Source organism: Salvelinus alpinus, chromosome 4 (assembly GCF_045679555.1).
Source record: "Salvelinus alpinus chromosome 4, SLU_Salpinus.1, whole genome shotgun sequence".
Classification (NCBI taxonomy): Eukaryota; Metazoa; Chordata; class Actinopteri; order Salmoniformes; family Salmonidae; genus Salvelinus; species Salvelinus alpinus.
Window position 1 is genome coordinate 100,889,755 of NC_092089.1, and position 72,089 is coordinate 100,961,843.

A 72,089-nucleotide genomic window follows, 5' to 3' on the forward strand; every position below is an offset into this window, starting at 1 on the left:
TGTGGAAGGCTACGCGAAACGTTTGACCCGAGTTAAACAATTTAAAGGCAATGCTACCAAATACTAATTGAGTGTATGTAAACTTCTGACACACTGGGAATGTGATGAAAGAAAGAAAAGCTGAAATAAATAATTCTCTCTACTATTATTCTGACATTTCACATTCTTAAAATAAAGTGGTGATCCTAACTGACCTAAGACTGGACATTTTTACCAGGATTAAATGTCAGAAATTGTGAAAAACTGAGTTTAAATGTATTTGGCAAAGGTGTACGTAAACTTCCGACTTCAATTGTAGATAACCAGCCAACACATGGTGGTGTCTATGACAGTATAGATAACCAGCACATATATGGTGTCTATGACAGTATAGATAACCAAACCCACATGGTGGTGGTGTCTATGACAGTATAGATAACCAACTCACGCATGGTGTCGGTGTCTATGACAGTATAGATAACCAACCCACACATGGTTGTTGTGTCTATGACAGTATAGATAACCAACCCACACATGGTGGTGGTGTCTATGACAGTATAGATAACCAACTCACGCATGGTGTCGGTGTCTATGACAGTATAGATAACTAGCCCACACATGGAGTCTATGACAGTATAGATAACCAACCCACACATGGTGTTGGTGTCTATGATAGTATGGATAACCAGCCCACACATGGTGTCTATGACAGTATAGACAACCAACCCACACATGGTGTCTGTCAGTATAGACAACCAACCCACACATGGTGTCTGACAGTATATATAACCAGCCCACACATGGTAGTGGTGTCTATGACAGTATAGTTAACCAACCCACACATGGTGGTGGTGTCTATGACAGTATATATAACCAGCCCACAAATGATGTCTATGACAGTATATATAACCAACCCACACATGGTGGTGGTGTCTATGACATTATAGATAACCAACTCACGCATGGTGTCGGTGTCTATGACAGTATAGATAACTAGCCCACACATGGAGTCTATGACAGTGTGGATAACCAGCCCACAAATGGTGTCTATGACAGTATAGATAACCAACCCACACAGGGTGTCTGTCAGTATAGACAACCAACCCACACATGGTGTCTGACAGTATAGATAACCAACCCACACATGGTGTCTATGACAGTATATATAACCAGCCCACAAATGATGTCTATGACAGTATATATAACCAGCCCACACATGGTGTCTATGACAGTATAGATAACCAACCCACACATGATGTCTATGACGGTATATATAACCAGCCCACACATGGTGTCTATGACAGTATAGATAAACAACCCACACATGATGTCTATGACAGTATGGATAACCAGCCCACACATGGGGTCTATGACAGTATAGATAACCAGCCCACATGGTGTCTATGACAGTATAGATAACCAACCCACACACTGTGTCTATGACAGTATAGATAACCAGCCCACACACTGTGTCTATGACAGTATAGATAACCAGCCCACACACTGTGTCTATGACAGTATAGATAACCAACCCACACATGGTGGTGGTGTCTATGACAGTATAGATAACCAACCCACATGGTGGTGTCTATGACAGTATAGATAACCAACCCACACATGGTGGTGGTGTCTATGACAGTATGGATAACCAACCCACATGGTGGTGTCTATGACAGTATATATAACCAGCCCACACATGGTGGTGGGGTCTATGACAGTATAGATAACCAACCCACACATAGTGGTGGTGTCTATGACAGTATAGATAACCAGCCCACACATGGTGGTGGGGTCTATGACAGTATAGATAACCAACCCACACATGGTGTCCATGACAGTATATATATAACCAGCCCATACATGGTGGTGGTGTCTATGACAGTATATATAACCAACCCACACATAGTGGTGGTGTCTATGACAGTATAGATAACCAGCCCACACATGGTGGTGGTGTCTATGACAGTATATATATAACCAACCCACACATGGTGGTGGTGTCTATGACAGTATAGATAACCAGCACACACATGGTGGTGGTGTCTATGACAGTATAGATAACCAGCACACACATGGTGGTGGTGTCTATGACAGTATAGATAACCAGCCCACACATGGTGTCTATGACAGTATAGATAACCAACCCACACATGGTGTCTATGACAGTATAGATAACCAGCCCACACATGGTGGTGGTGTCTATGACAGTATATATAACCAGCCCACACATGGTGGTGGGGTCTATGACAGTATAGATAACCAACCCACACATGGTGGTGGGGTCTATGACAGTATAGATAACCAGCCCACACATGGTGTCTATGACAGTATATATAACCAACCCACACATGGTGTCTATGACAGTATAGATAACCAGCCCACACATGGTGGTGGTGTCTATGACAGTATATATAACCAGCCCACACATGGTGGTGGTGTCTATGACAGTATAGATAACCAACCCACACATGGTGGTGGGGTCTATGACAGTATAGATAACCAACCCACACATAGTGGTGGTGTCTATGACAGTATAGATAACCAACCCACACATGGTGTCTATGACAGTATAGATAACCAGCCCATACATGGTGTTGGTGTCTATGACAGTATAGATAACCAACCCACACATGATGTCTATGACAGTATATATATAACCAGCCCATACATGGTGGTGGTGTCTATGACAGTATAGATAACCAACCCACACATGGTGGTGGTGTCTATGACAGTATAGATAACCAACCCACACATGGTGGTGGTGTCTATGACAGTATAGATAACCAGCCCATACATGGTGGTGGTGTCTATGACAGTATAGATAACCAACCCACACATGGTGGTGGTGTCTATGACAGTATATATAACCAGCCCATACATGGTGGTGGTGTCTATGACAGTAGATAACCAGCCCATACATGGTGGTGTCTATGACAGTATAGATAACCAGCCCACACATGGTGGTGGTGTCTATGACAGTATAGATAACCAGCCCACACATGGTGGTGGTGTCTATGACAGTATAGATAACCAACCCACACATGATGTCTATGACAGTTTAGATAACCAGCCCATACATGGTGGTGGTGTCTATGACAGTATGGATAACCAACCCACATGGTGGTGTATGACAGTATAGATAACCAGCCCATACATGGTGGTGGTGTCTATGACAGTATAGATAACCAACCCACACATGGTGGTGGTGTCTATGACAGTATAGATAACCAGCCCACACATGGTGGTGGGGTCTATGACAGTATAGATAACCAACCCACACATGGTGTCCATGACAGTATAGATAACCAGCCCACACATGGTGGTGGTGTCTATGACAGTATAGATAACCAACCCACACATGGTGGTGGTGTCTATGACAGTATATATAACCAGCCCACACATGGTGGTGGTGTCTATGACAGTATAGATAACCAACCCACACATGGTGGTGGTGTCAATGACAGTATAGATAACCAACCCACACATAGTGGTGGGGTCTATGACAGTATAGATAACCAACCCACACATAGTGGTGGGGTCTATGACAGTATAGATAACCAACCCACACATAGTGGTGGTGTCTATGACAGTATAGATAACCAGCCCACACATGGTGGTGGGGTCTATGACAGTATAGATAACCAACCCACACATGGTGTCTATGACAGTATAGATAACCAGCCCATACATGGTGTTGGTGTCTATGACAGTATAGATAACCAACCCACACATGGTGGTGGTGTCTATGACAGTATAGATAACCAACCCACACATGATGTCTATGACATTATATATATAACCAGCCCATACATGGTGGTGGTGTCTATGACAGTATAGATAACCAACCCACACATGGTGGTGGTGTCTATGACAGTATAGATAACCAACCCACACATGGTGGTGGTGTCTATGACAGTATAGATAACCAGCCCATACATGGTGGTGGTGTCTATGACAGTATAGATAACCAACCCACACATGGTGGTGGTGTCTATGACAGTATAGATAACCAGCCCATACATGGTGGTGGTGTCTATGACAGTATATATAACCAGCCCATACATGGTGGTGGTGTCTATGACAGTATAGATAACCAGCCCATACATGGTGGTGGTGTCTATGACAGTATAGATAACCAGCCCACACATGGTGGTGGTGTCTATGACAGTATAGATAACCAACCCACACATGATGTCTATGACAGTATAGATAACCAGCCCATACATGGTGGTGGGGTCTATGACAGTATAGATAACCAACCCACACATGGTAGTGGTGTCTATGACAGTATAGATAACCAGCCCATACATGGTGGTGGTGTCTATGACAGTATAGATAACCAGCCCACACATGGCGGTGGTGTCTATGACAGTATAGATAACCAGCCCACACATGGTGGTGGTGTCTATGACAGTATAGATAACCAACCCACACATGATGTCTATGACAGTATAGATAACCAGCCCACACATGGTGGTGGTGTCTATGACAGTATAGATAACCAACCCACACATGATGTCTATGACAGTATAGATAACCAGCCCACACATGGTGGTGGTGTCTATGACAGTATAGATAACCAACCCACACATGATGTCTATGACAGTATAGATAACCAGCCCATACATGGTGGTGGGGTCTATGACAGTATAGATAACCAACCCACACATGGTAGTGGTGTCTATGACAGTATAGATAACCAGCCCATACATGGTGGTGGTGTCTATGACAGTATAGATAACCAGCCCACACATGGCGGTGGTGTCTATGACAGTATAGATAACCAGCCCACACATGGTGGTGGTGTCTATGACAGTATAGATAACCAACCCACACATGATGTCTATGACAGTATAGATAACCAGCCCACACATGGTGGTGTATGACAGTATAGATAACCAGCCCACACATGGTGGTGGTGTCTATGACAGTATAGATAACCAGCCCATACATGGTGGTGGTGTCTATGACAGTATAGATAACCAGCCCATACATGGTGGTGGTGTCTATGACAGTATATATAACCAGCCCATACATGGTGGTGGTGTCTATGACAGTATAGATAACCAGCCCACACATGGTGGTGGTGTCTATGACAGTATATATAACCAGCCCACACATGGTGGTGGGGTCTATGACAGTATAGATAACCAACCCACACATGGTGGTGGGGTCTATGACAGTATAGATAACCAACCCACACATGGTGGCCATGACAGTATAGATAACCAGCCCATACATGGTGGTGTATGACAGTATAGATAACCAGCCCACACATTGTGGTGTCTATGACAGTATAGATAACCAGCCCACACATGGTGGTCTATGACAGTATAGATAACCAGCCCACACATGGTGCCTATGACAGTATAGATAACCAGCCCACACACGGTGGTGTATGACAGTATAGATAACCAGCCCACACATGGTGGTGTATGACAGTATAGATAACCAGCCCACACATGGTGTCTATGACAGTATAGATAACCAGCCCACACATGGTGTCTATGACAGTATAGATAACCAGCCCACACATGGTGCCTATGACAGTATAGATAACCAGCCCACACATGGTGCCTATGACAGTATAGATAACCAGCCCACACATGGTGGTGTATGACAGTATAGATAACCAGCCCACACATGGTGCCTATGACAGTATAGATAACCAGCCCACACATGGTGGTGTCTATGACAGTATAGATAACCAGCCCACACATGGTGGTCTATGACAGTATAGATAACCAGCCCACACATGGTGCCTATGACAGTATAGATAACCAGCCCACACATGGTGGTGTATGACAGTATAGATAACCAGCCCACACATGGTGGTGTATGACAGTATAGATAACCAGCCCACACATGGTGCCTATGACAGTATAGATAACCAGCCCACACATGGTGGTGTCTATGACAGTATAGATAACCAGCCCACACATGGTGGTGTATGACAGTATAGATAACCAGCCCACACATGGTGCCTATGACAGTATAGATAACCAGCCCACACATGGTGGTGTCTATGACAGTATAGATAACCAGCCCACACATGGTGGTGTATGACAGTATAGATAACCAGCCCACACATGGTGTCTATGACAGTATAGATAACCAGCCCACACATGGTGTCTATGACAGTATAGATAACCAACCCACACATGGTGCCTATGACAGTATAGATAACCAGCCCACACATGGTGTCTATGACAGTATAGATAACCAGCCCACACATGGTGGTGCCTATGACAGTATAGATAACCAGCCCACACATGGTGGTGTATGACAGTATAGATAACCAGCCCACACATGGTGGTGTATGACAGTATATTGTGTTTGAACAGTTTTTAAAAAACGCCCGTGTCCTCCATACCATAAAAACATTGTAAAATAATTCAGAGGCGATTCATCGTCTTAACAGTGCCTATCCACAGAGATGGACAGATATCCAGAGGGTTGAGGGAGATACCCTAAGCTAAAGACACCTTAGGTCGTGGGTCGTTGGTCGTGGGTCAGTACCTTTGGAGAACAGAAGCACCAAATAAAACCAAGCAATAACAATACAAGTTTTCAACAATGTTAAAATGTGCCACAATTGCAATAAAAACACTTTTTTATTGTATAAGGTAACTGTTTTCCATACTACATAGTGAAGTACACAGTAGATCAGATCTGATAAACAGAAGGGTGTGAGTTCTCCATGTTTCAACCTGGATCTCATCTCCGTCGTTGCGAAACAGCAGAGTCTAGTCTCAGTCGCCCCTGTGTGTGAACGATCCCTGGCTGTCAGCCAATAGCAACGCAGTATCGCAGTCCTGCATGAGAAAATGGTGTTGCACCAGGGTCCCTTGGCTTGGTGAGGAAAAAGAGGAGTGGGAATGAGAGAAGAGAAGGCCTCAGGCCGTCGCATGGACATAGTTATGTTGGGGGGGGGGGTTCTGCATTCTAGAACCCGTCAGTTACTGGGCTGCGTTGGAAGGAACCTTTTTGAGGGTAAAGTTGGACCAGTTTACTGCAACCTTCTGGCGGGTCTGTTTAGCAGAGTCAAGGCAAAACCTACAGAGAGACGAGAGAGATGGAGGGAGAGAGAAAAAGGAGAGAGAGAGAAAGAGGAGAGAGATGGAAGGAGAGAGAAAGAGGAGAGAGATGGAGGGAGAGAGATGGAGGGAGAGAGAAAGAGTAGAGGGATGGAGGGAGAGAAAGAGGAGAGAGATGGAGGGAGAGAGATGGAGGGAGAGAGATGGAGGGAAAGAGATGGAGGGAAAGAGAAAGAAGAGAGAGATGGAGGGAGAGAGATGGAGGGAAAGAGATGGAGGGAAAGAGAAAGAAGAGAGAGATGGAGGGAGAGAGATGGAGGGCGAGAGAAAGAGGAGAGAGATGGAAGGAAGGAGAGAGAAAGAGGAGAGAGATGGAGGGAGAGAGATGGAGGGAGAGAGATGGAGGGAGAGAGATGGAGGGAGAGAGATGGAGGGAGAGAGATGGAGGGAGAGAGAAAGAGGAGAGAGATGGAGGGAGAGAGAAAGAGGAGAGAGATGGAGGGAGAGAGAAAGAGGAGAGATGGAGGGAGAGAGAGAGAGATGGAGGGAGAGATGGAGGGAGAGAGATGGAGGGAGATAGATGGAGGGAGAGAGAAAGAGGAGAGAGATGGAGGGAGAGAGAAAGAGGAGAGAGATGGAGGGAGAGAGATGGAGGGAGAGAGAAAGAGGAGAGAGATGGAGGGAGAGAGAAAGAGGGAGAGAGAAAGAGGGAGAGAGATGGAGGGAGAGAGAAAGAGGAGAGAGAAAGAGGAGAGAGATGGAGGGAGAGAGAAAGAGGAGAGAGATGGAGGGAGAGAGAAAGAGGAGAGAGATGGAGGGAGAGAGAAAGAGGAGAGAGATGGAGGGAGAGAGAAAGAGGAGAGAGATGGAGGGAGAGAGAAAGAGGAGAGAGATGGAGGGAGAGAGAAAGAGGAGAGAGATAGAAAGAGGAGAGAGATGGAGGGAGAGAGAAAGAGGAGAGAGATGGAGGGAGAGAGATGGAGGGAGAGAGATGGAGGGAGAGAGATGGAGGGAGAGAGATGGAGGGAGAGAGATGGAGGGAGAGAGAAAGAGGAGAGAGATGGAGGGAGAGAGAAAGAGGAGAGAGATGGAGGGAGAGAGAAAGAGGAGAGAGATAGAAAGAGGAGAGAGATGGAGGGAGAGAGAAAGAGGAGAGAGATGGAGGGAGAGAGAAAGAGGGAGAGAGAAATATCACAATCTGGTTCAATGAACAGGAGGCTGGTGGCGGCAAAACAACAAACAACACAAGGGCCAGTTTCCCAGACGAAGACCAAGTTTAGTCTTAAGACTAAGAATCTCTTGTCTGTTTGGTAAAGCGGCACTAAATGTTTTGGATTGTCACAGAGGCTGAGCGTTACCGTTTGAAGTATTCCACCTCACGATCAATCTCATCCATTTCTTTTGGGTCTACGTCTTTAGGGAGAAACACATCCTCTGGGGAAGAAAGAGGACAGAAACATCACAACCAACGAACGGACATGCTGGCTGATCGCTTTATCATTCACACTGACGTCTCCCTTCCTACATGTATAACACAAGAGACAGTCCACTAGAGGGTTATCTAAACTAACATACCTGACACGTCTCCTCTCCTACATGTATAACACTAGAGACAGTCCACTAGAGGGTTATCTAAACTAACATACCTGACACGTCTCCTCTCCTACAACATGTATAACACAAGAGACAGTCCACTAGAGGGTTATCTAAACTAACATACCTGACACGTCTCCTCTCCTACATGTATAACACTAGAGACAGTCCACTAGAGGGTTATCTAAACTAACATACCTGACACGTCTCCTCTCCTACATGTATAACACAAGAGACAGTCCACTAGAGGGTTATCTAAACTAACGTACCTGACACGTCTCCTCTTCTACATGTATAACACTAGAGACAGTCCACTAGAGGGTTATCTAAACTGACACGTCTCCTCTCCTACAACATGTATAACACTAGAGACAGTCCACTAGAGGGTTATCTAAACTAACACGTCTCCTCTCCTACAACATGTATAACACTAGAGACAGTCCACTAGAGGGTTATCTAAACTAACGTACCTGACACGTCTCCTCTCCTACATGTATAACACTAGAGACAGTCCACTAGAGGGTTATCTAAACTAACGTACCTGACACGTCTCCTCTCCTACATGTATAACACTAGAGACAGTCCACTAGAGGGTTATCTAAACTAACATACCTGACACGTCTCCTCTCCTACAACATGTATAACACAAGAGACAGTCCACTAGAGGGTTATCTAAACTAACACGTCTCCTCTCCTACAACATGTATAACACTAGAGACAGTCCACTAGAGGGTTATCTAAACTAACGTACCTGACACGTCTCCTCTTCTACATGTATAACACAAGAGACAGTCCACTAGAGGGTTATCTAAACTAACACGTCTCCTCTTCTACATGTATAACACAAGAGACAGTCCACTAGAGGGTTATCTAAACTAACACGTCTCCTCTCCTACAACATGTATAACACTAGAGACAGTCCACTAGAGGGTTATCTAAACTAACACGTCTCCTCTCCTACAACATGTATAACACTAGAGACAGTCCACTAGAGGGTTATCTAAACTAACATACCTGACACGTCTCCTCTCCTACATGTATAACACTAGAGACAGTCCACTAGAGGGTTATCTAAACTAACGTACCGATGTTGCGGCTGGTTTTCTCTCCCTTGTTCTTGTTCTTCTTATTCTTCCCCTTGGGCTGCTGCTGGGCTTGGTTGTGATTGGCTGAGGTGACAGAGTGACCTTTGGCCTCTTGCTCCTCCCCCTTCCCTCTTTGGGTGCTGGTAGCACCCGAGCTACTCACTGTCCCGTTGGTGGCCTGCTGCCGGGTGGGCCTGGTCTCCTCTGCCCTCCTTGGCCCGGTTCTCTGGCTCTCAGCTGAGTGAGGTGGTGGTTTGGAACCAGAACCAGCCTTAGAACCCACAGCATCAGAACTGTTGGGACCAGTTTTCTGAGATTCTGCAGCTGCTTTGGATCCGGGTCTGGTCTGGTTCTGTTCTGGAGGCAGCTGGTCCTGCCGTTGCTGCTGCTGCTGCTTCTTGCCCTTCTTCAGCTTGCCAGCCCCAGCATTAACCCCAGCCCCAGGAGTAGGGATAGTAATGCTCTTGGGCTCCGCTGGGGTCTCCTCTTTAGGCTTAGCCACCGTGGTGGAGGTCTGGGTGGAAGCAGGAGCCTGATGTTTATTCTCAGGCCTAGCAGAGCGGCACCTCTCTGGGGAACGCACCCGGATCAGCTTGGAGAGGCTGGGGGTGGTGTGGAGCCTCTGAACATCCTTCGCCCCAGTACCAGCCCATGGTCCCCCTACCCCAGGTACAGTAGCACAAGCCGGGGGTGAGATGGGGCCGATGGGGGAGTTGTCCCGGGGATGGGCCTCCTCCCAGCCGCTGACCAGGTCCAGATGGCTCTTGAAGGTACCCAGGGAGAGAGGGGCCAGGTCTAGATCTATCTGCTGCAGGTCAGAGCAGGAAGAGCCGTTGAGGTGGGAGAGAAGATGGTTGCCCTCCAGAGTAGCAGCCTTTTTGGGGAAGTCATTCACATCCAGGTTGAGGTCGTACATGGAGAACGAGGCCCGGATAGAGTCCTGCAAGGTCAAAGGTCAACGTTTTTATTTTAGAAAAGAGAAGAAAAGCGGCAATAAGTTTAATAAACCAACATTTAAAACGACTAAACTGCCTTAAATCAGGGTTTCAACTGTTTCTCAGATTGCAGAGAGTATACACTCTCTGAAACACTGATATTAACAGATTAAGGACCGGTTTCATGGACAGATTAAGGACCGGTTTCATGGACAGATTAAGGACCGGTTTCATGGACAGATTCAGGACCGGTTTCATGGACAGATTAAGCCTAGTACTGAACTAAATTTTGTTCCGATGTATATGCTCCATTGAGCTAGATTATTTTCTCCAAGACTATGCTTCATTTGAGTCTCAGAAACCACCCCTAAAAGACTAGATTATTTTCTCCAAGACTATGCTTCACTTGAGTCTCAGAAACCACCCCTAAAAGACTAGATTATTTTCTCCAAGACTATGCTTCATTTGAGTCTCAGAAACCACCCCTAAAAGACTAGATTATTTTCTCCAAGACTATGCTTCACTTGAGTCTCAGAAACCACCCCTAAAAGACTAGATTATTTTCTCCAAGACTATGCTTCATTTGAGTCTCAGAAACCACCCCTAAAAGACTAGATTATTTTCTCCAAGACTATGCTTCATTTGAGTCTCAGAAACCACCCCTAAAAGACTAGATTATTTTCTCCAAGACTATGCTTCATTTGAGTCTCAGAAACCACCCCTAAAAGACTAGATTATTTTCTCCAAGACTATGCTTCATTTGAGTCTCAGAAACCACCCCTAAAAGACTAGATTATTTTCTCCAAGACTATGCTTCATTTGAGTCTCAGAAACCACCCCTAAAAGACTAGATTATTTTCTCCAAGACTATGCTTCATTTGAGTCTCAGAAACCACCCCTAAAAGACTAGATTATTTTCTCCAAGACTATGCTTCATTTGAGTCTCAGAAACCACCCCTAAAAGACTAGATTATTTTCTCCAAGACTATGCTTCATTTGAGTCTCAGAAACCACCCCTAAAAGACTAGATTATTTTCTCCAAGACTATGCTTCATTTGAGTCTCAGAAACCACCCCTAAAAGACTAGATTATTTTCTCCAAGACTATGCTTCATTTGAGTCTCAGAAACCACCCCTAAAAGACTAGATTATTTTCTCCAAGACTATGCTTCATTTGAGTCTCAGAAACCACCCCTAAAAGACTAGATTATTTTCTCCAAGACTATGCTTCATTTGAGTCTCAGAAACCACCCCTAAAAGACTAGATTATTTTCTCCAAGACTATGCTTCATTTGAGTCTCAGAAACCACCCCTAAAAGACTAGATTATTTTCTCCAAGACTATGCTTCATTTGAGTCTCAGAAACCACCCCTAAAAGACTAGATTATTTTCTCCAAGACTATGCTTCATTTGAGTCTCAGAAACCACCCCTAAAAGACTAGATTATTTTCTCCAAGACTATGCTTCATTTGAGTCTCAGAAACCACCCCTAAAAGACTAGATTATTTTCTCCAAGACTATGCTTCATTTGAGTCTCAGAAACCACCCCTAAAAGACTAGATTATTTTCTCCAAGACTATGCTTCATTTGAGTCTCAGAAACCACCACTAAAAGACTAGATTATTTTCTCCAAGACTATGCTTCATTTGAGTCTCAGAAACCACCCCTAAAAGACTAGATTATTTTCTCCAAGACTATGCTTCATTTGAGTCTCAGAAACCACCCCTAAAAGACTAGATTATTTTCTCCAAGACTATGCTTCATTTGAGTCTCAGAAACCACCCCTAAAAGACTAGATTATTTTCTCCAAGACTATGCTTCATTTGAGTCTCAGAAACCACCCCTAAAAGACTAGATTATATTCTCCAAGACTATGCTTCATTTGAGTCTCAGAAACCACCCCTAAAAGACTAGATTATATTCTCCAAGACTATGCTTCATTTGAGTCTCAGAAACCACCCCTAAAAGACTAGATTATTTTCACTAGACAATGTGCGACTAATAATATGTCAAATATAAACAATACATCAATAGATAGACAAACCCCATCAATACAATAGGTCCTGCCATAGACTAGTGTCCTGTCCAGAGGGTGTGAAGCTGACTCAATACAATAGGTCCTGCCATAGACTAGTGTCCTGTCCAGTGGGTGTGAAGCTGACTCAATACAATAGGTCCTGCCATAGACTAGTGTCCTGTCCAGAGGGTGTGAAGCTGACTCAATACAATAGGTCCTGCCATAGACTAGTGTCCTGTCCAGTGGGTGTGAAGCTGACTCAATACAATAGGTCCTGCCATAGACTAGTGTCCTGTCCAGTGGGTGTGAAGCTGACTCAATACAATAGGTCCTGCCATAGACTAGTGTCCTGTCCAGTGGGTGTGAAGCTGACTCAATACAATAGGTCCTGCCATAGACTAGTGTCCTGTCCAGTGGGTGTGAAGCTGACTCAATACAATAGGTCCTGCCATAGACTAGTGTCCTGTCCAGAGGGTGTGAAGCTGACTCAATACCATAGGTCCTGCCATAGTCTAGTGTCCTGTCCAGTGGGTGTGAAGCTGACTCAATACAATAGGTCCTGCCATAGTCTAGTGTCCTGTCCAGAGGGTGTGAAGCTGACTCAATACAATAGGTCCTGCCATAGACTAGAGTCCTGTCCAGTGGGTGTGAAGCTGACTCAATACAATAGGTCCTGCCATAGACTAGAGTCCTGTCCAGTGGGTGTGAAGCTGACTCAATACAATAGGTCCTGCCATAGACTAGTGTCCTGTCCAGTGGGTGTGAAGCTGACTCAATACAATAGGTCCTGCCATAGTCTAGTGTCCTGTCCAGTGGGTGTGAAGCTGACTCAATACAATAGGTCCTGCCATAGTCTAGTGTCCTGTCCAGTGGGTGTGAAGCTGACTCAATACAATAGGTCCTGCCATAGTCTAGTGTCCTGTCCAGAGGGTGTGAAGCTGACTCAATACAATAGGTCCTGCCATAGACTAGTGTCCTGTCCAGTGGGTGTGAAGCTGACTCAATACAATAGGTCCTGCCATAGACTAGTGTCCTGTCCAGTGGGTGTGAAGCTGACTCAATACAATAGGTCCTGCCATAGACTAGTGTCCTGTCCAGTGGGTGTGAAGCTGACTCAATACAATAGGTCCTGCCATAGTCTAGTGTCCTGTCCAGTGGGTGTGAAGCTGACTCAATACAATAGGTCCTGCCATAGTCTAGTGTCCTGTCCAGAGGGTGTGAAGCTGACTCAATACAATAGGTCCTGCCATAGACTAGTGTCCTGTCCAGTGGGTGTGAAGCTGACTCAATACAATAGGTCCTGCCATAGACTAGTGTCCTGTCCAGTGGGTGTGAAGCTGACTCAATACAATAGGTCCTGCCATAGACTAGTGTCCTGTCCAGTGGGTGTGAAGCTGACTCAATACAATAGGTCCTGCCATAGTCTAGTGTCCTGTCCAGTGGGTGTGAAGCTGACTCAATACAATAGGTCCTGCCATAGACTAGTGTCCTGTCCAGAGGGTGTGAAGCTGACTCAATACAATAGGTCCTGCCATAGACTAGTGTCCTGTCCAGTGGGTGTGAAGCTGACTCAATACAATAGGTCCTGCCATAGACTAGTGTCCTGTCCAGTGGGTGTGAAGCTGACTCAATACAATAGGTCCTGCCATAGTCTAGTGTCCTGTCCAGAGGGTGTGAAGCTGACTCAATACAATAGGTCCTGCCATAGACTAGTGTCCTGTCCAGTGGGTGTGAAGCTGACTCAATACAATAGGTCCTGCCATAGACTAGTGTCCTGTCCAGAGGGTGTGAAGCTGACTCAATACAATAGGTCCTGCCATAGACTAGTGTCCTGTCCAGTGGGTGTGAAGCTGACTCAATACAATAGGTCCTGCCATAGACTAGTGTCCTGTCCAGTGGGTGTGAAGCTGACTCAATACAATAGGTCCTGCCATAGTCTAGTGTCCTGTCCAGAGGGTGTGAAGCTGACTCAATACAATAGGTCCTGCCATAGTCTAGTGTCCTGTCCAGAGGGTGTGAAGCTGACTCAATACAATAGGTCCTGCCATAGACTAGTGTCCTGTCCAGTGGGTGTGAAGCTGACTCAATACAATAGGTCCTGCCATAGACTAGTGTCCTGTCCAGTGGGTGTGAAGCTGACTCAATACAATAGGTCCTGCCATAGACTAGTGTCCTGTCCAGAGGGTGTGAAGCTGACTCAATACAGAAACAGGAGATAGCCTTGTCTGAGCCAGAAGGGTACTTACTTTACAATATAACAAGAGACAACCATTAGGCGATAACTACATGTTATCAGTGGGCCCATTATGATCGGTTACATTTTTCGCCTAATTCCCTTTAAACCATTTAGTTTTTCCCCAGGTTCAGATTTTTCCCTGTTTTAGTCCCTAAAAAATAAATAAAAAAAATAACACTTTCTTTATAGAAAAACAACCAAAATTGAATGTTCTAAATCCCTAAGGATACTTAAAGCATCAGCAGGAGACCACTGAGGAATCTACCACATTTTTATTTTGGTACGATTGCCGAGTTTGCTAAACAAATCACCACAGGATTGATGCAAATAATCATGGTATCATTCTGCCATAGACTACTTTGTCGTTAACGTTTCTTTAATTGAGAAGGTTTCTTGGGAGAGGCTTTCCATCTACCAGAAGATGGTCATCATTAGCGTCATCGCTAACGGCTACACAAAGTGGTAGAAAAACAGACAGGGGCATGCCTGTGTTGCCTCATCAGAAAGTTGAAGGACAATACACATCACTGATGAATTTTGTCCATGTCTTATCATAATCTTGGGTAAATTAATACATTTTCTAATAAATTCAATACATTTATACTGAATGAAAATATAAAAACACAACATGCAACAATTTCAAAGATTTTACTGAGTTACAGTTCATATTATGAAATCAGTCAATTTAAATAAATTCATTAGGCCCTAATCTATGGATTTCATTTGACTGGGCAGGGGAACAGACATGGGTGGGAAACCCCCGGGAACAGACATGGGTGGGCCGAGCCCCCCCACTTGAGAGCCGGGCCAAACCATTGAGGAGCCGGGTCAAACCATTGAGGAGCCGGGCAAAACCATTGAGGAGCCGGGCCAAACCATTGAGGAGCCGGGCCAAACCATTGAGGAGCCAGGCCAAACCATTGAGGAGCCGGGCTCAGCCAATCAGGATAAGTTTTTTCCCCACAAAAAGGCTTTATTACAAACAGAAAAGCTCCTCAGCTTCATCAAAATTTGAGAGAAATAAGCTTTTTGTGTGTGTATGGAAACTTTCTGGGATCTTTAATTTCATCTCATGAAACACGGGACCAACACTTTACATGTTGCGTTTATATTATTTGTTCAGTAAAGTTGATTTCCTACTAAATTCAATCCAAAAAATGTTGTTGAACTCCTTCCGCCTTACGGATTTTATAGTGCCCTACATATGGACAATGATCATAAGTCCCAGATGGCACCCTATTCCCTATATAGTGCATTAGTTTTGCCCATAGGCCCTGGTTAAAAGTAGCACACTATTTAGGGAATAGGGAGTCATTTGGGACGCAGATATCCTTACCTTGATGGTGTTTTTGATCTCCTCTAGCCGAGAGGTCAGGAAGGAGCAGTTATCCTTACCTTGATGGTGTTTTTGATCTCCTCTAGCCGAGAGGTCAGGAAGGAGCAGTTATCCTTACCTTGATGGTGTTTTTGATCTCCTCTAGCCGAGAGGTCAGGAAGGAGCAGTTATCCTTACCTTGATGGTGTTTTTGATCTCCTCTAGCCGAGAGGTCAGGAAGGAGCAGTTATCCTTACCTTGATGGTGTTTTTGATCTCCTCTAGCCGAGAGGTCAGGAAGGAGTAGTTATCCTTACCTTGATGGTGTTTTTGATCTCCTCTAGCCGAGAGGTCAGGAAGGAGCAGTTATCCTTACCTTGATGGTGTTTTTGATCTCCTCTAGCCGAGAGGTCAGGAAGGAGCAGTTATCCTTACCTTGATGGTGTTCTTGATCTCCTCTAGCCGAGAGGTCAGGAAGGAGTAGTTATCCTTACCTTGATGGTGTTTTTGATCTCCTCTAGCCGAGAGGTCAGGAAGGAGTTGACCCTCTCTAGTTCCAACTGGGGCCACTCCAGCAGCCGACTAGCCTCCGGGCCTTCACCGTCCTCCCCGTCCACATCCTCCTCCTCCTCCTCCTGACTGAAGTGGTCTGGGTCCTCACTGGGCTCTGGAGGGGTTGAGGGGGGGTCGCTACCAGCTCCCTCACCATCACCACTACCCGCCTGGGTTTGCTTCTCCTGAGGTGGGGAGAGACAGATAGATGGTTAGACAAGACCGTATAGACAGGAGGCCGTCACTGTAAATAAGAATTTGTTCTTAACTGACTTGCCTAGTTAAATCAAGGTTAAACAAAAATAACATTTGACAGACAGACAGACAGTCTCACTACACAAACAGGAGATAGACTAGTGTCCTGTCCAGGGGGTGTACTGGTACATGAAGCTGTCTCACTACAGTAACAGGATATAGACTAGTGTCCTGTCCGGGGGGTGTCCTGGTACATCAAGCTGTCTCACTACAGAAACAGGAGATAGACTAGTGTCCTGTCCAGGGGGTGTACTGGTACATCAAGCTGTCTCACTACAGAAACAGGAGATAGACTAGTGTCCTGTCCAGGGGGGGTCCTGTACATCAAGCTGTCTCTCTACAGTAACAGGAGATAGACTAGTGTCCTGTCCAGGGGGTGTACTGGTACATCAAGCTGTCTCTACAGAAACAGGATATAGACTAGTGTCCTGTCCAGGGGGTGTCCTGTACATCAAACTGTCTCTACAGAAACAGGATATAGACTAGTGTCCTGTCCAGGGGGTGTACTGGTACATCAAGCTGTCTCACTACAGAAACAGGATATAGACTAGTGTCCTGTCCAGGGGGGGGTCCTGGTACATCAAGCTGTCTCTACAGAAACAGGCGATTACTATTAATATTACGTCCTACTTACACAAATACATATATAGACGTTCTGAACAAACAACAAACACTTTAAGATGTATTAACTGATCTGTATTGATGACAATTCCCACCATGTCATTTGACATCACCTTCTTCTTCTGTTTGTGGCGTGCCCGCTTGGCAGCCTTCGCGCTGTTGGCTGGTTTGTGCTCTGAGGAGTTGATGAAGTCCAACAGCTCGTCCACGTCTCGGTGGTCGATGGAGGTGGACACGGACGGGTCCGAGTCCCGTCTCTGGGGAAGACACTCCTCCTTACGACGCGTCAGACGGGACCGGAGCTTCTCACGGATCTCTGTGTAGTTACGGCTGGTCGGAGCGGCCGGGGGCTGGAGGGAGGAGAGGACACGATCAGAGGATACTTCAATAGCATGCGTTTCATTTATAATGACTTCCTTTGCCCTTGTTCACTCCCCTTAGGTGACAGTAACAGAAAACAGGCATTTCAGATTTAGGGGAAGGACGGCAGAATGGAGGGAGCATCTTTGTGGATTGAAAACCGGCCACAATCTGATTTTGCTTTTTTTTGTTGTATGTTTATTGGCTAGAGAGAGAGACCAAGATGAAAGGTAGTGCTGAAATAGCAGTGGGTCGGATTCCAACCCATGTTGGCAGCTGTATATCGTACATGTGCACAACAGGCAGCAGCTAGACCACCCCAGGTCACCGGATTTCACATTTCATTATCCTTTATTTAACTAGGAAAGTCAGTTAAGAACAAATTCTTATTTACAATGAAGGCCTAGTAACAGTGGGTTATAACTGCCTTGTTCAGGGGCAGAACGACAGATTTTTAACCTCGTCAGCTCAGGGATTCGATCCAGCAACCTTTCGGTTATTGGCCCAACTCTCTAACCACTAGACTACCTGGCGCCCCGACCAAATGGGTTTACATTTGGCCCCAATGTGAACAATGTGGAAAAGTTCTCCATAAATGCAATTACAATCCCATTACTAAGAGACATACAACACTGTCAGAAGAATTCACAGTAGCAGCAGTCAAATTACTTTTGTCAATCAATATTTATACTGTTCATGCTTTTAATGCAATTTCAATCAATGACTAAGTGTGCCATATTATACATTAGAGCTGAGAAAAGCCAAGGACCTCACGATATCCTGATTGTATATGTATTGCGATTCGATACTGCGATTTTTATTGCGATTCGATGTTCCAAACGGGCCTACGAGAACCCCTCGGTGACTAATTATTGGGAAAAAGCCTAAATGTAAACGAAAATCTGTTTTTGTGGAAAATATGCGCGCTAGCTTGTAATGTTGTAGTATAAAGTTGTCATTGACCATCAACAATGTACAAGAGGGTCGGATTTTAATTTTGGTCGACAAGTAACGTTAACCATAAGCAGGGAGGTAACGTTCATAAAAAGAGGCTCACGTTTTCTTCTGATATTGCTTGATCAGTGGTTTGCTGGTCAAAATGAAAAGTGATCCCAAATACATTAACAGTATCGCAATAGTTCTGAATTATTTTAGATTTCAGGTAGCAAAGCAATCAATATCCTATAACTGTCATTATCGGTCATTCTGAGCCGCGTCCCATTTCTTGCTAGCGCTGGCCACTTTGCCCTCGCTCCCCTCCTAGATGGAAAAGGCAACATCAATCTACTGCTTTTATTCTCCGACGGGGGTGTGAACGAGAGCACGGATGAGAAGGGACTGATGTATTCTTAGTTAAGTCATCAATCACGTTGAAGCTGACTTCTCAGATAAATAGCCTTGTTGTTTGATTTAGCTAGCTAACGTTAGTTGTCATTACTTTGAGCGATCGTCTGTCACCTCATCTCTCCATCCACGATGAGAGCGTCTTCAACGAGGAACAAGCAAGGTATGTTAAGCTAGTTAGCTAGTTAAGTACACCGCATATACATGCTCAAATGATGCTTATATTGGCCAAACTAGAGAAGCATTGCAACTTTGCATCGCAGAAGATATAAAAACCACAGACAACGCTATTGCGCACCACTGTAGATGCCAAACCACGGCTCACCTTCCTGCCTGCGCTTTGTAACCACAGAAGCGTGTCCACGTTTGACCAAGTAGAGGGAACATTGTAGTAAACTAAAACAGAGGGATTCTAGCGCTGCTTTTCTTTCTTTTCTACCTCGAATTAGTCCTTTTGGAAGTTTTTCTTGGTAAGCCCGTCACACAATGAATTAGTTCAACTAAATCAGGCCTTCACTACCTACCTGTACTTTGTGTTGTTCAAGGTAGACTATAGCCCCTGTTGCTGGAATGACAGTACTATATTGAAGAGAAGTTTAAGGACAAGCTGCTATAGCTAACGTTAGCCTAAATGGTTCACTGCCTATTTCACCAGTCGTGGTATATTCTTCATCCCTGTATCCCACAAAACAAATGAGCTAGATAACAAGTTCATGTTAATTCATTGATGGGGAGAGAGACAGATGCGAAGAGGAAGTGAATCCCTTTGTGTGTGTGTGTGTGTGAAAACATTTTGGTCTCTGTGACAATTTACTTTATTGTAGAGCCAAATAAATAAGACTGATAAAGTGCTGAAACATGTTTTCCCCCTCAGGGTTAGATGGTGAAGGGACTGGGCAGGCTCATGGATCTGGTGTCCAGCCCTGGACCATGTTCCCCCTCAGGGTTAGATGGTGAAGGGACTGGGCAGGCTCATGGATCTGGTGTCCAGCCCTGGACCATGTTCCCCCTCAGGGTTAGATGGTGAAGGGACTGGGCAGGCTCATGGATCTGGTGTCCAGCCCTGGACCATGTTCCCCCTCAGGGTTAGATGGTGAAGGGACTGGGCAGGCTCATGGATCTGGTGTCCAGCACTGGACCATGTTCCCCCTCAGGGTTAGATGGTGAAGGGACTGGGCAGGCTCATGGATCTGGTGTCCAGCCCTGGACCATGTTGTTCCCCCTCAGGGTTAGATGGTGAAGGGACTGGGCAGGCTCATGGATCTGGTGTCCAGCCCTGGACCATGTTGTTCCCCCTCAGGGTTAGATGGTGAAGGGACTGGGCAGGCTCATGGATCTGGTGTCCAGCCCTGGACCATGTTGTTCCCCCTTAGGGTTAGATGGTGAAGGGACTGGGCAGGCTCATGGATCTGGTGTCCAGCCCTGGACCATGTTGTTCCCCCTCAGGGTTAGATGGTGAAGGGACTGGGCAGGCTCATGGATCTGGTGTCCAGCCCTGGATCCAAGATGGCCGCCACCATGGAGCCCTCAGCTAAGGTAAGAGCCGACGACCTAGTAGTTTGTAGTTTGTTAGTGATCTCTGTGTTCGTTTGTCAAAGAGTGTTAAATTCATTCATATCAATATGAATTAAATCCTTATTTCCCACTGCCAGCCGGGCCTTCAACAACACCAGGTCGCAGTCAACACACGACACTACCCAGTCGCTTTTGCACAATAGTACTGTACTATTTTAGACGCCTCTCTGTCAGTTTAACTTTAGTCCGTCCCCTCGCCCCGACCCGGGCGCGAACCAGGGACCCTTTGCACACATCAACAACAGTCACCCACGAAGCATCGTTACCCATCTCTCCACAAAAGCCGCGGCCCTTGCAGAGCAAGGGGAACCACTACTTCAAGGTCTCAGAGCAAGTGACGTCACCGATTGAAATGCTATTAGCGCGCACCACCGCTAACTAGCTAGCCATTTCACATCCGTTACATCTCTACAGTTATTTGTGTTTGTGATGCTTGAACAACTCATCTCTAATGCCATCCAGTGTTATATATATATATATATATACACTGCTCAAAAAAATAAAGGGAACACTAAACACATCCTAGATCTGAATGAATGAAATATTCTTATTAAATACTTTTTTCTTTACATAGTTGAATGTGCTGACAACAAAATCACACAAAAATTATCAATGGAAATCAAATTTATCAACCCATGGAGGTCTGGATTTGGAGTCACACTCAAAATTAAAGTGGAAAACCACACTACAGGCTGATCCAACTTTGATGTAATGTCCTTAAAACAAGTCAAAATGAGGCTCAGTAGTGTGTGTGGCCTCCACGTGCCTGTATGACCTCCCTACAACGCCTGGGCATGCTCCTGATGAGGTGGCGGATGGTCTCCTGAGGGATCTCCTCCCAGACCTTGACTAAAGCATCCGCCAACTCCTGGACAGTCTGTGGTGCAACGTGCCTTTGGTGGATGGAGCGAGACCAACCGCACCAGCATATGGTCTCACAAGGGGTCTGAGGATCTCATCTCGGTACCTAATGGCAGTCAGGCTACCTCTGGCGAGCACATGGAGGGCTGTGCGGCCCCCCAAAGAAATGCCACCCCACACCATGACTGACCCACCGCCAAACCGGTCATGCTGGAGGATGTTGCAGGCAGCAGAACGTTCTCCACGGCGTCTCCAGACTCTGTCACGTACGTCTGTCACGTGCTCAGTGTGAACCTGCTTTCATCTGTGAAGAGCACAGGGCGCCAGTGGCGAATTTGCCAATCTTGGTGTTCTCTGGCAAATGCCAAACGTCCTGCACGGTGTTGGGCTGTAAGCACAACCCCCACCTGTGGATGTCGGGCCCTCATACCACCCTCATGGAGTCTGTTTATGACCGTTTGAGCAGACACATGCACATTTGTGGCCTGCTGGAGGTCATTTTGCAGGGCTCTGGCAGTGCTCCTCCTGATCCTTCTTGCACAAAGGCGGAGGTAGCGGTCCTGCTGCTGGGTTGTTGCCCTCCTACGGCCTCCTCCACGTCTCCTGATGTACTGGCCTGTCTCCTGGTAGCGCCTCCATGCTCTGGACACTACGCTGACAGACACAGCAAACCTTCTTGCCACAGCTCGCATTGATGTGCCATCCTGGATGAGCTGCACTACCTGAGCCACTTGTGTGGGTTGCAGACTCCGTCTCATGCTACCACTAGAGTGAAAGCACTGCCAGCATTCAAAAGTGACCAAAACATCAGCCAGGAAGCATAGGAACTGAGAAGTGGTCTGTGGTCACCACCTGCAGAACCACTCCTTTATTGGGGGTGTCTTGCTAATTGCCTATAATTTCCACCTGTTGTCTATTCCATTTGCACAACAGCATGTGAAATGTATTGTCAATCAGTGTTGCTTCCTAAGTGGACAGTTTGATTTCACAGAAGTGTGATGGACTTGGAGTTACATTGTGTTGTTTAAGTGTTCCCTTTATTTTTTTTGAGCAGTGTATATATAGCAAAATCAAACAGATCATTCTTTAATGTTTTTCTTTAAGGATTTCTTGTTGAGGGTTCATAAATCACACTGAAATGTATTATTTTGGCTTCAATTCAAATACAGTGCATTTCGGAAAGTATTCAGACCCCTTGACTTTTTCCACATTTTGCTACGTTACAGCCTTATTCTAAAATGGATTAAATAGTTGTTTTCCCTCATCAATCTACACACAATTACTCATAATGACAAAGAGAAAACAAGTTTGTAGAAATTTTTGCAAATAAATAAAAACTAAACTGACATGTAACATTTACATAAATATTCAGACCCTTTACTCAGTACTTTGATGAAGCACCTTTAGCAGCGATTAAAGCCTCGAGTCTTCTTGGGTATGACGCTACCAGTTTGGCACACCTGTATTTGAGGAGATTCTCCCATTCTTCTCTGCAGATCCTCTCAAGCTCTGTCAGGTTGGATGGGGAGCGATGCTGCACAGCTATTTTCAGATCTCTCCAGAGATGTTCGATCGGTTTCAGGTCCGGGCTCTGGCTGGGCCACTCAAGGACACAGTCCTTTAGGTGCCTTTTGGCAAACTCCAAGTGGGCTGTCATGTGCCTTTTACTGAGGAGTGGCTTCCGTCTGGCCACTCTACCATAAAGGCCTGATTTGGTGGCGTGCTGCAAAGATGGTTGTCCTTCTGGAAGGTTCTCCCATCTCCACAGAGGAACTCTGGAGCTCTGTCAGAGTGACCATCGGGTTCTTGGTCACCTCCCTGACCAAGGCCCTTCTCCCCCGATTGCTCAGTTTGGCCGGGCGGCCAGCTCCAGGAAGAGTCTTGGTGGTTCCAAACTTCTTCCATTTAAGAATGATGGAGGCCACTGTGTTCTTGGGGACCTTCAATGCTGCAGACATTTTTTGGTACCCTTCCCCAGATCTGTGCCTCGACACATTCCTGTCTCGGAGCTCTACGGACAATTCCTTCGACCTCATGGCTTGGTTTTTGCTGTTACATGCACTGTCAACTGTGGGACCTTATATAGACAGGTGTGTGCCTTTCCAAATCATATCCAATCAATTGAATTTAACACAGGTGGACTGCAATCAAGTCGTAAAAACATCTCAAGGATGATCAATGGAAACAGGATGCACCTGAGCTCAATTTCGAGTCTCACAGACAAGGGTCTGAATATTAATGTAAATACGGAATAACTTTTTTTTCTTAAATACATTTGCATAAAAATTCTAAAAACCTGTTTTCACTTCATCCTTGTGGGGTAGTGTGTGTAGATTGAGGGGGGGGGACGAACGATTTAATCCCTTTTAGAATAAGGTTGTAACAAAATGTGGAAAAAGTCAAGGGGTGAATTCTTTTCCGAATTCTCTGTATATGTACAGTGGGGAGAACAAGTATTTGATACACTGCCGATTTTGCAGGTTTTCCTACTTACAAAGCATGTAGAGGTCTGTAATTTTTATCATAGGTACACTTCAACTGTGAGAGACGTAATCTAAAACAAAAATCCAGAAAATCACATTGTATGATTTTTAAGTAATTAATTTGCATTTTATTGCATGACATAAGTATTTGATCACTTACCAACCAGTAAGAATTCCAGCTCTCACAGACCTGTTCGTTTTTCTTTAAGAAGCCCTCCTGTTCTCCACTCATTACCTGTATTAACTGCACCTGTTTGAACTCGTTACCTGTATAAAAGACACCTGTCCACACACTCAATCAAACAGACTCCAACCTCTCCACAATGGCCAAGACCAGAGAGCTGTGTAAGGACATCAGGGATAAAATTGTAGACCTGCACAAGGCTGGGATGGGCTACAGGACAATAGGGAAGCAGCTTGGTGAGAAGGCAACAACTGTTGGCGCAATTATTAGAAAATGGAAGAAGTTCAAGATGATGGTCAATCACCCTCGGTCTGGGGCTCCATGCAAGATCTCACCTCGTGGGGCATCAATGATCATGAGGAAGGTGAGGGATCAGCCCAGAACTACACGGCAGGACCTGGTCAATGACCTGAAGAGAGCTGGGACCACAGTCTCAAAGAAAACCATTAGTAACACACTACGCCGTCATGGATTAAAATCCTGCAGCGCACGCAAGGTCCCCCTGCTCAAGCCAGCGCATGTCCAGGCCCGTCTGAAGTTTGCCAATGACCATCTGGATGATCCAGTGGAGGAATGGGAGAAGGTCATGTGGTCTGATGAGACAAAAATAGAGCTTTTTGGTCTAAACTCCACTCGCGGTGTTTGGAGGAAGAAGGATGAGTACAACCCCAAGAACACCATTCCAACCGTGGAGCATGGAGGTGGAAACATCATTCTTTGGGGATGCTTTTCTGCAAAGGGGACAGGACGACTACACCGTATTGAGGGGAGGATGGATGGGGCCATGTATCGCAAGATCTTGGCCAACAGCCTCCTTCCCTCAGTAAGAGCATTGAAGATGGGTCGTGGCTGGGTCTTCCAGCATGACAACGACCCAAAACACACAGCCAGGGCAACTAAGGAGTGGCTCCGTAAGAAGCATCTCAAGGTCCTGGAGTGGCCTAGCCAGTCTCCAGACCTGAACCCAATAGAAAATCTTTGGAGGGAGCTGAAAGTCCGTATTGCCCAGCGACAGCCCCGAAACCTGAAGGATCTGGAGAAGGTCTGTATGGAGGAGTGGGCCAAAATCACTGCTGCAGTGTGTGCAAACCTGGTCAAGAACTACAGGAAACGTATGATCTCTGTAATTGCAAACAAAGGTTTCTGTACCAAATATTAAGTTCTGCTTTTCTGATGTATCAAATACTTATGTCATGCAATAAAATGCAAATTAATTACTTAAAAATCATACAATGTGATTTTCTGGATTTTTGTTTTAGATTACGTATCTCACAGTTGAAGTGTACCTATGATAAAAATTACAGACCTCTACATGCTTTGTAAGTAGGACAACCTGAAAAATCGGCAGTGTATCAAATACTTGTTCTCCCCACTGTACCTATTATTGTACAGTATAACCATTTGTTCTAGTAATGATTATTTAAAACAAACAATACCAGCAGGTGCGGTGCACGTATCTGTTGCAGAATAACGAGAGACATGATAAAGCAAGATTTGATCAGTCACGAAAAATAAAATAAAAAGGGCTGAAAACAAATTGGCTCAATATCTAAAAGAAGATGGAGAAAAAGCGAAGAAAAATACTGAGGTTTTGGTGCACCAATGTGTAGCTGTATGATATATAGTGATGTGTGGCTGTATGATATATAGTGATGTGTGGCTGTATGATATATAGTGATGTGTGGCTGTATGATATATAGTGATGTGTAGCTGTATGATATATAGTGATGTGTAGCTGTATGATATGGAGTGATGTGTAGCTGTATGATATATAGTGATGTGTGGCTGTATGATATATAGTGATGTGTGGCTGTATGATATATAGTGATGTGTGGCTGTATGATATATAGTGATGTGTAGCTGTATGATATATAGTGATGTGTAGCTGTATGATATATAGTGATGTGTAGCTGTATGATATATAGTGATGTGTAGCTGTATGATATATAGTGATGTGTAGCTGTATGATATATAGTGATGTGTAGCTGTATGATATATAGTGATGTGTAGCTGTATGATATATAGTGATGTGTAGCTGTATGATATATAGTGATGTGTAGCTGTATGATATATAGTGATGTGTAGCTGTATGATATATAGTGACGTGTAGCTGTATGATATATAGTGACGTGTAGCTGTATGATATATAGTGACGTGTGGCTGTATGATATGTAGTGACGTGTGGCTGTATGATATGGAGTGACGTGTGGCTGTATGATATATAGTGACGTGTGGCTGTATGATATATAGTGACGTGTAGCTGTATGATATGTAGTGACGTGTGGCTGTATGATATGTAGTGACGTGTGGCTGTATGATATATAGTGACGTGTGGCTGTATGATATGGAGTGACGTGTGGCTGTATGATATATAGTGACGTGTGGCTGTATGATATGGAGTGACGTGTGGCTGTATGATATATAGTGACGTGTGGCTGTATGATATGTAGTGACGTGTGGCTGTATGATATGTAGTGACGTGTGGCTGTATGATATGTAGTGACGTGTGGCTGTATGATATGTAGTGACGTGTGGCTGTATGATATGTAGTGACGTGTGGCTGTATGATATGTAGTGACGTGTGGCTGTATGATATGTAGTGACGTGTGGCTGTATGATATGTAGTGACGTGTGGCTGTATGATATGTAGTGACGTGTGGCTGTATGATATGTAGTGACGTGTGGCTGTATGATATGTAGTGACGTGTGGCTGTATGATATGTAGTGACGTGTGGCTGTATGATATGTAGTGACGTGTGGCTGTATGATATGTAGTGACGTGTGGCTGTATGATATGTAGTGACGTGTGGCTGTATGATATGTAGTGACGTGTGGCTGTATGATATGTAGTGACGTGTGGCTGTATGATATGTAGTGACGTGTGGCTGTATGATATGTAGTGACGTGTGGCTGTATGATATGTAGTGACGTGTGGCTGTATGATATGTAGTGACGTGTGGCTGTATGATATGTAGTGACGTGTGGCTGTATGATATGTAGTGACGTGTGGCTGTATGATATGTAGTGACGTGTGGCTGTATGATATGTAGTGACGTGTGGCTGTATGATATGTAGTGACGTGTGGCTGTATGATATGTAGTGACGTGTGGCTGTATGATATGTAGTGACGTGTGGCTGTATGATATGTAGTGACGTGTGGCTGTATGATATGTAGTGACGTGTGGCTGTATGATATGTAGTGACGTGTGGCTGTATGATATGTAGTGACGTGTGGCTGTATGATATGTAGTGACGTGTAGCTGTATGATATGTAGTGACGTGTGGCTGTATGATATGTAGTGACGTGTGGCTGTATGATATGTAGTGACGTGTGGCTGTATGATATGTAGTGACGTGTGGCTGTATGATATGTAGTGACGTGTGGCTGTATGATATGTAGTGACGTGTGGCTGTATGATATGTAGTGACGTGTGGCTGTATGATATGTAGTGACGTGTGGCTGTATGATATGTAGTGACGTGTAGCTGTATGATATGTAGTGACGTGTGGCTGTATGATATGTAGTGACGTGTGGCTGTATGATATGTCGTGACGTGTGGCTGTATGATATGTAGTGACGTGTGGCTGTATGATATGTAGTGACGTGTGGCTGTATGATATGTAGTGACGTGTGGCTGTATGATATGTAGTGACGTGTGGCTGTATGATATGTAGTGACGTGTGGCTGTATGATATGTAGTGACGTGTGGCTGTATGATATGGAGCTGTATGTATTTTCCCCCCATCACTACTATACATACCGCGTTGTGTCCGAAGAACTCACAGTAGCAGCAGTCACAGTACTTCCCATCCTTCTGGTTGTTTGAGGAGGAAGCACAGGAGCTCCTCTCCGAACTCGAGTCCTCGTCCTCTCCCTCCTCCAGCTCCGAAGGGGGGTGACACAACCCCCCCGCCCCGTTAGACAGCTTATGTCCTTTACACGCCTGGTCCCTGGAGCATGGACACAGGATACAGAGACAGACAGACCATACTTAGTTAGGTGACATTCTTAATTCAGCAGCGATGACAGGTAGAACCACGACCACGTCTTATCACTAGATTCTAGAGCAGGGATGACAGGTAGAACCACGACCACGTCTTATCAATTTCCAACTGAATTTAAACAATGTCACAGCATTTGGCATAACCTGTTAAATAGTTTTAACATTTAGAGTGCTTGTATTAGATTATTAGCAATCGAATACAAACATTGAATCGAGTACTTACCCCATCCCTACTAGATTCTATAATAAACCTTTGTTTTCCTCCATCACACTCCCATGAAACCATCTTTACTCACTACTTACACTGAACAACAATATAAAACATAACCTGTAAAGTGTTGGTCCCATGTTTGATGAGCTGAATTCTACAAAGCTATTTGGAATTGTTTTTAAAAAGGTCACACCAAGGATCATTTAGCTAGTTGATATGGAATTTTAAAGACCCCTTTTGAAGTATTAAAAAATATATATACATTTTTGGTCTTACTGCTATTAGCCCATACAAATGCATTGAATAACAGATTCACTATAGGGAACAACAGATAGTCCTAAAAAAACATCAATGTCTCTTCTTTTTCTGATAGATAAAGATCAGGATATTTAAACATGTATTTCACCCTTTATTTGTCATTAAACAGTCTCCATTGACAGTATACTTCCATTCATTTTTTTCAAATGGTACCGGGGGACATTCAGGGGCACAGAAATCGACTCTAGGGGGTAAAACAGCATGATCATTACACAGGTGCACCTTGTGCTGGGGGCAATAAACGGCAACTCTGAAATGTTCAGTTTTGTCTCAGAACGTCACAGATGTCTCATGTTTAGAGGGAGCGTGCAATTGGCATGCTGACTGCAGGATTGTCCACCAGAGCTGTTGCCAGATAATTTATGTTAATTTCTCTACCATAAAACGTTGTTTTAGAGAATTTGTCAAACCGGCCTCACAACCCGCAGACCACGTGTAACCACTACCAACGGAACACCACTACCGTAGAAACATCAACCTACCAACGGAACACCACTACCGTAGAAACACCAACCTACCAACGGAACACCACTACCGTAGAAACACCAACCTACCAACGGAAGACCACTACCGTAGAAACACCAACCTACCAACGGAAGACCACTACCGTAGAAACACCAACCTACCAACGGAACACCACTACCGTAGAAACATCAACCTACCAACGGAACACCACTACCGTAGAAACACCAACCTACCAACGGAAGACCACTACCGTAGAAACACCAACCTACCAACGGAACACCACTACCGTAGAAACACCAACCTACCAACGGAACACCACTACCGTAGAAACATCAACCTACCAACGGAACACCACTACCGTAGAACCACCAACCTACCAACGGAACACCACTACCGTAGAACCACCAACCTACCAACGGAACACCACTACCGTAGAAACACCAACCTACCAACGGAACACCACTACCGTAGAAACATCAACCTACCAACGGAACACCACTACCGTAGAAACACCAACCTACCAACGGAACACCACTACCGTAGAAACATCAACCTACCAACGGAACACCACTACCGTAGAAACACCAACCTACCAACGGAACACCACTACCGTAGAAACACCAACCTACCGTAGAAACACCAACCTACCAACGGAACACCACTACCGTAGAAACACCACTACAGTAGAAACACCAACCTACCAACGGAACACCACTACCGTAGAAACATCAACCTACCAACGGAACACCACTACCGTAGAAACACCAACCTACCAACGGAACACCACTACCGTAGAAACACCAACCTACCGTAGAAACACCAACCTACCAACGGAACACCACTACCGTAGAAACACCACTACCGTAGAAACATCAACCTACCAACGGAACACCACTACCGTAGAAACATCAACCTACCAACGGAACACCACTACCGTAGAAACATCAACCTACCAACGGAACACCACTACCGTAGAACCACCAACCTACCAACGGAACACCACTACCGTAGAAACATCAACCTACCAACGGAACACCACTACCGTAGAACCACCAACCTACCAACGGAACACCACTACCGTAGAACCACCAACCTACCAACGGAACACCACTACCGTAGAACCACCAACCTACCAACGGAACACCACTACCGTAGAAACACCAACCTACCAACGGAACACCACTACCGTAGAACCACCAACCTACCAACGGAACACCACTACCGTAGAAACATCAACCTACCAACGGAAGACCACTACCGTAGAAACACCAACCTACCAACGGAACACCACTACCGTAGAAACACCAACCTACCAACGGAACACCACTACCGTAGAAACACCAACCTACCAACGGAACACCACTACCGTAGAAACACCAACCTACCAACGGAACACCACTACCGTAGAAACATCAACCTACCAACGGAACACCACTACCGTAGAAACATCAACCTACCAACGGAACACCACTACCGTAGAAACATCAACCTACCAACGGAACACCACTACCGTAAAAACACCAACCTACCAACGGAACACCACTACCGTAGAAACATCAACCTACCAACGGAACACCACTACCGTAGAAACATCAACCTACCAACGGAACACCACTACCGTAAAAACACCAACCTACCAACGGAACACCACTACCGTAGAAACACCAACCTACCAACGGAACACCACTACCGTAGAAACATCAACCTACCAACGGAACACCACTACCGTAGAAACATCAACCTACCAACGGAACACCACTACCGTAGAAACATCAACCTACCAACGGAACACCACTACCGTAGAAACACCAACCTACCAACGGAACACCACTACCGTAGAAACACCAACCTACCAACGGAACACCACTACCGTAGAAACATCAACCTACCAACGGAACACCACTACCGTAGAAACATCAACCTACCAACGGAACACCACTACCGTAAAAACACCAACCTACCAACGGAACACCACTACCGTAGAAACATCAACCTACCAACGGAACACCACTACAGTAGAAACACCAACCTACCAACGGAACACCACTACCGTAAAAACACCAACCTACCAACGGAACACCACTACCGTAAAAACACCAACCTACCAACGGAACACCACTACCGTAGAAACATCAACCTACCAACGGAACACCACTACCGTAAAAACACCAACCTACCAACGGAACACCACTACCGTAGAAACATCAACCTACCAACGGAACACCACTACCGTAAAAACACCAACCTACCAACGGAACACCACTACCGTAGAACCACCAACCTACCAACGGAACACCACTACCGTAAAAACACCAACCTACCAACGGAACACCACTACCGTAAAAACACCAACCTACCAACGGAACACCACTACCGTAGAAACATCAACCTACCAACGGAACACCACTACCGTAAAAACACCAACCTACCAACGGAACACCACTACCGTAGAAACATCAACCTACCAACGGAACACCACTACCGTAAAAACACCAACCTACCAACGGAACACCACTACCGTAGAACCACCAACCTACCAACGGAACACCACTACCGTAGAACCACCAACCTACCAACGGAACACCACTACCGTAGAAACATCAACCTACCAACGGAACACCACTACCGTAGAAACATCAACCTACCAACGGAACACCACTACCGTAGAAACACCAACCTACCAACGGAACACCACTAAGTTCTGTCTTATCACTAGATAGATACTATCACTACATTGTTCTTCTCCATCCATCCAAACCAACTACCAACCTGCATGCGCCAGCGGTCAGGTGTTGCCCAGCGGTCAGGTGTTGCCCAGCGGTCAGGTGTTGCCCAGCGGTCAGGTGTTGCCCAGCGGTCAGGTGTTGCCCAGCGGTCAGGTGTTGCCCAGCGGTCAGGTGTTGCCCAGCGGTCAGGTGTTGCCCAGCGGTCAGGTGTTGCCCAGCGGTCAGGTGTTCCACGTTGGAAGAGGGCAGTGCCCCTCCACTGTGGCCGTTGCATGGGTGGTTACAGCCCATCAGGGAGGGGCCCAGTTTGCTGTGCTGACCGTTTACAGGAGGAATGTGTGAGTTCTTACATGCCAAGGGCTTATGGAGGGCCCCTGTTGGGCAGTCAGGGCCACCCAGGGCCCCCAGCTTGGCCCCTGCCGCGGGGACGTGGAGGTTTGGTACCAGCGGGGAGAAGGGAGCGTGAGCAGCTAGACCGGGAGAGGAGGAGGATGTGACATGGCTGTGCTGCTGCCCTCCGGAGCTCTGCTTGAGGGGCAGGAGAGAGGAATGCTGAGAGGAGGAGGAGGAGAGGCCAGTGGGGCTGTTGGGGGGGACAGACAGGTCTGAGTGTTGGTGGTGGTCGCTGGGGTGGAATGCTTCACCTGGAGGAGAGACAAAAGTGTTGAGTGGAATATTGGACAAACATAGTTGTGATTCCCGGTGGTTACAGATGTCTGCTTCTCTCTAGATTAATAATCTATGGGCCATATCTCTGCTTCTCTCTAGATTAATAATCTATGGGCCATATCTCTGCTTCTCTCTAGATTAATAATCTATGGGCCATATCTCTGCTTCTCTCTAGATTAATAATCTATGGGCCATATCTCTGCTTCTCTCTAGATTAATAATCTATGGGCCATATCTCTGCTTCTCTCTAGATTAATAATCTATGGGCCATATCTCTGCTTCTCTCTAGATTAATAATCTATGGGCCATATCTCTGCTTCTCTCTAGGTTAATAATCTATGGGCCATATCTCTGCTTCTCTAGAGGTGTAATCTATGGGCCATATCTCTACTTCTCTCTAGAGGTGTAATCTATGGGCCATATCTCTGCTTCTCTAGAGGTGTAATCTATGGGCCATATCTCTGCTTCTCTCTAGAGGTGTAATCTATGGGCCATATCTCCACTTCTCTCTAGATTAATAATCTATGGGCCATATCTCCGCTTCTCTCTAGATTAATAATCTATGGGCCATATCTCCGCTTCTCTCTAGATTAATAATCTATGGGCCATATCTCCGCTTCTCTCTAGATTAATAATCTATGGGCCATATCTCTGCTTCTCTCTAGATTAATAATCTATGGGCCATATCTCTGCTTCTCTCTAGATTAATAATCTATGGGCCATATCTCCGCTTCTCTCTAGAGGTGTAATCTATGGGCCATATCTCTGCTTCTCTAGATTAATAATCTATGGGCCATGTCTCTGCTTCTCTCTAGATTAATAATCTATGGGCCATATCTCTGTTTCTCTCTAGATTAATAATCTATGGGCCATATCTCTGCTTTTCTCTCGGAGGTGTAATAAAAGAGAGATCTCACCAGGCGGAGTTGGTCGTCGGCACATGGTCTTGAAGTGCTTTGGGGTGGTCTTACAGAGGTCCCCGGAGGTAGAGAGCGGGTTCCCGGGGGACGAACCACTGGAATTCTGGGAAGGGTGACTGTAGGGGCACACCTTGGCTCCAGGCGTTTTAGCAGATTTCCCTGGAGCCTCATGAGAGCCTCGCTTCTCGTGACACGCTGGTCCCCCTGTTCCTATTGGACCGGAGGGAGGGATAGTGAAAAGGAGGAAGATGAACATTTGAACATCTTGGCCATGTTCTGTTATAATCTCCACCCGGCACAGCCAGAAGAGGACTGGCCACCCCTCATAGCCTGGTTCCTCTCTAGGTGTCTTCCTAGGTTTTGGCCTTTCTAGGGAGTTTTTCCTAGCCGCCGTGCTTCTACACCTGCATTGCTTAATGTTTGGGGTTTTAGGCTGGGTTTCTGTACAGCACTTTGTGACTGATGGCCGATTAATTAGGGCCGATTTCAAGTTTTCATAACAATCGGTAATCGGCATTTTTGGACACCGGTTATGGCCACATTGCACTCCACGAGGAGCCTGCGTGGCAGGCTGACTACCTGTTACACGAGGGCAGCAAGAAGCCAAGGTAAGTTGCTAGCTAGCATTAAATTTATCTTATAAAAAACAATCAATCTTCACATAATCACTAGTTAACTACACATGGTTGATGATATTACTAGTTTATCTAGCTTGTCCTGCGTTGCATATAATCAATGCGGTGCCTGTTAATTTATCCTCGAATCACAGACTACTTCGCCAAACGGGTGATGATTTAATAAGCGCATTCGCGAAAAAAAGTCACTGCCGTTGCACCAGTGTACCTAACCATAAACATCCATCCCTTTCTTTAAAATCAATACACAAGTATATATTTTTAAACCTGCATATTTAGTTAATATTGCCTGCTAACATGATTTCTTTCAACTAGGGAAATTGTGTCACTTCTCTTGCGTTCCGTGCAAGCAGTCAGGGTGTATGCAGCAGTTTGGGCCGCCTGGCTCGTTGCGAACTGTGTGAAGTCCATTTATTCCTAACAAAGACCGTATTTAATTTGCCAGAATTGTACGTAATTATGACATAACATTGAAGGTTGTGCAAACAGCAATATTTAGACTTATGGATGCCACCCGTTAGATAAAATACGGAACGGTTCCGTATTTCACTGAAAGAATCAACGTTTTGTTTTCGAAATTATAGTTTCCAGATTTGACCATATTAATGACCAAAGGCTCGTATTTCTGTGTGTTATTATGTTATAACTAAGTCTATGATTTGATATTTGATAGAGCAGTCTGGCTGAGCGATGGTAGGCACCAGCAGGCTCGTAAGCATTCATTCAAACAGCACTTTTGTGCGTTTTGCCAGCAGCTCTTCGCAATGCTTCAAGCATTGAGCTGTTTATGACTTCAAGCCTATCAACTCCCGAGATTAGGATGGGGTGCACGCTAATAGCGTTTCAATCGGTGTTTCAATCGGTGACGTCACTCGCTCTGAGACCTTGAAGTAGTTGTTACCCTTGCTCTGCAAGGGCCGCGGCTTTTGTGGAGCGATGGGTAACGATGCTTCGAGGGTGGCTGTTGTCGATGTGTTCCTGGTTCGAGCCCAGGTAGGGGCGAGGAGAGGGACGGAAGCTTCTTACCTGGGAATATTGAAGACTCATGTTAAAAGGAACCACCAGCTTTCATATGTTCTCATGTTCTGAGCAAGGAACTTAAACGTTAGCTTTCTTACATGGCACATATTGCACTTTTACTTTCTTCTCCAACACTTTGTTTTTACATTATTTAAACCAAATTGAACATGTTTCATTATTTATTTGAGGCTAAATTTATTTTATTGATGTATTATATTAAGTTAAAATAAAAGTGTTAATTCAGTATTGTTGTAATTGTCATTATTACAAATAAACAAATAAAATGTTTTTTTAATTATATATATATACAGTGGGGAGAACAAGTATTTGATACACTGACGATTTTGCAGGTTTTCCTACTTACAAAGCATGTAGAGGTCTGTAATTTTTATCATAGGTACACTTCAACTGTGAGAGACGGAATCTAAAACAAAAATCCAGAAAATCACATTGTATGATTTTTAAGTAATTAATTTGCATTTTATTGCATGACATAAGTATTTGATCACCTACCAACCAGTAAGAATTCCGGCTCTCACAGACCTGTTAGTTTTTCTTTAAGAAGCCCTCCTGTTCTCCACTCATTACCTGTATTAACTGCACCTGTTTGAACTCGTTACCTGTATAAAAAACACCTGTCCACACACTCAATCAAACAGACTCCAACCTCTCCACAATGGCCAAGACCAGAGAGCTGTATAAGGACATCAGGGATAAAATTGTAGACATGCAACAGGCTGGGATGGGCTACAGGACAATAGGCAAGCAGCTTGGTGAGAAGGCAACAACTGTTGGCGCAATTATTAGAAAATGGAAGAAGTTCAAGATGACGGTCAATCACCCTCGGTCTGGGGCTCCATGCAAGATCTCACCTCGTGGGGCATCAATGATCATGAGGAAGGTGAGGGATCAGCCCAGAACTACACGGCAGGACCTGGTCAATGACCTGAAGAGAGCTGGGACCACAGTCTCAAAGAAAACCATTAGTAACACACTACACCGTCATGGATTAAAATCCTGCAGCGCACGCAAGGTCCACCTGCTCAAGCCAGCGCATGTCCAGGCCCGTCTGAAGTTTGCCAATGACCATCTGGATGATCCAGAGGAGGAATGGGAGCAGGTCATGTGGTCTGATGAGACAAAAATAGAGCTTTTTGGTCTAAACTCCACTCGCCGTGTTTGGAGGAAGAAGAAGGATGAGTACAACCCCAAGAACACCATCCCAACCGTGAAGCATGGAGGTGGAAACATCATTCTTTGGGGATGCTTTTCTGCAAAGGGTACAGGATGACTGCACCGTATTGAGGGGAGGATGGATGGGGCCATGTATCGCGAGATCTTGGCCAACAACCTCCTTCCCTCAGTAAGAGCATTGAAGATGGGTCGTGGCTGGGTCTTCCAGCATGACAACGACCCGAAACACACAGCCAGGGCAACTAAGGAGTGGCGCCGTAAGAAGCATCTCAAGGTCCTGGAGTGGCCTAGCCAGTCTCCAGACCTGAACCCAATAGAAAATCTTTGGAGGGAGCTGAAAGTCCGTATTGCCCAGCGACAGCCCCGAAACCTGAAGGATCTGGAGAAGGTATGTATGGAGGAGTGGGCCAAAATCCCTGCTGCAGTGTGTGCAACCCTGGTCAAGAACTACAGGAAACGTATGATCTCTGTAATTGCAAACAAAGGTTTCTGTACCAAATATTAAGTTCTGCTTTTCTGATGTATCAAATACTTATGTCATGCAATAAAATGCAAATTAATTACTTAAAAATCATACAATGTGATTTTCTGGATTTTTGTTTTAGATTCCGTCTCTCATAGTTGAAGTGTACCCATGATAGAAATTACAGACCTCTACATGCTTTGTAATTAGGAAAACCTGCAAAATCGGCAGTGTATCAAATACTTGTTCTCCCCACTGTATATATATATATATATATTTTTTTTTTTTAATCGGCCGATTAATCGGTATCGGCTTTTTTGGTCCTCCAATAATCGGTATGGGTATCGGCATTGAAAAATCATAGTCGGTCGACCTCTAGTAAGAAGGGCTTTATAAATAAATCTGATTGATTGAAGAAAGTTTTACTCAGAGGAGTAACAGGGTGTGCTTCTGTTTCAAGCTAGCCAGTAGGTACACACTGGAGTACAGTCCCCTCCATTTTGTCAGTGTAAATGTCTGCAAATGTTACAATTCTGTTACAATAAATTAACTGAAAACATGCCAAATAATGAATGTCTACAGTAGTTTGCATCTGTGTATGACTTAACCTTGAGAGACACGAGCAGAGAGAGAGAGGTGTGGGGTCAAGGTGTGTTTTACCTTGCTGTGCGTGCGAGGCAGTGCTGTGATTGCAGTGGATCCCTCCGTTGCTGTGAGCCGAGTTCCAGAGACCAGAAAGTTTGTGGGCTGAGAGGAAGGAAGACGGGTCCCAGTCTACGGAGCTCTGCTCTGGGTAACCATTCCCACAACTCTGAGCCTTACACGACGACGAGTGGGACAACGGAACCTGGGGGGAGGAGAGAGAGAAGATGCTAGTTCAGGACATGGTTGATTAGGTACAGCCCCCCCCCCCCCCCACTAACATTTGATGCTGTAGACAGAGCAGAAATGGAGGAAGACACAAAGCTATTCATTTACATTAACTGGAGCTGTCTGATTGGTACCTGGGAGAGGAGATAGGAGAAACAAGATATGTTAGTTCAATTGCATTATTTATGTCTGTGTTTACACTACCGTTCATAAGTTTGGGGTCACTCAGAAATGTCCTAGTGTTTCTTTTTTAAAAGCATTAAAATAACATCAAATTGATCAGAAATACAGTGTAGACATTGTTAATGTTGTAAATTGCTATTGTAGCTGGGAACGGCTGATTTGTAATGGAATATCTACATAGGTGTACAGAGGCCCATTATCAGCAACCATCACTCCTGTGTTCCAATGGCACGTTGTGTTAGCTAATCCAAGTTTATCATTTTAAAAGGCTAATTGATCATTAGAAAACTATTTTGCAATTATGTTAGCGCAGCTGAAAACTGTTGTTCTCATTAAAGAAGCAATAAAACTGCTTTAGACTAGTTGAGTATCTGGAGTATCAGCATTTGTGGGTTCGATTACAGGCTCAAAATGGCCAGAAACAAATAACTTTCTTCTGAAACTCGTCAATCTATTCTTGTTCTGAGAAATTGCCAAGAAACTGAAGATCTCGTACAACGCTGTGCACTACTCCCTTAACAGAACAGTGCAAACTGGCTCTAACCAGAATAGAAAGAGGAGTGAGAGGCACCGGTGCACAACTGAGCAAGAGGACAAGTACATTAGAGTGTCTAGTTTAAGAAACAGACGCCTCACAAGTCCTCAACTGGCAGCTTCATTAAATAGAACCCGCAAAACACCAGTCTCACGTCAACAGTGAAGAGGCGACTCCGGGATGCTAGCCTTCTAGGCAGAGTTGCAAAGAAAAAGCCATATCTCAGACTGGCCAATAAAAATTATAGATTAAGATGGAAAAAAGAACACAGACACTGGACAGAGGAACTCTGCCTAGAAGGGCAGCATCCCGGAGTCGCCTCTTCACTGTTGACGTTGAGACTGGACAGAGGAATTCTGCCTAGAAGGCCAGCATCCCGGAGTCGCCTCTTCACTATGTTGACTGGTGTTTTGCGGGTACTATTTAATGAAGCTGCACCACAGTTTATAACATTAATGAGGGCCACAGTTTATAACATGAATGAGCGCCACAGTTGATAACATGAATGAGCGCCACAGTTGATAACATGAATGAGCGCCACAGTTGATAACATGAATGAGCGCCACAGTTTATAACATTAATGACCGCCACAGTTGATAACATGAACGAGCGCCACAGTTGATAACATGAACGAGCGCCACAGTTGATAACATGAACGAGCGCCACAGTTGATAACATTAATGAGCGCCACAGTTGATAACATTAATGAGCGCCACAGTTGATAACATTAATGAGCGCCACAGTTTATAACATGAATGAGCGCCACAGTTTATAACATGAATGAGCGCCACAGTTTATAACATGAATGAGCGCCACAGTTCATAACATGAATGAGCGTAACAGTTGATAACATTAATGAGCGCCACAGTTGATAACATGAACGAGCGCCACAGTTGATAACATGAATGAGCGCCACAGTTGATAACATTAATGAGCGCCACAGTTTATAACATGAATGAACGCCACAGTTGATAACATGAATGAGCGCCACAGTTGATAACATGAATGAGCGCCACAGTTCATAACATGAATGAGCGCCACAGTTCATAACATGAATGAGCGCCACAGTTGATAACATTAATGACCGCCACAGTTGATAACATGAACGAGCGCCACAGTTGATAACATGAATGAGCGCCACAGTTCATAACATGAATGAGCGCCACAGTTCATAACATGAATGAGCGCCACAGTTCATAACATGAATGAGCGCCACAGTTGATAACATTAATGACCGCCACAGTTGATAACATGAATGACCGCCACAGTTGATAACATGAATGAGCGCCACAGTTCATAACATGAATGAGCGCCACAGTTGATAACATGAATGACCGCCACAGTTGATAACATTAATGATCGCCACAGTTGATAACATGAACGAGCGCCACAGTTGATAACATGAATGAGCGCCACAGTTCATAACATGAATGAGCGCCACAGTTCATAACATGAATGAGCGCCACAGTTGATAACATGAATGACCGCCACAGTTGATAACATGAATGACCGCCACAGTTGATAACATGAATGAGCGCCACAGTTCATAACATGAATGAGCGCCACAGTTCATAACATGAATGAGCGCCACAGTTGATAACATGAATGACCGCCACAGTTGATAACATGAATGAGCGCCACAGTTCATAACATGAATGAGCGCCACAGTTTATAACATGAATGAGCGCCACAGTTTATAACATGAATGAGCGCCACAGTTTATAACATGAATGAGCGCCACAGTTTATAACATGAATGAGCGCCACAGTTTATAACATGAATGAGCGCCACAGTTCATAACATGAATGACCGCCACAGTTGATAACATGAATGAGCGCCACAGTTGATAACATGAATGAGCGCCACAGTTTATAACATGAATGAGCGCCACAGTTTATAACATGAATGAGCGCCACAGTTCATAACATTAATGAGCGCCACAGTTCATAACATTAATGAGCGCCACAGTTGTTTTTTAATATAATCCTTTTAAACTAATACTACCACTGGGATGGTTGTAGTCATTCATTGTCCCATTAACAATCACCCATATTAGCAAACTTATTTCATTTTTTTTTTTTTACTTGACATTTCTCTAGTATAGAGCTACTTATCATAACGATATCAGCTAAACGCCTCTGATAAGTGATCGGTCGGTGTCGATCGTTTAAGGTTGGTCACCCTCTACTCAAACCGTAATGGGCCGTTCTGTGTCTGACAACACTAGTTATTTACCTTACCTTGAGCAATCTCCTCGATTTGTATTCGCATTTAAATACGGACATTGTTTTTTATATAAAAAACGCCTCTTCAGACGAAAAGTATATTTCCCCCACAGAATCCACACGAATAAGACTACCTCTGCTTGTGACGAGAGAAGGCCAAGTCTGACAGAGAACAAACAGCTTTAGAGGAGACTAGTCTTAAGTCAGGATGCTTAGATGTGGTATTCATTTAGTCCTGCAGAATGAAGCACTGTAACACCATAAAGAGTCACGGCATAACACTCCTAAAGCTGCCTGTCTCCATCACCACCAAATCTAGTGCCTTTCAGCTTGTTGGCGTATAAGGTGACCAAACATACACACTATTGTAATGTTTTTTTATTTTTATAAAGACCTTCAGAAAACAGCCATTTCCATAAACACAACCCATAGCTAGCAAGCTGTAACATGGGTATTGTAAAACGTAACTGTAGATAGTGCTAATACTAGGCTTGAGGTGCATGCATGGTCTTGTCATATACAGCAGCGCAGGCATCTCCTCACCTCCCTTCTCTCCTCTCACTCGCCTAACTCTCCCCCCCCCCTCCTACCAGCTCAGTCTCTCCACCCCCACCTATCCTTCTCCTTCCGGTGCAGGTGTCTCCTGGGCACTCAGTCTCTCCTCATCTTCCACCCTCTCCCCATACCTCCTCCTCCTCCCCCCTACCACCTCCTCTCCCCTTCCTCCTCCTCTCCCCTTCCTACCGGTGCAGGCGTTTCCTGGGTGCTCTGTCTCTCCTCTTCCTCAACACTCTTTCGGCAGCTCTGGCAGATCCAGAGCGGCACCTCTCCCAGTAGAGACTGGCTCAGCGAAGGCACGGTGTCGGACAGCTTCTGGCCCGGCACCTCTCGGAGCAGGGCCTGGGACAGGGCTGGGACAGCGTCAGCTAGCTTCGCCCCGTGGCCCCCAGGCAGACCGTTGGCAGAGCTCGCCCCCCAGTCCTTAAACTCACGGTGACACAGGAGGCAGCAGGTGTGCCTCGGCTGGGGGAGAGCAACAGAGAGGTGAGCCGGTGACATTTGAAATGCAGCGGAGAGGAGAGACAGAGGTCAATCATCTAGGTGAAGGACAGGAGAGGAAGAGAGAAGGGGGGGGGAGAAGAGAAGGTTGGAGAGGAGGATGGGGGAGAGGAGAATGGATTTGATCAATAAGATTAGGTGTGGGGGGAAAGGATGGGATCTGAGGAGAGGTGGATGCCAGTGAGATGGACATGGAGCATGATGAAGTTGTCCCCTGGACACTGATCTAAGGTCAGGTTAACAGACTAGAATTTCACAAGTAACATCTGACTATGTTGACAACGATCACATCATCTGTATTGCAAAGAGGAAGTAAAAGTTGGCCATGGAGGCAGCTTGGCACATGCACAGTGGCAAGTTTGTAGTGATGTAATGTGGCCCAGGTCCACACTAGTTCGTGGTCTGCTGGTAAAGTAAGCTTTGTTGACCACAAAACCCCATACACCTACAAGGGGCGTCCATGTAATGTTTAGGTAACAAATTCGAGCATGCATATGACACTTCAGAGGAGAAACGTGCGCAGAGAAAGTGTACGAAAATACTACAGACGCTTATCTCGCATGCAAAGCGCAAACATAACAAAGCAAGCCATGCATGGTGCTAGCCAAACGTTAAAACCTTTTACAGCTAGCCAGATGAATACCCCTGGGATGTAGTGTGTTTGCCAACTAGCTAGAACATGTAGTTACAGCACCGGTGCACAGTATATTGTGTACTAGCTGCCAAGTGCGATTAAATGTAAGCAAACTTGCAATACCACCGCGAGCTAGGAGCTAACAAGCTAAATACAAATTAGATGGCAACATTTTACGACTTGTCCGTGGCAGGCGCTTGTAACAATGTCAATCTTGCGGATGACACTAACTACTACCAGCAAATGCAGACTGGATGTCGTTAGTTACTGTAGCTAGCCTAGTTGGCTAAATGCAGACTGGATGTCGTTAGTTACTGTAGCTAGCCTAGTTGGCTAAATGCAGACTGGATGTCGTTAGTTACTGTAGCTAGCCTAGTTGGCTAAATGCAGACTGGATGTCGTTAGTTACTGTAGCTAGCCTAGTTGGCTAAATGCAGACTGGATGTCGTTAGTTACTGTAGTTAGCCTAGTTGGCTAAATGCAGACTGGATGTCGTTAATTACTGTAGCTAGCCTAGTTGGCTAAATGCAGACTGGATGTCGTTAGTTACTGTAGCTAGCCTAGTTGGCTAAATGCAGACTGGATGTCGTTAGTTACTGTAGCTAGCCTAGTTGGCTAAATGCAGACTGGATGTCGTTAGTTACTGTAGCTAGCCTAGTTGGCTAAATGCAGACTGGATGTTGTTAGTTACTGTAGCTAGCCTAGTTGGCTAAATGCAGACTGGATGTCGTTAGTTACTGTAGCTAGCCTAGTTGGCTAAATGCAGACTGGATGTCGTTAGTTACTGTAGCTAGCCTAGTTGGCTAAATGCAGACTGGATGTTGTTAGTTACTGTAGCTAGCCTAGTTGGCTAAATGCAGACTGGATGTCGTTAGTTACTGTAGCTAGCCTAGTGGGCTAAATGCAGACTTGATGTCGTTAGTTACTGTAGTTAGCCTAGTTGGCTAAATGCAGACTGGATGTCGTTAGTTACTGTAGCTAGCCTAGTTGGCTAAAGGCAGACTGGATGTCGTTAGTTACTGTAGCTAGCCTAGTTGGCTAAATGCAGACTGGATGTCGTTAGTTACTGTAGCTAGCCTAGTTGGCTAAATGCAGACTGGATGTCGTTAGTTACTGTAGCTAGCCTAGTTGGCTAAATGCAGACTGGATGTCGTTAGTTACTGTAGCTAGCCTAGTTGGCTAAATGCAGACTGGATGTCGTTAGTTACTGTAGTTAGCCTAGTTGGCTAAATGCAGACTGGATGTCGTTAATTACTGTAGCTAGCCTAGTTGGCTAAATGCAGACTGGATGTCGTTAGTTACTGTAGCTAGCCTAGTTGGCTAAATGCAGACTGGATGTCGTTAGTTACTGTAGCTAGCCTAGTTGGCTAAATGCAGACTGGATGTCGTTAGTTACTGTAGCTAGCCTAGTTGGCTAAATGCAGACTGGATGTTGTTAGTTACTGTAGCTAGCCTAGTTGGCTAAATGCAGACTGGATGTCGTTAGTTACTGTAGCTAGCCTAGTTGGCTAAATGCAGACTGGATGTCGTTAGTTACTGTAGCTAGCCTAGTTGGCTAAATGCAGACTGGATGTCGTTAGTTACTGTAGCTAGCCTAGTTGGCTAAATGCAGACTGGATGTCGTTAGTTACTGTAGCTAGCCTAGTGGGCTAAATGCAGACTTGATGTCGTTAGTTACTGTAGTTAGCCTAGTTGGCTAAATGCAGACTGGATGTCGTTAGTTACTGTAGCTAGCCTAGTTGGCTAAATGCAGACTGGATGTCGTTAGTTACTGTAGCTAGCCTAGTTGGCTAAATGCAGACTGGATGTCGTTAGTTACTGTAGCTAGCCTAGTTGGCTAAATGCAGACTGGATGTCGTTAGTTACTGTAGTTAGCCTAGTTGGCTAAATGCAGACTGGATGTCGTTAGTTACTGTAGCTAGCCTAGTTGGCTAAATGCAGACTGGATGTCGTTAGTTACTGTAGTTAGCCTAGTTGGCTAAATGCAGACTGGATGTCGTTAGTTACTGTAGCTAGCCTAGTTGGCTAAATGCAGACTGGATGTCGGTAGTTACTGTAGCTAGCCTAGTTGGCTAAATGCAGACTGGATGTCGTTAGTTACTGTAGCTAGCCTAGTTGGCTAAATGCAGACTGGATGTCGTTAGTTACTGTAGTTAGCCTAGTTGGCTAAATGCAGACTGGATGTCGTTAGTTACTGTAGCTAGCCTAGTTGGCTAAATGCAGACTGGATGTCGTTAGTTACTGTAGCTAGCCTAGTTGGCTAAATGCAGACTGGATGTCGTTAGTTACTGTAGCTAGCCTAGTTGGCTAAATGCAGACTGGATGTCGTTAGTTACTGTAGTTAGCCTAGTTGGCTAAATGCAGACTGGATGTCGTTAGTTACTGTAGCTAGCCTAGTTGGCTAAATGCAGACTGGATGTCGTTAGTTACTGTAGCTAGCCTAGTTGGCTAAATGCAGACTGGATGTCGTTAGTTACTGTAGTTAGCCTAGTTTGCTAAATGCAGACTGGATGTCGTTAGTTACTGTAGTTAGCCTAGTTGGCTAAATGCAGACTGGATGTCGTTAGTTACTGTAGTTGGTTAAAACTGATGCGAATGGGTCTTTATTGTCGGCTTGCTGGCTAAGTTTTAATGATGTATTATGCTAGTGGAGCTAGCTATTACTCCGCCCCGATCAGAAATAGTAAATGAACGAAAATACAAACCTGGAGCACTAGCTAGTTATGCAACTTAGCTAGAATCCCCAATCAACCATCCATAACCCCAAGAAATGAGCATGAAATACAGGATGGCTCTAACTGATTGGTAGGTTAGCTAACCTTTTAACAATCCCGCTAGTAATTTTCGCTGTTTGCTAGGCTAGTTACCTGATTCGTCCTGGCCGCCAGTCTATCCAGCCCTGCATCTCCGCCACCACCGCCAGCTGCATCTCCGGGAGAGACGGGGCTCTTCGATATGCTCTGTTGTCCGGGCACTAGCTCCTTGCTCCCGACTCCTTGCTGTTTGCTCTTCTTCCTCGCCATCACGCAGGTATCGGATATATCCTTTGGCCAAGGTTGCACCAGTTTAGAGATGTTTAAAAGCACGGTTTCGATTCTTCTAGGATCACAAATGTTCCCTATCTTCTTCAGTCAAGACAACAGTCAATATGGCGGAGCGCTACCACACTCTGTGGTTCATAGGTGAAAGATAGTGCTGGCAAAATGGCTTCACCGTGATGAAGCTAAGCAGTCGCCATGTTGAGTGAGGGCAACCGTTCCAGGTTAGTCACACAGTATAACATGTTGTACAAAATCTCTGGTTATAGGCCACAAATTAGTGCATTTATTGGCATAATGAATCTATAAATGATTGGCTACCACATCATTCAACGTCATGTTATTACACACGTATTATATGTCTAAGATATCTAAATATATAATATATTTAATATATAAATGTAAACTAGAAAATAACAATTTAGATTGATGCAGCCGTACATTTGCATATGCGTTTCAATATGCCAGTGTAATCTTGTGAAATGTTGCTCAAGTGTTCAAACCATAGAGTTGGGGCCATGTCTATGTTCCCTGGGCCTTATGTTCCCTGGGCCTTATGTTCCCTGGGCCCTATGTTCCCTGGGCCTTATGTTCCCTGGGCCTTATGTTCCCTGGGCCTTATGTTCCCTGGGCCCTATGTTCCCTCAGCCCTATATATGTTCTCTGACCTTACCTAAAGGTCATTCAATTTTGCATTTGGAGAACATTTTGTAGCAAGCTATTGATGTGGTCCCGTGTGGCTCAGTTGGTAGAGCATGGCGCTTGCAACGCCAGGGTTGTGGGTTCATTCCCCACGGGGGGACCAGGATGAATATGTATGAACTTTCCAATTTGTAAGTCGCTCTGGATAAGAGCGTCAGCTAATTGACTTAAATGATGTCAGTGTACAATGAAATACTTTGCATCTTCTTTGCAATAATGCTTCAGATTTGTTGGTCCTTTGGATGACCATGGTAGCCCTAGATGAGGGTTCCCCAACTCGCGGTTTTATTTGGACCCCAAAGTTTTTAGAGAAAAAAAATATATTTTCATTGTTGGACATAAAAGACTGTAAAAACAGCCCCAAGTGATTTTCATTTAAGAAATCGGTTCCCAAGTATTCCCACGCATAATAGACAAGGGATGTATACAAATGTAAGCCAGGTTTGAAATTAATATGTTTTAGTCAAACATTATATCTGTTTGTGTTTCTTGCGGTCAATTTGCAGTGTAAAAATGATTTGTAATTATGTTCTGGCCCCCGACCTTCTGCTCAAGAAAAGAATCGTCCAGCAGATGAAACTAGTTGATGATCCCTGCCCTAGACGTGTGGAACAATCATTGATATAAAAACACAATTCAAATCAGAAGACAAAACGACTGACTGGGCATAACAATTTCTCTCTTGAAGTTGTTTTCAGTTTCAATATGCATAAATACTGTAGGTAAAACGTCTCATTATAAAGAACAAAACATTGAAAACTGCTATTTTTTTGTTGCTGTTGATGTCAATACAACCATGTTCTGAATTTAAAAAAAACATGATCGTTCAAGGTCATATTTCGAGAATATTAGTCGATCAGTTCTGTTCTATTAATAATAGGCTATTCATAATTCAAAGTCAAAATCGCGCCCGCTCTGACGGAGGCCGCTGGAAAACAAGGGAGCGCTTGTCGAGGAGGACGGGAGGGGAGGACGTCAATCACGTAGCCGAAGAAGGTGATTTCTTGCTGAAGTGCAGAAGACGTAGAACATACTCTGGCAGCACTCTGTCGTTTAGATACATCTTGCTTGGTATATTTACCTATATTTCAACCAGTGGTGATTTTAGCATGTAAATCTTGGTGGGGCAAAAAAAAAAATGAAAAGTGGGATGCATGCCAGCAAAGTCACTACACAACATAACACTAAACAAAACATTAATTGCACTATAACGGTGACAAACGATGCCCACAAACTGTTAGGGCCTACAGGACATAAAGCTGTCCCAACAACGGAGTCCCAACAGCAGTCCCAACACCCCCTACACCTGGCTATCAGCAGAGGCTTGTCTGGCAGCGAAACAGTTCATTGAGTCTCATTTACTGCCTTTAAAAAAACCATAGCTGATATGGCTGACTTGCTTAAACAAATGTGGTTTCTACTAACAATTGAGATGTAGAAACTATGGCATAAGGGGATGACAAGTGTATAAGAGGCCATCCGTAATTTCGATTAAGACATTAATGAGCGAGCCAGGACGGACATAGTCAATATAACTATTTGTTCAGCACTTTTGAAATGTACAGCAACAGAATTCAGAACATGGGCTGTTCTTACAGTGTTTTTCATGTACACCAAGTCAGAACCGTAGGTTAAATAAAGGGGGCATATAAGCAGACAATGAAACTCTTACAATATTCAATGATCACATTTCTCAAAAAACAGATTATAGGCTACATGTGCACCACGAGTCAGAACAGTAACGTCAGGTGATATTAAGAGGTGAAAATAGACCAAATTATTAGGATGATGCACGTGGGCTACTAACAGCTTACTACACAACAGACACTTAGTATCACATTCTTAGCTACAGTATACATATCTCCTTGGCATATTACATAATTTATGCAGCAGCATACAAGACATTTTTGGACTCACCTTGTTGTGATGTGCTCCCTTGAACAGGAAGGTGGCGCAAAGAAAGACAAAGAGGCCGGATTTACAATTCTAAGTTGGATTTGAATGACCGTTCAAAACGTATTTTCCCATTCTAAGCTCGTTTATTCCCGACTTCCCAGTTGCAATGCTTGCAGTTAGCCACCGTCACCGATTCCTTACAAACCACTCACTGTTGAATTTGTCGATTTCCGACTTATTGTGTATTGTTTATGTCCAATGGCCGATAAGCACCGATACGTTTTATCTATAATTTATCTTCATTATTTCTCGTCATATGACAAGGATTAAAAAGGATTTGCCAGTAGATTGTTGTCAAACTGTAGGCTAGCTGTCTAGTGATATTGGTGTCTAGCTGTAGGCTAGTTGTCTAGTGATATTGGTGTCTAGCTGTAGGCTAGTTGTCTAGTGATATTGGTGTCTAGCTGTAGTCTAGTGGTCTAGTGATATTGGTGTCTAGCTGTAGGCTAGTTGTCTAGTGATATTGGTGTCTAGCTGTAGACTAGTTGTCTAGTGATATTGGTGTCTAGCTGTAGGCTAGTTGTCTAGTGATATTGGTGTCTAGCTGTAGACTAGTTGTCTAGTGATATTGGTGTCTAGCTGTAGGCTAGGTGTCTAGTGATATTGGTGTCTAGCTGTAGTCTAGTTGTCTAGTGATATTGGTGTCTAGCTGTAGGCTAGTTGTCTAGTGATATTGGTGTCTAGCTGTAGTCTAGGTGTCTAGTGATATTGGTGTCTAGCTGTAGGCTAGGTGTCTAGTGATATTGGTGTCTAGCTGTAGTCTAGTTGTCTAGTGATATTGGTGTCTAGCTGTAGTCTAGTTGTCTAGTGATATTGGTGTCTAGCTGTAGGCTAGTTGTCTAGTGATATTGGTGTCTAGTGATATTGGTGTCTAGCTGTAGGCTAGTTGTCTAGTGATATTGGTGTCTAGCTGTAGGCTAGTTGTCTAGTGATATTGGTGTCTAGCTGTAGGCTAGTTGTCTAGTGATATTGGTGTCTAGCTGTAGGCTAGTTGTCTAGTGATATTGGTGTCTAGCTGTAGGCTAGTTGGCTAGTGATATTGGTATCTAGCTGTAGGCTAGTTGTCTAGTGATATTGGTGTCTAGCTGTAGGCTAGTTGTCTAGTGATATTGGTGTCTAGCTGTAGGCTAGTTGTCTAGTGATATTGGTTTCTAGCTGTAGGCTAGTTGGCTAGTGATATTGGTATCTAGCTGTAGGCTAGTTGTCTAGTGATATTGGTTTCTAGCTGTAGGCTAGTTGGCTAGTGATATTGGTGTCTAGCTGTAGACTAGGTGTCTAGTGATATTGGTGTCTAGCTGTAGGCTAGTGGTCTAGTGATATTGGTGTCTAGCTGTAGGCTAGTTGTCTAGTGATATTGGTTTCTAGCTGTAGGCTAGTGGTCTAGTGATATTGGTGTCTAGCTGTAGGCTAGTTGTCTAGTGATATTGGTTTCTAGCTGTAGGCTAGTTGTCTAGTGATATTGGTATCTAGCTGTAGGCTAGTTGTCTAGTGATATTGGTGTCTAGCTGAAGGCTAGTTGTCTAGTGATATTGGTGTCTAGCTGTAGGCTAGTTGTCTAGTGATATTGGTGTCTAGCTGTAGGCTAGTTGTCTAGTGATATTGGTTTCTAGCTGTAGGCTAGTTGTCTAGTGATATTGGTGTCTAGCTGTAGGCTAGTTGTCTAGTGATATTGGTGTCTAGCTGTAGGCTAGTGGTCTAGTGATATTGGTGTCTAGCTGTAGGCTAGTTGTCTAGTGATATTGGTTTCTAGCTGTAGGCTAGTTGGCTAGTGATATTGGTATCTAGCTGTAGGCTAGTTGTCTAGTGATATTGGTTTCTAGTGATATTGGTGTCTAGCTGTAGGCTAGTTGTCTAGTGATATTGGTTTCTAGCTGTAGGCTAGTTGTCTAGTGATATTGGTGTCTAGCTGTAGGCTAGTTGTCTAGTGATATTGGTGTCTAGCTGTAGGCTAGTTGTCTAGTGATATTGGTGTCTAGCTGTAGGCTAGTTGTCTAGTGATATTGGTGTCTAGCTGTAGGCTAGTTGTCTAGTGATATTGGTGTCTAGCTGTAGGCTAGTTGTCTAGTGATATTGGTGTCTAGCTGTAGGCTAGTTGTCTAGTGATATTGGTGTCTAGCTGTAGGCTAGTTGTCTAGTGATATTGGTGTCTAGTTGTAGGCTAGTTGTCTAGTGATATTGGTGTCTAGCTGTAGGCTAGTTGTCTAGTGATATTGGTGTCTAGCTGTAGGCTAGTTGTCTAGTGATATTGGTGTCTAGTGATATTGGTGTCTAGCTGTAGGCTAGTTGTCTAGTGATATTGGTGTCTAGCTGTAGGCTAGTTGTCTAGTGATATTGGTGTCTAGCTGTAGGCTAGTTGTCTAGTGATATTGGTGTCTAGTGATATTGGTGTCTAGCTGTAGGCTAGTTGTCTAGTGATATTGGTGTCTAGCTGTAGGCTAGTTGTCTAGTGATATTGGTGTCTAGCTGTAGGCTAGTTGTCTAGTGATATTGGTGTCTAGCTGTAGGCTAGTTGTCTAGTGATATTGGTGTCTAGCTGTAGGCTAGTTGTCTAGTGATATTGGTGTCTAGCTGTAGGCTAGTTGTCTAGTGATATTGGTGTCTAGCTGTAGGCTAGTTGTCTAGTGATATTGGTGTCTAGCTGTAGACTAGTTGTCTAGTGATATTGGTTTCTAGCTGTAGGCTAGTTGTCTAGTGATATTGGTGTCTAGCTGTAGGCTAGTTGTCTAGTGATATTGGTGTCTAGCTGTAGGCTAGTTGTCTAGTGATATTGGTGTCTAGCTGTAGGCTAGTTGGCTACTGATGTTGGTGTCTAGCTGTAGGCTAGTTGTCTAGTGATATTGGTGTCTAGCTGTAGGCTAGTTGTCTAGTGATATTGGTGTCTAGTGATATTGGTGTCTAGCTGTAGGCTAGTTGTCTAGTGATATTGGTGTCTAGCTGTAGTCTAGTTGTCTAGTGATATTGGTGTCTAGCTGTAGGCTAGTTGTCTAGTGATATTGGTGTCTAGCTGTAGGCTAGTTGTCTAGTGATATTGGTTTCTAGCTGTAGGCTAGTTGTCTAGTGATATTGGTGTCTAGCTGTAGGCTAGTTGTCTAGTGATATTGGTGTCTAGCTGTAGGCTAGTTGTCTAGTGATATTGGTGTCTAGCTGTAGGCTAGTTGTCTAGTGATATTGGTGTCTAGCTGTAGACTAGGTGTCTAGTGATATTGGTGTCTAGCTGTAGGCTAGTTGGCTACTGATGTTGGTGTCTAGCTGTAGGCTAGTTGTCTAGTGATATTGGTGTCTAGTGATATTGGTGTCTAGCTGTAGGCTAGTTGTCTAGTGATATTGGTGTCTAGCTGTAGGCTAGTTGTCTAGTGATATTGGTGTCTAGCTGTAGGCTAGTTGTCTAGTGATATTGGTGTCTAGCTGTAGGCTAGTTGTCTAGTGATATTGGTGTCTAGCTGTAGGCTAGTTGTCTAGTGATATTGGTGTCTAGCTGTAGGCTAGTTGTCTAGTGATATTGGTGTCTAGCTGTAGGCTAGTTGTCTAGTGATATTGGTGTCTAGCTGTAGGCTAGTTGGCTACTGATGTTGGTGTCTAGCTGTAGGCTAGTTGTCTAGTGATATTGGTGTCTAGCTGTAGGCTAGTTGTCTAGTGATATTGGTGTCTAGTGATATTGGTGTCTAGCTGTAGGCTAGTTGTCTAGTGATATTGGTGTCTAGCTGTAGTCTAGTTGTCTAGTGATATTGGTGTCTAGCTGTAGGCTAGTTGTCTAGTGATATTGGTGTCTAGCTGTAGGCTAGTTGTCTAGTGATATTGGTTTCTAGCTGTAGGCTAGTTGTCTAGTGATATTGGTGTCTAGCTGTAGGCTAGTTGTCTAGTGATATTGGTGTCTAGCTGTAGGCTAGTTGTCTAGTGATATTGGTGTCTAGCTGTAGGCTAGTTGTCTAGTGATATTGGTGTCTAGCTGTAGACTAGGTGTCTAGTGATATTGGTGTCTAGCTGTAGGCTAGTTGGCTACTGATGTTGGTGTCTAGCTGTAGGCTAGTTGTCTAGTGATATTGGTGTCTAGTGATATTGGTGTCTAGCTGTAGGCTAGTTGTCTAGTGATATTGGTGTCTAGCTGTAGGCTAGTTGTCTAGTGATATTGGTGTCTAGCTGTAGGCTAGTTGTCTAGTGATATTGGTGTCTAGCTGTAGGCTAGTTGTCTAGTGATATTGGTGTCTAGCTGTAGGCTAGTTGTCTAGTGATATTGGTGTCTAGCTGTAGACTAGTTGGCTAGTGATATTGGTGTCTAGCTGTAGACTAGTTGTCTAGTGATATTGGTGTCTAGCTGTAGGCTAGTTGTCTAGTGATATTGGTGTCTAGCTGTAGGCTAGTTGTCTAGTGATATTGGTGTCTAGCTGTAGGCTAGTTGTCTAGTGATATTGGTGTCTAGTGATATTGGTGTCTAGCTGTAGGCTAGTTGTCTAGCGATATTGGTGTCTAGCTGTAGGCTAGTTGTCTAGTGATATTGGTGTCTAGCTGTAGGCTAGTTGTCTAGTGATATTGGTGTCTAGCTGTAGGCTAGTTGTCTAGTGATATTGGTGTCTAGCTGTAGGCTAGTTGTCTAGTGATATTGGTGTCTAGCTGTAGGCTAGTTGTCTAGTGATATTGGTGTCTAGCTGTAGGCTAGTTGTCTAGTGATATTGGTGTCTAGCTGTAGGCTAGTTGTCTAGTGATATTGGTTTCTAGCTGTAGGCTAGTTGGCTAGTGATATTGGTATCTAGCTGTAGGCTAGTTGTCTAGTGATATTGGTTTCTAGCTGTAGGCTAGTTGGCTAGTGATATTGGTGTCTAGCTGTAGACTAGTTGTCTAGTGATATTGGTGTCTAGCTGTAGACTAGGTGTCTAGTGATATTGGTGTCTAGCTGTAGACTAGTTGTCTAGTGATATTGGTGTCTAGCTGTAGACTAGGTGTCTAGTGATATTGGTATCTAGCTGTAGGCTAGTTGTCTAGTGATATTGGTGTCTAGCTGTAGGCTAGTTGTCTAGTGATATTGGTGTCTAGCTGTAGGCTAGTTGTCTAGTGATATTGGTGTCTAGCTGTAGGCTAGTTGTCTAGTGATATTGGTGTCTAGCTGTAGGCTAGTTGTCTAGTGATATTGGTGTCTAGCTGTAGGCTAGTTGTCTAGTGATATTGGTGTCTAGCTGTAGGTTAGTTGGCTAGTGATATTGGTGTCTAGCTGTAGGCTAGTTGTCTAGTGATATTGGTGTCTAGCTGTAGGCTAGTTGTCTAGTGATATTGGTGTCTAGCTGTAGGCTAGTTGTCTAGTGATATTGGTGTCTAGCTGTAGGCTAGTTGTCTAGTGATATTGGTGTCTAGCTGTAGGCTAGTTGTCTAGTGATATTGGTGTCTAGCTGTAGGTTAGTTGGCTAGTGATATTGGTGTCTAGCTGTAGGCTAGTTGTCTAGTGATATTGGTGTCTAGCTGTAGGCTAGTTGTCTAGTGATGTTGGTTTCTAGCTGTAGGCTAGTTGTCTAGTGATATTGGTGTCTAGCTGTAGGCTAGTTGTCTAGTGATGTTGGTTTCTAGCTGTAGGCTAGTTGTCTAGTGATATTGGTGTCTAGCTGTAGGCTAGTTGTCTAGTGATATTGGTGTCTAGTGATATTGGTGTCTAGCTGTAGGCTAGTTGTCTAGTGATATTGGTGTCTAGTTGTAGGCTAGTTGTCTAGTGATATTGGTGTCTAGCTGTAGACTAGTTGTCTAGTGATATTGGTGTCTAGTGATATTGGTGTCTAGCTGTAGACTAGTTGTCTAGTGATATTGGTGTCTAGTGATATTGGTGTCTAGCTGTAGACTAGTTGTCTAGTGATATTGGTGTCTAGCTGTAGGCTAGTTGTCTAGTGATATTGGTGTCTAGCTGTAGGCTAGTTGTCTAGTGATATTGGTGTCTAGTTGTAGGCTAGTTGTCTAGTGATATTGGTGTCTAGCTGTAGGCTAGTTGTCTAGTGATATTGGTGTCTAGCTGTAGGCTAGTTGTCTAGTGATATTGGTGTCTAGTTGTAGGCTAGTTGTCTAGTGATATTGGTGTCTAGTGATATTGGTGTCTAGCTGTAGGCTAGTTGTCTAGTGATATTGGTGTCTAGTTGTAGGCTAGTTGTCTAGTGATATTGGTGTCTAGCTGTAGGCTAGTTGTCTAGTGATATTGGTGTCTAGCTGTAGGCTAGTTGTCTAGTGATATTGGTGTCTAGCTGTAGGCTAGTTGTCTAGTGATATTGGTGTCTAGCTGTAGGCTAGTTGTCTAGTGATATTGGTGTCTAGCTGTAGGTTAGTTGGCTAGTGATATTGGTGTCTAGCTGTAGGCTAGTTGTCTAGTGATATTGGTGTCTAGCTGTAGGCTAGTTGTCTAGTGATATTGGTGTCTAGCTGTAGGCTAGTTGTCTAGTGATATTGGTGTCTAGTGATATTGGTGTCTAGCTGTAGGCTAGTTGTCTAGTGATATTGGTTTCTAGCTGTAGGCTAGTTGTCTAGTGATATTGGTGTCTAGCTGTAGGCTAGTTGTCTAGTGATATTGGTTTCTAGCTGTAGGCTAGTTGTCTAGTGATATTGGTTTCTAGCTGTAGGCTAGTTGGCTAGTGATATTGGTGTCTAGCTGTAGGCTAGTTGTCTAGTGATATTGGTGTCTAGCTGTAGGCTAGCTGTCTAGTGATATTGGTGTCTAGTTGTAGGCTAGTTGTCTAGTGATATTGGTGTCTAGCTGTAGGCTAGTTGTCTAGTGATATTGGTTTCTAGCTGTAGGCTAGTTGTCTAGTGATATTGGTTTCTAGCTGTAGGCTAGTTGGCTAGTGATATTGGTGTCTAGCTGTAGGCTAGTTGTCTAGTGATATTGGTGTCTAGCTGTAGGCTAGCTGTCTAGTGATATTGGTGTCTAGTTGTAGGCTAGTTGTCTAGTGATATTGGTGTCTAGCTGTAGGCTAGTTGTCTAGTGATATTGGTTTCTAGCTGTAGGCTAGTTGGCTAGTGATATTGGTGTCTAGCTGTAGGCTAGTTGTCTAGTGATATTGGTGTCTAGCTGTAGACTAGTTGTCTAGTGATATTGGTGTCTAGCTGTAGACTAGTTGTCTAGTGATATTGGTGTCTAGCTGTAGGCTAGTTGTCTAGTGATATTGGTGTCTAGCTGTAGACTAGTTGTCTAGTGATATTGGTGTCTAGCTGTAGGCTAGTTGTCTAGTGATATTGGTGTCTAGCTGTAGGCTAGTTGTCTAGTGATATTGGTGTCTAGCTGTAGGCTAGTTGTCTAGTGATATTGCTGTCTAGCTGTAGGCTAGTTGTCTAGTGATATTGGTGTCTAGCTGTAGGCTAGTGGTCTAGTGATATTGGTGTCTAGCTGTAGGCTAGTTGTCTAGTGATATTGGTGTCTAGCTGTAGGCTAGTTGTCTAGTGATATTGGTGTCTAGCTGTAGGCTAGTTGTCTAGTGATATTGGTGTCTAGCTGTAGGCTAGTTGTCTAGTGATATTGGTGTCTAGCTGTAGGCTAGTTGTCTAGTGATATTGGTGTCTAGCTGTAGGCTAGTTGTCTAGTGATATTGGTGTCTAGCTGTAGGCTAGTTGTCTAGTGATATTGGTGTCTAGTGATATTGGTGTCTAGCTGTAGGCTAGTTGTCTAGTGATATTGATATCTAGCTGTAGGCTAGTTGTCTAGTGATATTGGTTTCTAGCTGTAGGCTAGTTGTCTAGTGATATTGGTGTCTAGCTGTAGGCTAGTTGTCTAGTGATATTGGTGTCTAGCTGTAGGCTAGTTGTCTAGTGATATTGGTTTCTAGCTGTAGGCTAGTGGTCTAGTGATATTGGTGTCTAGCTGTAGGCTAGTTGTCTAGTGATATTGGTTTCTAGCTGTAGGCTAGTTGTCTAGTGATATTGGTATCTAGCTGTAGGCTAGTTGTCTAGTGATATTGGTGTCTAGCTGTAGGCTAGTGGTCTAGTGATATTGGTGTCTAGCTGTAGGCTAGTTGTCTAGTGATATTGGTTTCTAGCTGTAGGCTAGTTGGCTAGTGATATTGGTGTCTAGCTGTAGACTAGTTGTCTAGTGATATTGGTGTCTAGCTGTAGACTAGTTGTCTAGTGATATTGGTGTCTAGCTGTAGACTAGTTGTCTAGTGATATTGGTGTCTAGCTGTAGGCTAGTTGTCTAGTGATATTGGTGTCTAGCTGTAGTCTAGTTGTCTAGTGATATTGGTGTCTAGCTGTAGACTAGTTGTCTAGTGATATTGGTGTCTAGCTGTAGGCTAGTTGTCTAGTGATATTGGTATCTAGCTGTAGGCTAGCTGTCTAGTGATATTGGTGTCTAGCTGTAGGCTAGTTGTCTAGTGATATTGGTGTCTAGCTGTAGGCTAGTTGTCTAGTGATATTGGTGTCTAGCTGTAGGCTAGTTGTCTAGTGATATTGGTGTCTAGCTGTAGGCTAGTTGACTAGTGATATTGGTGTCTAGCTGTAGGCTAGTTGTCTAGTGATATTGGTGTCTAGCTGTAGGCTAGTTGTCTAGTGATATTGGTGTCTAGCTGTAGGCTAGTTGTCTAGTGATATTGGTGTCTAGTGATATTGGTGTCTAGCTGTAGACTAGTTGTCTAGTGATATTGGTGTCTAGCTGTAGACTAGGTGTCTAGTGATATTGGTGTCTAGCTGTAGACTAGTTGTCTAGTGATATTGGTGTCTAGCTGTAGACTAGGTGTCTAGTGATATTGGTGTCTAGCTGTAGACTAGTTGTCTAGTGATATTGGTGTCTAGCTGTAGACTAGGTGTCTAGTGATATTGGTGTCTAGCTGTAGACTAGTTGTCTAGTGATATTGGTGTCTAGCTGTAGACTAGGTGTCTAGTGATATTGGTATCTAGCTGTAGGCTAGTTGTCTAGTGATATTGGTGTCTAGCTGTAGGCTAGTTGTCTAGTGATATTGGTGTCTAGCTGTAGGCTAGTTGTCTAGTGATATTGGTGTCTAGCTGTAGGCTAGTTGTCTAGTGATATTGGTGTCTAGCTGTATACTAGTTGTCTAGTGATATTGGTGTCTAGCTGTAGGCTAGTTGTCTAGTGATATTGGTGTCTAGCTGTAGGCTAGTTGTCTAGTGATATTGGTGTCTAGCTGTAGGCTAGTTGTCTAGTGATATTGGTGTCTAGCTGTAGGCTAGTTGTCTAGTGATATTGGTGTCTAGCTGTAGGCTAGTTGTCTAGTGATATTGGTGTCTAGCTGTAGGCTAGTTGTCTAGTGATATTGGTGTCTAGCTGTAGGCTAGTTGTCTAGTGATATTGGTGTCTAGCTGTAGGCTAGTTGTCTAGTGATATTGGTGTCTAGCTGTAGGCTAGTTGTCTAGTGATATTGGTGTCTAGCTGTAGGCTAGTTGTCTAGTGATATTGGTGTCTAGCTGTAGGCTAGTTGTCTAGTGATATTGGTGTCTAGCTGTAGGCTAGTTGTCTAGTGATATTGGTGTCTAGCTGTAGGCTAGTTGTCTAGTGATATTGGTGTCTAGCTGTAGGCTAGTTGTCTAGTGATATTGGTGTCTAGCTGTAGACTAGGTGTCTAGTGATATTGGTGTCTAGCTGTAGTCTAGTTGTCTAGTGATATTGGTGTCTAGCTGTAGGCTAGTTGTCTAGTGATATTGGTGTCTAGCTGTAGGCTAGTTGTCTAGTGATATTGGTGTCTAGCTGTAGGCTAGTTGTCTAGTGATATTGGTGTCTAGCTGTAGTCTAGTTGTCTAGTGATATTGGTGTCTAGCTGTAGGCTAGTTGTCTAGTGATATTGGTGTCTAGCTGTAGGCTAGCTGTCTAGTGATATTGGTGTCTAGCTGTAGGCTAGTTGTCTAGTGATATTGGTGTCTAGCTGTGGGCTAGTTGTCTAGTGATATTGGTGTCTAGCTGTAGGCTAGTTGTCTAGTGATATTGGTGTCTAGCTGTAGGCTAGTTGTCTAGTGATATTGGTGTCTAGCTGTAGGCTAGTTGTCTAGTGATATTGGTGTCTAGCTGTAGACTAGTTGTCTAGTTATATTGGTGTCTAGTGATATTGGTGTCTAGCTGTAGGCTAGTTGTCTAGTGATATTGGTGTCTAGCTGTAGGCTAGTTGTCTAGTGATATTGGTGTCTAGCTGTAGACTAGTTGTCTAGTTATATTGGTGTCTAGTGATATTGGTGTCTAGCTGTAGGCTAGTTGTCTAGTGATATTGGTGTCTAGCTGTAGGCTAGGTGTCTAGTGATATTGGTGTCTAGCTGTAGGCTAGTTGTCTAGTGATATTGGTGTCTAGCTGTTGGCTAGTTGTCTAGTGATATTGGTGTCTAGCTGTAGGCTAGTTGTCTAGTGATATTGGTGTCTAGCTGTAAGCTAGTTGGCTAGTGATGTTGGTGACCATCATCAGCTGATCCAGGAAATCAAACAAATATTGATTTAAATAATCAAGCTAAATAAATGGTCTACTACTTCTGGCCTTGGATGGCACGGAGCAGACCATTACCCACGGTGCACCTGAAAAAACAATGAGCGCTCTAAACAGGTGACTGACAAAAGCAAACAATGATACATCAACAGATACATCCTATGCATTGGAATAAAGAAAGAGGCTATTTTTTATCAAGGACGCATGGCAAACAAATGGCAAAAATGAGGAGTTTCAAACTGAAATATATACTTTTAAAGGAGCTCAGCAGAGGCCCAAATTCAGCACTACTGAGTGCAGTACCTTTCGTGGACAAGGAGACGGGTTGTGCAGCCACATAGAAATAAATGGTTTAAACTTTTACATTTGAGTCATTTCGCAGACTCTCTTATCCAAAGTGATTTATAGGAGCAATTAGGGTTAAATGCCTTGCTAAACCATAACAGAGAGGTGGGTGTGTTAGTTTCATAGTTACATAAAACATATTTACCACTGCATTTTAAATAAATAGGAGAATTGTTAAATGTCATTATTTAGAGACCATCCCCAAAGTTAGTTTTTGTTGGATTCAGGGGAGGAGAGCCCCCCCTGGCTGCCCCGTAATTCACACCCTGCTCTAAGAGCTTTCCACACCTGGATTGTGCAACATTTGTCCATTATTCTTATCAAAATTCTTCAAGCTCTGTCAAATTGGTTGTTGATTATTGCTAGACAACCATTTTCAGGTCTTGCCATAGATTTTTAAGAAGACAGTGTTGTATTGGATTGCTTTGCCATATTTTTTGATGTATATATTTAGTGCCTTGTTGCAAACAGGATGCATGTTTTGGAATAATTTTATTCAGGAACAGGCTTCCTTCTTTTCACTCTGTCAATTAGGTTAGTATTGTGGAGTAACTACAATTGTAAGGGGTGCGTAACTGGTGGCAGGGAAGTCAGACGCAGGAGAGCAGAACTAGGTAATAGCCGGAGAAGTTTAATTGTAAAACCAACGGCATAACAAAATAAACAAACATGGGTACAAAACCCAACGCGCACCAGTAACATGTGCACAAGCACTTACAATAAACAATTCCACACAAAGACATGGAGGGGAACAGAGGGTTAAATACACAACAATAAATGAGGGAAATTGAAACCAGGTGTGTAGGAAAACAAGACAAAACAAATGGAAAATGAAAAATGGCTCGACGATGGCTAGAAGACCGGTGACGCCGACCGCCGAACTTCGCCCGAACAAGGAGAGGAAACGACTTCGGTGGAAGTCGTGACAACAATGTTGTTGATCCATCCTCAGTTTTCTCCTATCGCAGCCATTAAACTCTGTACCTGTTTTAAAGGCACCATTGGCTTTGTAATTAATTCATGGTGAAATCCCTGAGCGTTTTCCTTCCTCTCCGGTAAATGAGTTAGGAAGGAACCTGTATCTTTGTAGTGACTGGGTGTATTGATACACCATCCAAAGTGTAATTAATAACTTCACCATGATCAAAGCCAAAGGGATATTCAGTGTCTGCTTTTAATTGTTTTTACCCATCTACAATAGGTCCCCTTCTTTGCGAGGCATTGGAAAACTTTTCTGGTCTTTGTGGTTGAATCTGTGTTTGAAATTCACTGCTCGACCGGGGGACCTTATAAATAATTGTATGTGTGGGGTACAGAGATGAGGTAGTCATTAAAAAATCATATTAAACACTATTACTGCACACAGAGTGAGTCCATGCAACTTATTATGTGACTTGTTACTCCTGAACTTATTTAGGCTCCTTACCATAACAAAAGAGGCTGAATACTTATTGACTGAAGACATTTCAGATTTAAATTTTTTATTAATTTGTAAAAATGTCTAAAAACATACATCCGCTTTGACATTATGGCATATTGTGTTTACGCCAGTGACCCAAAAATCTACATTTAATACATTTTAAATTCAGGCTGTAACACAACAAGATGTGGACAACGTCTAGGGTATCAATACTTTCTGAAGACTCTGTGAGTGTCAATTAAAACTTGTCCTTTCGCTCTTTTCTGTCCAGGAAGCAGAACATGACTATACAACAGTCAAACGCCTAACATTAAACTTCGTGTTTACAGTCACATTGATTTGTTAATTTTGCCTGTCATTGATTTCCCAAGGCAATAGTCTGTGAAAAGATAAGTTTAACTGCAACCCAAAGTAAGGACTTTATGTCACAACGTCGCATTGAAACGATTCTCTCTCCTCTCTCTCTCTCTCTCTCTCTCTCTCTCTCTCTCTCTCTCTCTCTCTCTCTCTCTCTCTCTCTCTCTCTCTCTCTCTCTCCCTCTCTCTCTCTCTCTCTCTCTCTCTGTCTCTCCTCTCTCTCTCTCTCCAGAGGCAGAACATGGCTATGCATCAGTGTTGCCCCTCTACAGTCCAGGGGACTCTGATAAGAAGATGAAGCAGAAGAACAAGAAGCTGCAGGCTGCCGGTAGTAACAGGTGATTAAATAACTCTCTAACTGACTAGTCTGTCTGACAGCTAGCTAGGGACGGGATGTGACTCTCTGAAACTACTAGTCTGTCTGTCTGACAGCTAGCTAGGGACGCGGTGTGACTCTCTGAAACTACTAGTCTGTTTGTCTGACAGCTAGCTAGGGACGGAGTGTGACTCTCTACCTGACTAGTCTGTCTGACAGCTAGCTAGGGACGGGATGTGACTCTCTGAAACTACTAGTCTGTCTGACAGCTAGCTAGGGACGGGGTGTGGCTCTCTGAAACTACTAGTCTGTCTGACAGCTAGCTAGGGACGCGGTGTGACTCTCTGAAACTACTAGTCTGTCTGACAGCTAGCTAGGGACGGAGTGTGACTCTCTAACTGACTAGTCTATCTGACAGCTAGCTAGGGACGGGGTGTGGCTCTCTGAAACTACTAGTCTGTCTGACAGCTAGCTAGGGACGGGGTGTGGCTCTCTGAACCTAGTAGTCTGTCTGTCTGACAGCTAGCTAGGGACGGGATGTGACTCTCTAACTGACTAGTCTGTCTGACAGCTAGCTAGGGACGGGATGTTACTCTCTGAAACTACTAGTCTGTTTGTCTGACAGCTAGCTAAGGACGGGATGTGGCTCTCTGAAACTACTATTCTCTCTGACAGCTAGCTAGGGACGGGGTGTGACTCTCTGAAACTACTAGTCTGTTTGTCTGACAGCTAGCTAGGGACAGGGTGTGACTCTCTGAAACTACCAGTCTGTCTGACAGCTAGCTAGGGACGGGATGTGGCTCTCTGAAACTACTAGTCTGTCTGACAGCTAGCTAGGGACGGGGTGTGACTCTCTGAAACTACTAGTCTGTCTGTGTAACGGCAGCCTTCCTCCTCTTCGTCTGAAGAGGAGGTGTAGCAGGGATCGGACCAAGACGCAGCGTATTCCGTGTTCAACATATTTAATGACAGACGAAAACGTGAACACTTACAAAACTACAAAATAACAAACGTGGCTTACCGATACAGTCCTTTCTGGTGCAGACAAAACACAGAGACAGGAAACAACCACCCACAAAATCCCAACACAAAACAAGCCACCTATATATGATTCTCAATCAGGGACAACGATTGACAGCTGCCTCTGATTGAGAACCATATTAGGCCGAAACACAGAAACAGACAAACAACATAGAATGCCCACCCAGCTCACGTCCTGACCAACACTAAACAAGCAAAACACATAAGAACTATGGTCAGGACGTGACAGTCTGACAGCTAGCTAGGGACGGGATGTGGCTCTCTGAAACTACTAGTCTGTCTGACAGCTAGCTAGGGACGGGATGTGACTCTCTGAAACTAGTAGTCTGTCTGACAGCTAGCTAGGGACGGGATGTGACTCTCTGAAACTACTAGTCTGTCTGACAGCTAGCTAGGGACGGGATGTGACTCTCTGAAACTACTAGTCTGTCTGACAGCTAGCTAGGGACGGGATGTGACTCTCTGAAACTACTAGTCTGTCTGACAGCTAGCTAGGGACGGGGTGTGGCTCTCTGAAACTACTAGTCTGTCTGACAGCTAGCTAGGGACGGGATGTGACTCTCTGAAACTACTAGTCTGTCTGACAGCTAGCTAGGGACGGGATGTGACTCTCTGAAACTACTAGTCTGTCTGACAGCTAGCTAGGGACGGGATGTGACTCTCTGAAACTAGTAGTCTGTCTGACAGCTAGCTAGGGACGGGATGTGACTCTCTGAAACTACTAGTCTGTCTGACAGCTAGCTAGGGACGGGATGTGACTCTCTGAAACTACTAGTCTGTTTGTCTGACAGCTAGCTAGGGACGGGATGTGACTCTCTGAAACTACTAGTCTGTTTGTCTGACAGCTAGCTAGGGACGGGATGTGGCTCTCTGAAACTACTAGTCTGTCTGACAGCTAGCTAGGGACGGGATGTGACTCTCTGAAACTACTAGTCTGTTTGTCTGACAGCTAGCTAGGGACGGGATGTGACTCTCTGAAACTAGTAGTCTGTCTGACAGCTAGCTAGGGACGGGATGTGACTCTCTGAAACTACTAGTCTGTTTGTCTGACAGCTAGCTAGGGACGGGATGTGGCTCTCTGAAACTACTAGTCTGTCTGACAGCTAGCTAGGGACGGGATGTGACTCTCTGAAACTACTAGTCTGTTTGTCTGACAGCTAGCTAGGGACGGGATGTGACTCTCTGAAACTAGTAGTCTGTCTGACAGCTAGCTAGGGACGGGATGTGACTCTCTGAAACTACTAGTCTGTTTGTCTGACAGCTAGCTAGGGACGGGATGTTACTCTCTGAACCTACTAGTCTGTCTGACAGCTAGCTAGGGACGGGGTGTGACTCTCTGAAACTACTAGTCTGTTTGTCTGACAGCTAGCTAGGGATGGGATGTTACTCTCTGAACCTACTAGTCTGTCTGACAGCTAGCTAGGGACGGGGTGTGGCTCTCTGAAACTACTAGTCTGTCTGACAGCTAGCTAGGGACGGGGTGTGACTCTCTGAAACTACTAGTCTGTTTGTCTGACAGCTAGCTAGGGACGGGGTGTGGCTGGTCATCATTTGGTCGCACTAAAGAATGTGTGATTAGTCTACGTTTTATTGTTAAAATTATATATTATGAATTTGAAATACTGTGTCACACGTACGTGTGTTAGACTTGTTTTTAATCTGTAATAACATGGTAATGACTTTATGCTTTAGTGCTTTATAAACTCACAAATAATTAATTGTGCTTTCTACGTTCACAGGACAGTCCATTATGAGTTGGAGAAGCACAGGTAAAGAGCCATTCTATCAGTCCTGTGACATTCTACCTTTAGCAACCACTGTGTAGATTTCCATTAGTACATATCTATTTATAATAGTAACAACGCAGGCATACAACTAAAGATACCTGTTAAAAGAGCCACTGAACACGCCGATTGGCATGTTCTGCTGCTCATCAGAAAAACCAGTGTTGCATACCAAACACTTAAAAGACACACCCTCTCCCATCAGCCCTCAAATGAAGTGGACACTTCTGATGACGTCTGACGAGTTGACACTTGCAGGGCGAGGGAAGAATGGACCGCTCTTGGTCGGAAATGTGTCACTCGTTCATCCCACGGTTGTGTTGTCAGTCATCTTGGAACTGTTGTGTGTGTGTGTGTGTGTGTGTGTGTGTGTGTGTGTGTGTGTGTGTGTGTGTGTGTGTGTGTGTGTGTGTGTGTGTGTGTGTGTGTGTGTGTGTGTGTGTGTGTGTGCCTTTTAAATGCTCTACAGTCAATTAGGATTGCATTTCATATCTTGGCTAGAAGACAACGCATCTGCAGACATCGAATGTTAGCCATCCTACTATATCAGGTAAATGGAAAATGACAATGTATAAGTGTAATGTCAGGGAAAGTTATCGTTTCCAAAAGCTTACCAAACAAAAACTTCATAACTTTTAAGAGACGTGTTTGAGCCTTCATGTGCATTAGTAGCAACATTTATAACTTATTTATATTTGGTTTTACTTGTATTCTCCAAATTAATGTTGGTTTTAAATTTTGTCTGACTTTTCTTAGCGGATGTACAATCATTGTGCATTGAATTATGGGGCGTTTCAGGCCCCGAAGTGATATAATTGTACACTCGCAAACTCGATCAAAAACGAGGACTGAGGGGCTTACGTTGCCAACTTCCCTTGCTTGGCTAATCATTTGGACCAACGACAAATATGGCAGCTGGGATTCCCCGAAGGCGAGGTTAAGTAGAGGAGGGTGTGTCTTTTATGGCTTTGAAACGCAGCCCAGATTTCAGTCCTGGAGGTGTGTTTTCTGACAGATTCTGCTTTTAGTTATTGATGATTGTCCCCCATGAGCCACTGTAGACGTGATAGCCTATTTCACTTCCTAAAAATTTCCCCAGAATGAATCTAAGACACCGCAAGAAATGTATAAATACATTTTGACGTTCTTTTTTGTGCAAAGGATGTTTTATTTGCGCAATTTTACATCTAACTAAGTTGTTTTGGTGCAGTATTTCTCAAGTAAAAAAGATGTGCAAAGTGTTGTCTTCTGTAAACAAAGTCGGAGCTGCTGGGCAGGTCTGTCTCACTGTCTATGCTATTGGATAGAGAGTAATCACTGCAGCTGTTCACCCCATGTTTAGTGAGCAAACGGACATCGTCAAATCAAAACCCAACTGTCATTTACCCGTTGTGACGCACGGCTGTTCCAAACTCGGTTTTAGACAGACTGACTTTATCCTATTTACACTTTGACCCTAAAACAATTGTTTGTGAATCATATCGATGCCACAGCCTGTTGTCAAAGGGATTTGTTGCTTTTTAAAGGCCGTCGCTTTTTTTAAGATCTTAATTAATTTTTATCTCTAATTGCAACTGGGCTTTTGTTTTATTTAGTGAAGTAATTAGCCTTGTCCGAGCCAGAACGGCCCATAGGGCAGGAGTCCATCTCCTGTTTCTGTACAGTGAACCAGAACGGCCCATAGGGCAGGAGTCCATCCTGTTTCTGTAGAGTGAACCAGAACGGCCCATAGGGCAGGAGTCCATCTCCTGTTTCTGTAGAGTGAACCAGAACGGCCCATAGGGCAGGAGTCCATCTCCTGTTTCTGTAGAGTGAACCAGAACGGCCCATAGGGCAGGGGTCCATCTCCTGTTTCTGTACAGTGAACCAGAACGGCCCATAGGGCAGGAGTCCATCTCCTGTGTTGTATTGTTGTGTTGTTGTATTGTGTTGTTGTATTGTGTTATTGTGTTGTTGTATTGTGTTATTGTGTTGTTGTATTGTGTTGTTGTATTGTGTTGTTGTGTTGTTGTATTGTTGTATTGTGTTGTTGTATTGTGTTGTAGTGTTGTGTTGTTGTGTTGTAGTGTTGTTGTGTTGTTGTATTGTGTTGTAGTGTTGTGTTGTTGTGTTGTAGTGTTGTTGTGTTGTTATATTGTGTTGTTGTATTGTGTTGTTGTGTTATTGTGTTGTTGTATTGTGTTGTTGTATTGTGTTGTAGTGTTGTGTTGTTGTGTTGTAGTGTTGTTGTGTTGTTGTATTGTGTTGTTGTATTGTGTTATTGTGTTGTTGTTTTGTGTTGTTGTATTGTGTTGTTGTATTGTGTTGTTGTATTGTGTTGTAGTGTTGTGTTGTTGTGTTGTTGTGTTGTAGTGTTGTTGTGTTGTTGTATTGTGTTGTTGTATTGTGTTGTTGTATTGTGTTGTGTTGTTGTGTTGTTGTGTTGTTGTGTTGTTGTATTGTGTTGTTGTATTGTGTTATTGTGTTGTTGTTTTGTGTTGTTGTATTGTGTTATTGTATTGTGTTGTTGTATTGTGTTGTTGTATTGTGTTATTGTGTTGCAGTATTGTTGTATTGTGTTGTTGTATTGTGTTGTAGTGTTGTTGTATTGTGTTGTTGTATTGTGTTGTTGTGTTGTTGTATTGTGTTGTTGTATTGTGTTGTTGTATTGTGTTGTAGTGTTGTTGTATTGTGTTGTTGTATTGTGTTGTTGTATTGTGTTGTAGTGTTGTTGTATTGTGTTGTTGTGTTGTTGTATTGTGTTGTATTGTGTTGTTGTATTGTGTTGTTGTATTGTGTTGTATTGTGTTGTTGTATTGTGTTGTAGTGTTGTGTTGTTGTATTGTGTTGGTGTATTGTGTTATTGTGTTGTTGTATTGTGTTATTGTGTTGTGTTATTGTGTTGTTGTTGTGTTGTATTGTTGTATTGTGTTGTTGTATTGTGTTATTGTGTTGTGTTGTTGTATTGTGTTGTTGTATTGTGTTATTGTGTTGTTGTTGTGTTGTATTGTTGTGTTGTATTGTTGTATTGTGTTATTGTGTTGTTGTTGTATTGTATTGTTGTGTTGTATTGTTGTATTGTGTTGTTGTGTTGTTGTAACAGACGTGCTCAGTTGAGGGAAGAGAGAGAACACATGTTATAACAGTTACACACCAACCTTGATCAGAATGAGATTGGGGCAAGGTTAGCCCAAACTACAATCTAATGTCTCTCCTCACATTGTAGGGGCACAGCTCTGTCTCTACAAGCCTCACCTTTCCAAATCATAATTAGAACTATTGATAAATTATCTAAACCAAATGTAGAATACACTTGGTTTAGATAATTTATCAATAGTTAAAACCAACGTGAAGCACTATAACTTTAATTTAAGACCCTAACTTTTCTCATCACCTGTGGTAATGAGAGATTGGCATTCTTAATCTAAATTACTATACATTTCGCAGTGTGCAGACCTCCACGATCAACCTGATACCCCAAATAAACCATTTTGGATAAGCCTAATACAATTACGGGCACGGTTGACCCCCCCTCCTTTCACAGCACTCATTCTTCCTTTCCTGGTGTTTCCTCATGTTCTTCATCAGATAGTCCTTTTTAATGGCACGTGTTCAAAGTGGATGGCCCTTGATAATACCTCTCATCTGAGCCGCCGCTGTCCTTTACAGTCCATTATGTCTCCGCTGTCCTTTACAGTCCATTATGTCTCCGCTGTCCTTTACAGTCCATTATGTCTCCGCTGTCCTTTACAGTCCATTATGTCTCCGCTGTCCTTTACAGTCCATTATGTCTCCGCTGTCCTTTACAGTCCATTATGTCTTTGTCCATTTTCCTACCAGTACACCAGCTGCATGAGAGTAGTTTGGACTGGGTCTCTCTCCATGCTCACTCCACGTGGACTCATGTCGCACTCCTGAGAGAAAAGGCAGGTGATAGCTTCTGGATGCTGTGTACAGGTTGTCGGCTCGGACTCTGGTCTCACGGGAGAAGAACTATACAGAACCCCATTTTCAGCCAGTTAGAGGGGGTGTTGAGGTTCACACTGTTCTCAGCCCAAATTATCTTCCATGCATCTAGATACCATCTGTCACCTTTGTGTGTGTGTGAGAGAAAGCGAGAGAGAGAGAGAGAGAGAGGAGAGAGAGAGGAGAGAGAGAGAGAGAGAGAGAGAGAGGAGAGAGAGAGGAGAGAGAGAGAGAGAGAGAGAGAGAGAGAGAGAGAGAGAGAGAGAGAGAGAGAGAGAGAGAGAGAGGGAGAGAGTGAGTGAGAGGGAGAGAGATAGAGAGAGAGAGAGAGAGAGAGGAGAGAGAATCGTTTCAATGCGACGTTGTGACATAAAGTCCTTACTTTGGGTTGCAGTTAAGTTTAGTTTATGGGGATGGTTTTGTGAGTGTTGAAACCCCCCCCCCCGGCTTATACTTCCCTATCATCTTGGCGATCTCACTGCAGAGTTACAGGTCAGAGGGCTAATCCTGAGGGAGAAGTCCCCACCATCCAGCAGACCCAATCTGGTGAGATTTGTTATTGAAGCAGGACAAAAACAAACAAAACAGGAATACACATCTATCACTCGAGGTGGGAGGAAACTACCAATCCATTTGGAGTAACTGTCAACCATTACTAACATCTCTTTATATATCTGTAACGTGTGTGCTAGGACTCGGGAAGCAAGTTCAGCGAGTGCATCATTTATTAAACAAATGAACAAAACAGGAAACACGCACAGACAGGAACCTGGAACAGAAACAATGACGCCTGGGGAAGGAACCAAAGGGAGTGACGTATATAGGGCAGGTAATCAGGGAAGTGATGGAGTCGAGGTGAGTCTGATGACGCGCAGGTGCGCGTAACGATGGTGACAGGTGTGCGCCATAATGAGCAGCCCAGAGGCCGCAGAGGGAGCACACGTGACAGTACCACCTTCCCCTCCCAGCCGCAGGACGCAAACCAAAGGGACGATCCCGGGGATCCGGAGCGGACCGGTCACCTCTGCTGATGCGCGGGAAACCTGTCAGTCTGGCTGAGACTCGGGAGCATGGCGACCTAAAGCGCCGGAGAGAGCATACTTGACGGTACCCCCTCCCTGGTGCGTTCGGCTCCAGCCGCAGGACTCCAACTAAAGGAACGATCCCGGGGATCCGGAGCGGACCGGTCGCCTCAGTGCAGAAACCTGACGAAGCGGCTGAGGCGTGAGAGCTGGCTGAGACCTCCCCGGTTGCCTCGGTCGAGGCACGGGAAACCTGTTCACCAGCTGAGGCAGGGGAAACCTGACAAACCGGCTGAGGCAGGGGAAACCTGACAAACCGGCTGAGGCAGGGGAAACCTGTTCACCAGCTGAGGCAGGGGAAACCTGACAAACCGGCTGAGGCAGGGGAAACCTGTTCACCAGCTGAGGCCTCCCAGGTAGCTCCGGTTCGGACACCCGGACTCATCATCACCTCCAACACAAAAAATAAAAAACCACCCCTGATGCTTCCCTTTGGTGAGGTGTTATTCTGTAACGTGTGGACTGGGAATCAGGAAGCAAGTTCAGCGAGTGCATCATTTATTAAACTAATGAACAAAACAAGAAACACGAACAACGCACAGACAGGAAACTGGAACTACGACGCCTGGGGAAGGAACCAAAGGGAGTGACGTATATAGGGAAGGTAATCAGGGAAGTGATGGAGTCCAGGTGAGTCTGATGACGCGCAGGTACGCGTAACGATGGTGACAGGTGTGCGCCATAACGAGCAGCCTGGTGACCTAGAGGCCGGAGAGGGGCACATGCATCCAAAAAAAACATCAACACTGTCTGTTAAAAATAAACAAATTTGAATAAATCGAATTATCTCCTGATAACTCCATAAGGAAATAATTGTATCCCATCAGGTAATGGGCTCCCGAGTGGCACAGAGTATCCCATCAGGTAATGGGCTCCCGAGTGGCACAGAGTATCCCATCAGGTAATGGGCTCCCGAGTGGCACAGAGTATCCCATCAGGTAATGGGCTCCCGAGTGGCACAGAGTATCCCATCAGGTAATGGGCTCCCGAGTGGCACAGAGTATCCCATCAGGTAATGGGCTCCCGAGTGGCACAGAGTATCCCATCAGGTAATGGGCTCCCGAGTGGCACAGAGTATCCCATCAGGTAATGGGCTCCCGAGTGGCACAGAGTATCCCATCAGGTAATGGGCTCCCGAGTGGCACAGAGTATCCCATCAGGTAATGGGCTCCCGAGTGGCACAGAGTATCCCATCAGGTAATGGGCTCCCGAGTGGCACAGAGTATCCCATCAGGTAATGGGCTCCCGAGTGGCACAGAGTATCCCATCAGGTAATGGGCTCCCGAGTGGCACAGAGTATCCCATCAGGTAATGGGCTCCCGAGTGGCACAGAGTATCCCATAAGGTAATGGGCTCCCGAGTGGCACAGAGTATCCCATCAGGTAATGGGCTCCCGAGTGGCACAGAGTATCCCATCAGGTAATGGGCTCCCGAGTGGCACAGAGGTCTAAGGCACTGCATCTCCGTGCAAAAGGCGTCACTACAGTCCCTGGTTTGAATCCAGGCTGTATCACATCTGGCTGTGATTGGGAGTCCCATAGGACAGCGCACAATTGGCCCAGCGTCGTCCGGGCTTGGCCGGGGTAGGCCGTCGTTGTAAATAAGAACAAATTCTTAACTGACTTGCCTAGTTAAATAAAGGTTCAATAAAAATAAATATAAATTAAATGGTTAAATTGACTAGAGACAGCTCTCTCTGTCCTTCTCGTGGTCTGAATCACACACAGGACTATTGATAAATTATCAAATAGAAAACATATAATAATAATAATAATAATATAAATATAAAACCATGTCTGCTGTCTTTCTAGTGAGCGTGATCAGCCCTAGTAAGGTCAGTCAGCCCTATTAATGTCAGTCAGCCCTAGTAAGGTCAGTCAGACCTAGTAAGGTCAGTCAGCCCTATTAAGGTCAGTCAGCCCTAGTAAGGTCAGTCAGACCTAGTAAGGTCAGTCAGCCCTATTAAGGTCAGTCAGCCCTATTAATGTCAGTCAGCCCTATTAAGGTCAGTCAGCCCTATTAATGTCAGTCAGCCCTATTAATGTCAGTCAGCCCTAGTAAGGTCAGTCAGCCCTATTAAGGTCAGTCAGCCCTATTAAGGTCAGTCAGCCATATTAAGGTCAGTCAGCCCTAGTAAGGTCAGTCAGCCATATTAAGGTCAGTCAGCCCTAGTAAGGTCAGTCAGCCCTATTAAGGTCAGTCAGCCCTATTAATGTCAGTCAGCCCTATTAAGGTCAGTCAGCCCTATTAATGTCAGTCAGCCCTATTAATGTCAGTCAGCCCTAGTAAGGTCAGTCAGCCCTATTAAGGTCAGTCAGCCATATTAAGGTCAGTCAGCCCTAGTAAGGTCAGTCAGCCATATTAAGGTCAGTCAGCCCTAGTAAGGTCAGTCAGCCCTATTAAGGTCAGTCAGCCCTAGTAAGGTCAGTCAGCCCTAGTAAGGTCAGTCAGCCCTATTAAGGTCAGTCAGACCTAGTAAGGTCAGTCAGCCCTATTAAGGTCAGTCAGCCCTAGTAAGGTCAGTCAGCCCTAGTAAGGTCAGTCAGCCCTATTAAGTGAGTGTTTTGTTTTCCTGTACCTCAGACATTATTTAAAGATATTTCAAACATTTTGTGTATCAGGTTTACATTGGGTTTTTCAGTACATTTCTTCTAATCAAGAGAATTTACATGTGCGCAACCAAAACTCTGACAATACAAGCTTTCATTTGTGTACAACATCCTTTCTAACCCGTGAAGAACCCACTAAAACCAAATGAAAATACCCCACACTTCTAAATGAAACAGTATTAGCCACTAAAAAATATGAATTAATAGGTGAGTTGTGTGTGGATGCTTGTGTGTATGTAGCAAAACTCATAGGGTAAACACGTACAAAATGACCAGGCCTTGCTTAATTTGGGAGCTCCCTAAACAGCTGGATCCAGGCACTTTTAACTGCTCTCCTAAGGCACCTGCCTCAGGAAGCCTTTCAAAGGGAGAGATAAAGAATAATTGATAAACATGAAAAATAAAACTTGGGACCGGACATTCCATCAGTCCTGTAAGATAGAAAATAAACATGTAATTAGATTTCACTATGCTACATTTTTAATCAGACCCCAAAATTCTTAATCATTGATCGAGTTTACTGCATCTTGGGCAGGAAGTCTCAATAAACCCATACG

At 44.4% G+C, this 72,089-nt stretch overlaps 1 protein-coding gene across 4 annotated transcripts; it reads right to left on the reverse strand.

Annotated features, from left to right (window-relative positions):
* Window positions 1-6,574: 6,574 nt before the first annotated feature.
* Window positions 6,575-45,730, reverse strand: LOC139574838 (protein FAM193B-like). 4 transcript variants are annotated; one of them, XM_071399784.1, is made up of 11 exons: window positions 45,429-45,730; window positions 41,613-41,891; window positions 37,716-37,902; window positions 33,741-33,953; window positions 32,198-32,798; window positions 28,192-28,381; window positions 17,737-17,973; window positions 16,690-16,932; window positions 9,695-10,634; window positions 8,375-8,450; window positions 6,575-7,035 (listed from the first exon to the last, which is right to left on the reverse strand). In XM_071399784.1, exons 1-11 carry the CDS (start codon window positions 45,582-45,584, stop codon window positions 6,939-6,941), a joined length of 3,219 nt encoding a protein of 1,072 aa, XP_071255885.1. In that variant the 5' UTR covers window positions 45,585-45,730; the 3' UTR covers window positions 6,575-6,938. The 4 variants fall into 4 exon arrangements, with proteins under 4 accessions (XP_071255885.1, XP_071255884.1, XP_071255887.1 ...); XM_071399783.1 differs by having other exon boundaries at window positions 17,719-17,973; XM_071399786.1 differs by lacking the exon at window positions 41,613-41,891.
* Between the last annotated feature and the right edge of the window lie 26,359 nt (window positions 45,731-72,089).

What these genes read in the sequence shown, in the direction of transcription:
- LOC139574838 (XM_071399783.1), bottom strand. Translation starts at nt 45,584, where the DNA reads ATGGCGAGGAAGAAGAGCAAACAGCAAGGAGTCGGGAGCAAGGAGCTA. An exon ending in TGCCTCGCACGCACAGCAAG is followed by an intron (nt 33,954 to 37,715) that starts GTAAAACACACC and finishes CCGGTCCAATAG; the next exon opens with GAACAGGGGGACCAGCGTGT. An exon ending in CCGACGACCAACTCCGCCTG is followed by an intron (nt 32,799 to 33,740) that starts GTGAGATCTCTC and finishes TCTCTCCTCCAG; the next exon opens with GTGAAGCATTCCACCCCAGC.